Genomic DNA, 71,051 nt, shown 5'->3' with positions numbered 1-71,051 from the left:
CGTCCTCCCGCAAGACCTGCTGGGAAAGCCGCTGCTTGCAGAAGACTTGTGGTGGCCTTTGCCGGGGATTCCATTTTCCTGTAGGGGGCAGGGGGGTGAAAATGAAGATGCTCGAAGCCTGAGAGTGGAAGTCCCGACCCCTTTTAATTTCTCTTTCTCGCTCTTCAGTGGGCCCCTCCTTCGTCAGTGTCTGAGCCAGCCCCATGTGCACCTTCCCCAGCGCGGGCAGCCACCCCCGTGCGCCTCTCTGCCGCCCCAGCCAGCGCCCGCGGGGCCAGCACCACACAGCAGCCATGTCCGGAGGCTCGGGCTGGCAGCCCCGGCAGGCGCGGGGTCTGGGCTCTAGAAGGCTGGGAAGTGGAGGTCCACTTGTGCTCTGGGGATTTCTGTTCCCTTCCTCTCTGAGTGAGGAAAAGTTTTATATAGTTGTAAAGACCGAGAATGGAAAGCATGCTGCAAGGAAAAGATAAAATGACCACCCCAGACTCAAGTGGGGTGACCAGGAGGGCTGTAGTCAGCTGTTCCCATGTACTACACGAGTGAGGAAGGCGCAAGTGTGAGTTCGAGTGGCCAGGCGATCCCACATGGGTGCCGGTTCTAGGACCGGCCGCCCCGGTGCGCATCCATCTACCTGCTGAGCTCAGTGCCTGGTCCGGCCTCCCGTGGGAGACCCGGATGGAGATCCCAGGGCCCTGGCTGTGGCCCCGCTGCGGCCCTGGCTGTGGCCCCAGTGCAGCCCTGCCTGAGCCTGGCGGAGCCCTGGCGGATGCCCGGTGTGGCCCTGCAAGATGCCGGTGGAGCCCTGGTTGAGGCCTGGGTTGGCCCTGGCTGGGGCCTGGGTTCTTGCTGCTCAACTTGTGATTCTTATGTATATTTGCAATGATGTCCAAAGTTAAAATTTGTGTCATAGAGGCGGGTGCCGTGGCTCCCTAGGTTAATCTTCTGCTTGTAGTGCCCACATCCCATGTGGGCACCGGGTTCCAGTCTCGACCCACTCTTCCAGTCCAGGTCTCTGCTGTGGCCCGGGAAGGCAGTGGAGGATGGCCTGAGTGCTTGGGCCCCAGCACCCAAGTGGGAGACCCAGATGAAGCTCCTGGCTCCTGGCTTCAGTTCGGTGCAACTCTGCCCGTTGTGGCCATTTGGGGGGTGAAGCAACACAAGGAAGACCTTTCTCAATCTTTCTCACTGCCTAACTATATTTGTCAAAAAAAAAAAATGGTGTCATAAACAAATACAGTAAAATACAGTTGTCTACTGCTAGCATTTTTTGGGGAGGGGAGACAGGCAGAGTTAGCGAGAGAGACGGAGAGAAAGGTCTTCCTTCCATTGGTTCACAATGCAAATGGCCAGTAGTGCTAGCACGCTGTGCTGATCCAAAGCCAGGAGCCAGGTGCTTCCTCCTGGTCTCTCATGCAAGTGCAGAGCCCAAGCACTTGGGCCATCCTCCACTGCCTCCGGGCCACAGCAGAGAGCTGGACTTGAAGAGGAGCATTCAGGTCAGAACCGGCACCCCAACCGGGAATAGAACCCGGGGTGCCGTCATCTCAGGCAGAGGACTAGCCTAGTGAGCCATGGCGCCAGAGCTAGCTAGCCTTTTTTAGGCATTTTATGCTTTTTAAAGATATATTTATTTTATTTGAACTTCAGAGTTACAGAAAGGCAGAGGCACGGGGGGAGGGTGGGAGAGAGAGAGACAGGGAGAGATCGAGAGAGAGAGAGGGCTTCCATCCGCTGGTTCACTCCCCAGATGGCCCAGATTCTGCAGCTGGGCTGATCCAGAGACAGGCCCTCCTCAGCTGCTTCCCAAGGCCAGGGCAGCGAGCAGGATGGGAAGCAGAGCCCTGGCCTCAGCCCCTGCACCACAACACCCACCCCTGCAGGCATTTTAAATTCATTGCCCTAGGGGATAGCCACACCTAAAAGGGTGTTTCCTGGGCGGGGCTGCCAGGGGTGTATAAATGAAAGGCGCTGGCTGACTGCACATCAGAGTTCTCATCCACTCCCACAGCGAGGACAGCAGCTCTCCATGTCCACACCGTGAGTTTGCTTCGGCCTGTCAGTGGGCTGTTTGGTGTGTGGGGGTGCTTTGAGAAGGTCCCGGGGCGGGAGGCATTGTGGCATCTTTAGCTGGCCTTTGGGATACTGGTGTGCAGATGGAGCCCTGGCTACTCCACTTCCTCTCCTGCCTCCTGATATTGGTTTGGAAAGCAGCAGATGGTGGCCCAAGTATTTGGGTCCCTGTCCCCATGTGGGAGACCTGGCTGGAGTTCCAAGCTCTTCGTTTTGGCCTGGCCCAGCCTTGGCTGTTGTGGCCACTTGAGGAGTGAACGGGAGATGAAAGGTATCTCTTGGGTCTCCCTCTCTGTCATTCTGCCTTTTAAGTATATGGAAATGCATATAATGAAAACATGCATGGATTTTTTAAAAGTTTATACAAAACCTTATCCCTTTTTTTGTTTTCATTTTTGTTTCTTTCTGTTTGTTTTAAAACCTCATCTTTGATGGCTGGCACTGTGGCTCGCTAGGCTAATCCTCTGCCTGCAGCACATGTACCCCCGGTTCTAGTCCCGGTTGGGGTTCTGGATTCTGTCCCGGTTGCCCCTCTTCCAGGCCAGCTCTCTGCTGTGGCCCGGGAAGGCAGTGGAGGATGGCCCAAGTGCTTGGGTCCTGCACCCGCATGGGAGACCAGGTGGAAGCACCCGGCTCCTGGCTTCAGATCGGCACATTGCACTGGCCGTAGCGACCATTTTGGGGGTGAACCAATGGAAGGAAATCCTTTCTCTCTGTCTCTCTCTCTCTCTCACTGTCTAACTCTGCCTGTCAAAAAATAATAAAATTTGTCTTTTCATTCCATTTTCTATGAGCTTTTTGAAGATCACTCATATGCACTCAGAGAATGTGAGACTACATTTATTTCCCTCAAAGGATAATCAGTTATTGTCTGAGGGGGTTTATCTTCCACCATTGATGGGGATGAATTATAAATTAGCAGGTCTTGATTCTGGGTTTTGCTTTTGGAATAGTTTTTAATTTTCTGTGACCTTGGATTCTGGCATCTCCAGAAGGGAACGTGCACTTAAAATGCAAATTATGGGGGGCCAGCCTTGTAGTGCAGGGCAATAAAGCTCTTCCTGTAACACTGGCATCCCATATGGGTGCTGGTTCAAGTCCTGGCCATTCTTAACACCAATCCAACAAGCAAACTGTAAACAACACATGATGAAGGCTACTCATCTTTTGGTATCCTTTCGGGATGCAACTGGAGATCTCTACTCCTTATGATTCCCCCTTCCCTTAAATTAAAGATTCAGTGAGAAGAAACATCCCCTATGAAAAAACAAAGTCATTTCTCACAAGCACAGTGATAGGAGGATGAAATACAGGGCCTCTGGGTTCATACTGTGGTCGCTATGGGTACACAATGCAGGTGTTAGTATCTCTCAGAAAATTGAAGGTGCATTAACTATTTGTTAAAGACTTACTTGTTTTTTATTTATTTTGAAAGAGTTACAGAGAGAGAAGTCTTCCATTAGCTGGTTCACTCCCCAAATGGCTGTGATACCAGGAGGTGAGCTATATTCCTGTGTGAGAGCCATTCTTACCAGGGGAGGGAGAGATGTCTCCTCATTGTGGTTTGATTTGCATTTCCCTGATGGCTAGTGATCCTGAACATTTCTTCATGTGTCTGTTGGCCATTTGGATATCCTCTTGAAAATGTCAGTTTAAGCCCGTGGCCCATCTCTTAACTGGGCTGTGTGTTTTGTTGTGGTGCAGTTTTATGATCACAACAGTGCTGTTGTTGCAATCCCGTTTCACTTATGTGACACTAAGACCCAGGAAGCTTGAGTTTCAAGCTTCATGTTCCAAGAGCAGTAAATAAGAAACCAGTCTCTGACTTCTAGCAGCTGGAATGTATATTGTGTGATCATAGTGTATCCTCCTTGTTGCCTGTTTCTCAACAGAAAAAAAAAAAAAAACAAACAAACATGCTTAAAGTTCTAGGCCTTTCAAATAAACAAATAAATTTTAAAATTCTAATTGTGGCAGAGCTCCAAAAATCTCACCACCAAGACTGTGGCTGTATTAATCCAATCTATGTGATTGGGAAGGGCTGGATTTAGAAAGGTATTTGGAGGTAATCTCATTATCACACTGGATTTCCTGTTTGGTTTAATTAATTTTTAAGACATTTGAGCGCTGGGTGCCTGGGCTCACTAGGCTAATCCTCTCCCTGCAGCGCCAGCACCCTGGGTTCTCGTCCCGGTTGGAGCACCAGATTCTCTCCTGGTTGCTCCTCTTCCAGTCCAGCTCTCTGCTGTGGCGTGGAAGGCCGTGGAGGATGGCACAAGAGCTAGGGCCCTACACCTGCATGAGAGTCCAGGAGGAAGCACCTGGCTGCTGGCTTCGGATCAGCTCAGCGGGCTGGCTGTATTGGCAATTTGGGAGCTGCACCAACGGAAAAGGAAGACCTTTCTCTCTCTCTCTCTCTCTCTCTCTCTCTCTCTCTCTGTCTATATCAGCATGTCAAAAATAAAAAATGAAGAAAAATTAAGAAAAAAAGGAAGTTGTGAAAATTCATCAGGTGTATCTGAAAAAAATGTACAAAAAAAAGTCATTGGAGGGTGTTGCATTGCCATTTGCTTTCTTGTCTTTACAAACTTTTATTTATTTGACAGGCACAGTTACAGAGAGAGGGAGAAACAGAGCTCCTCCATCCACTGGTTCTCTTCCCAGAGGGCCATGGGGGCCAGGGCTGGGGCAGGCTGAAGCCAGGAGCCCAGAGCCTCTTCCAGATCCCACCCGTGGTGTGGGTGCAGGAGCCCAAACACTTGGGCCATCTTTTTCTCCCTTCTCAGGCCCACCAGCAGGGAGCTAGATTGGAAGTGGAGCAGCTGGGTCTCAAAGTGGCACCCATAGAGGATGCTGGTGTTGCATGTGGTGGTTTAACCCACTATGCCAAAACACTAGCCTCTGCATTTGCTTTCTACCAGATAGTGAAATCAAACAACAGAAGATGTGGTTGGGAATCCACTGGTGATGACATAAAACTCACTTTTTGAGATTTCCTATTTTTCTTTCAGCAGCCTTGGCACTCAGGATTCTACTTGCAGTGTGGCCACAGACAACTCTCCAAAGAGTCAATTCCCTTGAATTCTGACTCAAGTGTCTTTGGCCGGAACTGAGAATGGACAACAGGTAATATCTTTTTTTCTGTAGTTTCCTTTGAATTTTTTTTTCATTTGCTTTTTCTGACATCAGAATGTTGGAAAGACACAGACATTCTAGGCTGCTTAGAAAGACATAGGCAAATGGGTGAGGGGAGGGAGAAGAATTAAGAAAGTCATTTTAAATTTTCATTGCATTTGGAAGGCAGAGAGAGAGATCTTCCATCTACTGGTTCAGTCCTCAAATGCCTGCAACCATCAGGGCTGGGCCAGGCTAAAGCCAGGAGCCCAGAACTAGTGCACGTTTCCACACAGGTGGTAGAGTCCCAAATAATTGAACCTCACGTGCTGCCTCGGAGGGTCTGCATTATGCTGTGTCTCTCTCTTCATGTTTCTCTTCGCCTACCCTCCTCAATTTTCATGAAAAGCTCACCATCTTAATTCTGTTTTCATACTCCTTGCATGAAATGGCTGCTTGCATGCTCAGCATTTACTCAAGTCCCCACTGTAGCTACATTTCTATTAAAATGTCCGTGTGTCTTTTTCTTTAGGGTACATGCGTTGTATTTGTAAACAAAGAACATCCCCTCACAAAGTGCATGGTTTTGTGCAGACGTGGAACAAGAGGACTGGACCTAGTACGTTGAAAGAACCCATCACACAAACAGTGGAAAGGGAAAAGGATATTCAACTGATTTTCATGTTTCAAGGTGGAAAACCTATAGATAAGAGGTTTTTCCCTAGACATTAATATTCTAGAATGTTTTAGACATTATGGAGAAAGACAAAATGGCCTGTATCTGACCTTCTGGAAAAAAACCTGTGTCTTGGCAAACTCTCTCGCACACATACTGAATGGTTGCAGATCTTGCTGGACATCATTCGTCAGAACAAACATCAGTGGCCCATTAAATCGGAAAGTTATTGGGGTGTCATGGAGAGCATGAATGGGTACACAGAGCCTGAAAAAACTCCATCTTCCAATGTATGTCGTGTGCCAAGTGCCGAGACCTTTACTACAGAAGAAGGAAGTGGAACAACGTTCCCCCAGCAGTTGCTGGGCAAATCGCCAATGCTTGCCAAACAAGGGTTACCAGAAAAGAAAGATAGGAAGAGAAAAACAACACTGTCGTCCAGTCTAGATACGGATGAAGGCTTCCTGGAAGAAAATGAGAGTGTGCCAAGCAAGAAATTCAAGAAAGATTCCTTGAAAGATCTAGAAAAGGATGGAAGTTCAAAACATGGACCTTCCCTCAGGACCGCCTCTCCTGGAAATTCTCCCCTGGATGAGACTGTTCTTTCTCCTCAGAGTGTGTCTGACAAAAGTCTGCTATTGCCATTGGAACAAGAACGTGCCCAGGACGACCCACAACACGATCAAGACCAATTGTGCCTTGACTCTCACCCAGAGCAACTGCAGCAGGGCTTCCCCAATTTGGGAAACACCTGTTACATGAACTCAATTTTACAGTCACTCTATGCAATTCCATCATTTGCTGATGGCTTACTAGGACAAGGTATTCCATGGGAGAACATTCCTTCTGACGTGCTTATCATGCCTTTAAGTATGTTGCTTGCTTTGAAAGATATTTGTAATCTAGAGACTAGCCAAGACCTACTCAGAGATATTAAAAATGCTATCTCAGCTGTTGCAGAAATATTCTCGGGCAACATGCAGAACGATGCTCATGAATTCTTATGTCAGTGTTTAGACCAGCTGAAAGGCGATTTTGAAAAAGTAAACACCATTTGGAAAACGAGGAGGGAGGCTGGAGATGAAAATTCACCTCCAGAGTTGTTTGCTGGTGATGCTGCCACCAAACTGTTTGTTTGTCCAGTTGCTTCCAATTTTGAATTTGAATTGCAGGACTACGTGATTTGCAAAGCCTGTGGTCAAGTTGTTGTCGTGATAGAGCCTGGTAATTGTATCTCCATCAACCTACACCCAAAACCAAAAGCATCCCCTTTGTCCCTTCAAAATTGTTTTGATCTTTTCTTTACAACAGAAGAATGTGAGCGCCTCTGTGAAATGTGTAACCACAAGAAGGCTGTGGTGATGCATAAATTTGGCAGGCTACCCAGAGTCTTCATTGTTCATCTGAAACGCTACAGTTTGAGTGACACTTACGCGCTAATGAAGGATGACCAACAAGTTCTTATTCCCAAATATTTGAGTTTATCCTCTAATTGCAATGAAGACACCAGACCACCACTTCCCTTGGATAGTAATGCACCTGTGTTGGACCCCGAAGTACTGAACCTCACCCAAGAGGTTAATTCTGAGAGAGTCAGCCCGTGCACATCATCTGTGAAGCTGACCTGGCAATCCAGTGACTCTTCAGTTCTGCATGTTGCACCAGACGAAGATGCTGAACAAAACACACCTCAGAGAATTTGGCAAGCCAGGCCAAAGGAGCAGCAGCAGAGTGACCTAGCAAGTGGCTCAAATCGGGAGTCCAAACTGGGCAACGCAAGAGATAGGGAAGTCAGAGAAATGGAGATGCTGGCAGCTGCCTCAGTGATGGATCAGGGAGACATCTCTCTTCTTATGATCTGTGAAGATGAAAGTAATCCTATAAACAACCCAGACAGAGGACTTGAAGAAGTTTATTGTCAAGAGGAGCCTGAAAATCCAGAACCCAAGGACGATGAGAAAACCAGTACATTGGTAGAGTTAGATTTTGATCATGTTAGTGAGTCTTCAAAAGATCTTTGTGACTACGAAAAACACAAGATTTCAGAAGGATTGAGAGGCGTGGTTGAGCAGCTGCACGAATCTGTTACCAAAAACATCGTGGGCATGGAGAAAACCATAGCTAAAGTGAAGGAACCAAAAGGAAGCATGCAAATGGGAGATGCTCTTCATTCTTACCGACTGATCAGCGTCATTAGCCACATAGGGAACTCCCCGTGTGCAGGCCATTACATCAGCGATGTGTATGACTTTCAGAAGCAGGCCTGGTTCACGTATAGTGATCTGAGGGTGGCAGAAATCCCAGAGGCCATGGTGCAGGAGGCAAGGCTTCACAGTGGGTACATCTTTTTTTACATGCACAATGACATTTTTGAGGCACTTGTGAGCAAGGCAGAGAAGTCCCAGCTAACCAGCTAAGGAAGAGGTGTTCCTTCCAGGAGAATAAGAGGGCTCCTGAAGACACAAGGAGCTCAGGACAAAGATCAGGGGCTGGTCTTGTGGTGCGAATGCCAGGCTGGTGGAGTGGCACAGCTGCTTCAGCCACCCCTTGGGAAGCACGTAGCCTGTCCTGGAGTGCCAGTTTGAGGTCCAATACCTCTGCTTCTGATCCAGCATTCTTACTAATGTGCCCGGGAAAGCAACAGAAGACGGCATGCGTCCTTGAGCCTCTGCCACACATGTGGGAGACCACAGTGGAGTTCCTGGCTCCTGGCTTCAGCATGGCCCAGCCCTGGCTGTTGGGGCCATTTGGGGAGTGAGCCAGTGGATGAAAGATCGCTCTCATTCTCTCTGTTGTGCCTTTTACAGCAATAAATCGTCTTATATAAAATAAGATGGAAGATCCACAAGACTCATACATAACTCAGGCTAGGTTGCATGATTCTCTCCTACAAGATTAAAATGGCACTTGTCATGTTCTAATGCAGTGGTTTTCCAAGTGTTGCTGTGCAATCAATGTCACAGCAGCAAAGAGGATCTGATCAGAAATGACAATTTTGAGACCTCTCCAATCCAACTGACTCAGAAACTGCAAATGCGGACCAGAAATCTGATGGACATTATGATGCCCATGAACTTTTGAGAAGCACAATCATAGTGTTTAGAGTACCTAGGTTTTATTTTGCTGATGCTGCTGCTGGGGTGTGTGTGTGTGTGTCTGTGTTTGTGTGTGTCTGTGTGTGTGTCTGTGTGTGTATTTATTTAAAGGATTTTAATTATAATTTTAAGCTTCTTGAACTCACATATGTCTGTTTTGTAATCTTATTGAAATAAATACCCAAACAATGCAAGTACCATTAACTGGCTTCCACGTGTGTTTGTAACTCCTCACTGGAACAATTTGCTACCTAGCAAGCAACTGTATTTCCATATCCTCCCAGGAGCTGCAAGGTAGAACTTCAGGCTTACATGAGCAATGCAGTTAATGATATGATGAGGACAGGCACTGTGGCTCAGTGGGTTAAGACACTGCTTGGGGTGTTTGCATCCCCTCTTGGAGTTCCCGGGATTGAATGCCACCTCTGCTTCTGAGTCAGCTTCCTGCTAATACACATTCTGGGAGACAGTAGATACTGGCTGCAGGACTTGGGTTCCTGCCACCCACGTAAGAGAACTGGATGGATGTCCTGCCTCCTGGCTTCAGCCTGGCCCAGCCTCAGCAGCAGTAGGCATCTGGGGAGTGAATCAATAGAAAGAGGATCAATCCATCTCTCTCCCTCCTTCCCTCCCTCCTCTCTTCCTTCCTCTAGTCCCTCGCACACATCACTTTACCTTTGGAATAAATAAATTAAAACTGCAAAAGTGGTTTTATAATTAAACACTATGTAAAATGGGGCCGGTGTTGTGGTACAGTAGGTTAAGCCACTGCCTGCAATGCTAGCATCCCATATACCTAGCTAGAGTTCTATCTGCGCCACTCCCAATCCAGCTCCCTGCAGATGTGCCTGGAAAAGCAGAAGATGCCCCAAGTGCTTAGGTCCCTGCTGCACATGTGGGAAACCTGGGTGGAATTCAGGCTCCTGACTTCAGCTCGGCCTAACCCCAACTCTTGTGGCCATTTGGGGAGTGAATCAGCAGAAAGAAGATCTTTCTGTCTTCCTCTGTCTCTCTGCCCCTGCACCCACCTGGAAGACTCAGATGAAGCTCCAGGCTTCAAACTGGCCCAGCTCCAGCCATTGTGGCCATTGGGGAATTAATCAGGAAGTGGAAGACCTCTCTCTGTCTCTTTCTCTCTCTCTCTGGACCCCTGTCTTTCAAATAACCTTTAAAAAAAAAGGAAGGGATGGAGGGAAAGAGGGAGGAAATAGTGATGAGCAATCATTTTCTCTTGGTCACACTTCAGTTGGGTTCTTTGCGAACTCACTCATGTTTGGAACAGTACTTCTCAATGTTGGCATGGTTGATTGGTTAGTTTGTACTTTGGTGTAGTGGGCTGTCCTACTTAGTAAGATTTCTGACCTCAATCCACTAGATATCAGTATAATCTAGTCATGCCATCAAACCCTGTTGAACATCTACCAGGGCTGCAATCACCCTGATTGATGGTTTCTTCCCCCATCACAGTATCCCACATATCATTTGGAGTGATTGAGCAGTACTTTTTACAAGAAGTATTCAAGTCAGTGGGCATGTTTTCAGGATCCACAGCTTTACAAAAGTTTAATCACCTGGAATGAAAGAACCGAGAATGGCCTTGTGAAGACTCAGTGACAAGTACCATTTATGAGGCAGTGCTTGTGGAGGTTTGAACTCTGATGTTCACGAACCTATCTGAAGCGTCATTTCTGCCCTACCCTGGTGTCCCAGAACCAAGGGGTGGAAGCCACTGTGACATGTCCCACTCTGATTCATTGGCAAAAATATTTACCCGCTACTCCTGTGAATGAGGGCTGATTGGTACAAGCACTAATATTCCAGAGACGAAAGCCTACATACACGCATGTAAGTGTTGCATTCTATGGAACAGACTCTGTGTCAGCCAGTCTGCCTTGATTCAGCTTTTCTGTGTTTAAAAAGTAAACAACTCATGTTGGAATCCTAACCTGTCAGTACTTCAGAATGCAACTGTATTTGGTGATAGGATTTTTATAGATATGATTAAATTAAAATGAGTTGGTTGCATTCCTTAATCCTATGTGATGGTATCCTTATAGGAAGAAGACATTTGGACACAGATACTAAAGGAAGATACCTTGAAGATACAGGAAGATGTCGAGACATCTGCCAGCCAGAAAGGCTTAAAACATCCTGCCCTCAGAGGAAACCAACCATGATGACACCTTGATCTTGGACCTCTAGAGTCAAGTGCTGTCAAATTAAATTTCTGTTGTGGCTGGCACTGTGGTATAGCAGGTGGAAGCTGCCTCCTCTGGTGCTGGCATCCCATATGGGCACCGGTTCTGCTCACAAGTGCTCCACTTCTGATCCAGCACTCTGCTATGACCTGGGAAAACAGTGAAGGATGGACCAAGTGCTTTGGCCCCTACCCCCACGTGGGAGACCCAGAGGAGGCTCTTAGCTCCTGCCTTCGGATTGGTGAAACTCCAGCCATTGCGGGCATTTGGGGAGTGAACCAGTGGCTGCAAGAACGAACTCTCTCTCTCTCTCTCTCTCTCTCTCTCTCTCTCTCTCCTTCTCTCTCTGTGTAACTGAACTTTCAAATAGGTAAATGAATTTTTTTTTAAAAAATAGCTAATTTCTAGTGCTTAGGCCAGTCTGTGGCACAGTTGACCCTTGAACCATGAAGGAGTGAGGAATACTGACCCCCTTGCAGGAAAAAGCCTGAGTAAAACTCTCGACTCCCCTTAAAAGCTAACTCCTAAATGCCTACTATTGGCAGGAAGCTTTACCAATAACATAAAGTATCAGCAAACTATGTATGTTATACATATTATATATGGTGAAAAATACGTAAGGATTGAGACATCATTTTTACTTGATGAGTTTATTAGGGAGACTAACTGCTCACATGTGGAAGATTAATGTTACAGGGCATTTGAGGTGGATCCTCACCACACTGGAGCCCACAGTAATAGCAACAAGATGTGGCTAAGAGATTACAGAAGCACCGTATGTGCAAGTTAATTTTATGCAGCTATAATTGAATACTGCACTTTTGTTTGCATTTCTCTTGACTGTGAATGGTGCCATCAACAGTCTGAGTTTTTGTGTGCATGTGTCTTGGCAAAGTTTTACAATAGATTTGGATATTCCATGGTAGTAAAGTACAAAGGAGATGATTATTACCTATACTTCTTGCACTCATGCACATACTTTGTAAAATGTATTTCTAAGTTCTGTGACTCATCTGGGAGCTTTTTCCAATCCCTGTGTAAGAAGAACCACAGAGTTCATACCTGTACTCTCACTACAAGCCTAGAAAACTACCACCACCTCCTTCTGCCAGAGCCAATGCAGGACTAATACACTGCTCGGTCGCTTTGACACGAGCAAGGTTATATGCCTGGTATGGGGGATATTCTGCACAGAGCAGCTCTGGACAGGCACAGCTGTGACAGCACAATGTCTCCAGTAATAAAGATCGGGTCTTTCCTCAAGGTAAACTGCACTTGCCTTCTAGAAACACGGGCACAGGGAAAGGAAGCATGATATGAACAGTTAAAGAAGCCATGGAGACCAACAGTGCTCTCCCACACATGTTCCTATTGACACATGGAGGTCTGGCACATACAAAGGTGTTTAAAAAGTTCACGGAGGGGCCGGCACTGTGCCTAGTGCCGGCGTCGCATGTGGGTGCCAGTTCGAGTCCAGGCTGCTCCTCTTCTGATCCAGCTCTCTGCTATGCACTGGGACAACAGTGGAAGATGGTCCAAGTTCTTGGGTTCCTGTACCTCATGGGAGAGCTGGAAGAAGCTCTAGGCTTCGGGTTGGCACAGCTCTGGCTGTTTTGGCCAATTGGGGAGTGAGCCAGCAGATGGAAGACACCTCTCTCTCTGAATCTCCTTCTCTCTCTGTGCAACTCTGACTTTCAAGTAAATAAATATATCTTTAAAAAAAAAAAAAGCTCAAGCAGGGCCTGGCACTGTGGCAAAATGGGTAAAACCACTGAACCACTGACTGCAGTACTGGTATCCCATATGGGCTCTGGTTTGAGTCCCAGCTGCTTTACTTCCAATCCAGCTCTTTTCTATGGCCTGGGAAAGCAGTGGAACATGGCCCAAATCCTTGGGTCGCTGCACCCACGTGGGAGACCCAGAAGAAGAAGCTCCAGGCTCCGGGCTTCGTTCTTGGGACTGGCCCAGTTCCTGCCATTGCAGCCCTTTGGGGAGTCAAAGATTCATATTTTCTCTCTCTCTCTCGCTTTCTCTCTCTCCCTTTCTCTCTCTCCTTCCTGTAACTGCCTTTCAAATAAGTAAATCTTCTTCTTTTTTAATTTTTATTTTTTGACAGGCAGAGTGGACAGTAAGAGAGAGAGACAGAGAGAAAGGTCTTCCTTTTGACGTTGGTTCACCCTCCAATGGCCGCCACAGCCAGTGCGATGAGACCATTGCATTGTGCTGATCCGAAGCCAGGAGCCAGGTGCCTCTCCTGGTCTCCCATGCAGGTGTAGGGCCCAAGGACCTGAGCCATCCTCCACTGCACTCCCAGGGCACAGCAGAGAGCTGGCCTGGAAGAGGGGCAACTGGGACAGAATCCGGTGCCTCGAACGGGACTAGAACCTGGTGTGCCGGGGCCACAGGCCGAGGATTAGCCTATTGAGCTGTGGCACCGGCCTCAAATAAATAAATCTTTTAAAACAAAAAAAAACACCTAATCATATTGCCTCTATTTTATAGCCCTGGAAACCCAGGTTCCTCCATATGCTTCCTAGCGTCTTTTTGTGCGTGTGTGTGTAAGAGCCACAATCCTGCTTTCTTTAAGTGAGCTGACCCATCAAGAAAAAAGTCTTCAGAACCTTTATGTTTATGTTCAGAGTCTTCTGGAAGAATCTGAAAGCACAGGAGCACCTGTACAGACACTGGAGTCATTGCTCGCTGCTGCCACTAGGTGGTGATAGGAACCAAGGCCGCTCAGGCTTGCACCCTGCCTTCCCCTCCCATTTAGGCCATTCTGAGCTCGCTTTGGAAGCTCCACTGAGGGGAAGGAGCTCTCCAGGAGTAGGTTTGAAGGTGACAGGGTGGCATAACAGGTCACCAGCTGTTTGTGGCAGGTGAGGGAAAAGGGGTGTCCAGATCATATTCTCAGGACTGTGGCTTCACAGCGCATTGAGGACAGCAGGAGGAACTGTTAACTGGAGCAGCTTCTACAGACTGATGAGCTACCCATGAGACTGTTGAAGCTAAAAGACCCTTGAGCATAAGCAGGGTGCTGAGACCAGACAACCAACATTCTCGGGTCTATAGCCACTACTTGAATTACTGAGTTGCAGGATCAATGCTTCTTCAGTCTTTCAAATTGATGTCAAAATGTGGTCCATGGTCATCTGTCAACTTGTAATTCCATCCACAACAAATTTTATGCTTTTGCAACACCGAACTTGTCCCTCAAGGATCGATTTTTATTCAGCTCTTGCCTCTGTACCTGGAACTTCTTTTTCTGTCAATTTCTAAAGCTCATGTTCTATATATAGCTCACCAGTTTGTAAAATTATTTATTTGAAAAGCAGAGTTAGAGAGGGGCAGAGGGGAAAGAGAGAGAGAGGTCTTATATCTGCTGGTTCACTCCCCAAATGGCTACAAAGGCCGGAGCTGGGCCGATCCAAAGCCAAGAGCCAGGAGCTTCTTCCGGGTCTTCCAGGTGGGTGCAGGGCCCCAAGGACTTGGGCCATCCCCTACCACTTTCCCAGGCAATAGCAGAGATGGGTTGGAAATCAGCAGCTGGGACTCCAACCCGTGCCCATATGGGATGCGGCACTGCAGGCAGTGGCTTCACTCGCTACACCACGACAGGTGCCAGCCCCTGTAAACCTCACTTTCACACTTCTTTCTGGCATCAGAAAGGTCTACTAAGTGTTTACATGATTCAGTCATATCTTTCCAATGTCATCTCACATTGTGCCCCTCAGAATGCATTAAGAAGCAGAGTGTGAGGGTGTGACCACAGAAGAACCCTGCTGCACTTAGCTCCAGATCACTTGACTCCTGGGGTATGTGAGGCACAAATCTCAAGCAGCTGAAAGCCAGTATGAGGCCATACAGAGCTACATTTGAGCTGCTGTATACGCAGAACACGGACACTGAGGACGAGAGAAGGCACAGGCCATGGCAAAGCCAGAGCTCCAGGCAAGAGGACGGAAAGTTCCTGGACACAGGCCCAGTTCCATGGCATGCAACAGAGTCTCTGCCGTCCGACAGGGCTCAGAATTAAGACCACCCTGAATGTGGCTTGATTCTCTGCTCTTGCCATCTTGAAATTCTGTCTTGAAGTAAAAATCCTATTCCTTACAGATCCTTGGGGCACCTGGCATTTGGAATTTTTAATGATCTTGTATAAGGGACCAGGCATATTCATTTCTCACAGGACTCCTAAATCAGGTGGCCAGTCCATCTACATAAACAGAGTAAACACAAGGAAACCAGCAGCAAAGACTGAAATAATCAAGAGAGGGCATTGGGCATAGTGGTAAAGATGCCGCTTGAGACACCCACATCCAGGATCGGAGTGCCTGGGGTGGAGTCCTGGCTCCACTAGCAACTCCAGCAGCCTGCAGCCTATTGTGTGCCTGACGAGGCAGTAGATGATGGTCCAGGTACCTGGGCTGCTGCCATCCATGTGGGAGACCAGGTTGGAGTTCCTGGCTTTACCCACTATGCCACAATGCCAGCCCCTACTCCACTTCTGATCTAGCTCCCTGCTGATGTGCACAGGAAAGCAGTAGAAGATGGCTCAACTACTCAGGTCCCTGCCGCCCATGTAGGAACCCTGGATGGAGTCCTAGGTTCCTGACTTTGGCTTGGCTCACCCCTAGCAATTGTGGCCATTTTAGGAGTGAAGCAGCACAAGAAAGATCTCCAGCTCTCTCTATCTGTAACTCTGCCTTTATACTAAAGAGATAAATCTTGGGCCAGCGCCATGGCTCACTTGCTTAATCCCCCACTTGCCTGTCAAAAAATAAACAAAATAAATAAAGCAAGTTGCCCCCCAAAATAAAGATTTATTTTGTTTATTTTTGGGGGGTGGGTGCAACTTGCTTTATTAAACAGAAAACGGAATCTGTGTGGCATGGAAGGTGAGGTCCCTCCCTCCTTCCCTGCCTCCTTCCTTCCTTCCTAGCTTCCCTCCCCGCTTCCCTCTCTCCCTCGCTGTTTTATTTTTTAACTTCAAATTAGTAAACATAAATTTCCAAAGTGCAGTTTATAGATTACAATGGCTTCCCTGCCCCCAATAACTTCCCTCCCACTCGCACCCCTCCCATCTCCTGCTCCCTCTTCCATTCACATCAAGATTCATTTTCAATTATCTTTATAGACACAAGATCGATTTAGTATCTATTAAGTAAAGATTTCATCAGTTTGTACCCACACAGAACATAAAGTGTAAACTACTGGTTCAGTACTAGTCATAGCATTAATTCACATTGGACAACACATTAATGACATAGATCCCACATGGCCTAGCCGTTAGAATTCCTGGTTTTCACCCAGGCGGCCCGGCTTTGACTCCTGGGGTGGGAAGTTGAAAATAAATCTTTAAAAAATAATTTTTCAGAATACCAAAAACAATTCCATGGAGAATGTAATTCAGTTAAACACCTGGACAGAAGAGACACTCCATTCTTTATCTGTGATGTGCATTCAACACACTTGTATCTCAGCTCCCACACCACTTTGTTGTATATACTTGATAGCTAGTTGTTTAAAAATATTATTAGAGAAAAAGATAAGGCAAAGAGGAAAATATTTCATTCATATCTCTCCCATCAGTTATTATAAAACATCCTTAACATGTTAACATCATGACATATACACATCTCAATTTTTTAGAAAACCACATTTATTTGATTAAAAAGTACATGATTCCTATTAATTACATATTTCACCAAAGTGCGTAGACAGAAATAATCATCCTACTTCCCAAGAGTTCCTGTCTGTTAACAGTAAGCCAATGAAATTCCAGGCCTCTACTATTTCGAGTTCATACAAAGCAAGCTGGAGGGATAGATGGATGAGCGCATGTAAATATTTGGAACCAGATGTCTTCTAACTGAATGGGAACTCCATGAGGTCAGGGATTTTCTCTGCTGTGTTCCCTGCTACATCCTCCACCTACTTTTAGCAAGGTCTCTCACCTGGGGCTTTGTTAGTACTGGGGCTGGATAACTCTTCAATGCACAGGGTGGGGATAGCAACAGCATCTTCCTCTGTGTTTTCGATGAAGCAGCATCCCTGGCAAGAACACCCTTTCAGTGTGGCAGCCAAAACCATCTCCACACATTACCAGATGGCCGCTCAAGGGCAACACTGCCACCAGCTCAGAACCACTGACCTAGAAAACATGTGGCACAAAAGAAAGGCTTGCTGAATGGATGAAGTGCTTGGAAAATCATTTAGGAGCAATTTTAAAAGTAAACCAAACCCTGTGGCATAGCACATAAAGTGGCTGCCTGCAGTGCCGGCATCCCATATGGACACCAGTTCAAGTCCTGCCTGTCCACTTCCCATCCAACTCTCTGCTATGGCCTGGGAAGGCAGTGAAAGATGGCCCAAGTCCTTGGGCCCCTGCACCCATGTGGGAGACCCAGAAGAAGCTCCTGGCTTTAGACAAGCTCAATTGTAGCTGATGTGGCCATCTGGGGATTGAACCAGCAGATGGAAGACCGAGCTCTCTCCTCTCCTCCCCTCCCCCTCTTCTTCTGCCTCTCTGTAACTCTGCCTTTCAAATAAAATATAAATCTTAACAAAAAGGGTTGGTGGCCGGTGCTGTAACACAGCAGGTTAAAGCCCTGGCCTGAGGCATTGACATCCCATATGGACGCTGGTTCTAGTCTTGGTTGCTCATCCTCTGATCCAGCTCTCTGCTGTGGCCTTGGAGAGAGAGCAGTAGAAGATGGCCCAAGTCCTTGGGCCCCTGCACCCATGTGGGAGACCTGGAGGAAGCTCCAGGCTCCTGGCTTCAGATCAGCTCAGCTCCAGCCATTGCAGCCCTCTGGCGAGTGAACCAGCGGATGGAAGACCTCTCCTGTCTTTACCTCTCTATAGCTCTGTCTTTCAAATCAATACAATAAATCTTAAAACAAATTGAGCCTGCTGAGAAGTACACAAGGAGAAACACAAAGGAATAGGAGAATCCAGATCTGCTCTGTGCCCTCTACAATAATCCACACCCCGAGTCCAAGCATTTAGCTGACATGGGCCCACACCCGAGTTCAGAAAGGATGGGTGATCATGAGGAGCTGGGGTCGACCTGTCCATAGTAATCGAGTGAATTCCACGAGTTCAGCAGTAGCAAACAGGCAGAACCGTGTGCTGAGATTGCCATGCCAACCTTCAGGCCACATCAACTCCAGGAATAGGTGCTACGGCTGGGCAGAGCGACCCTCTGGCGACACTACCATCGCAGACTACATTTCCCTTAAGGTCCCATGGTGCGTCCTCCCGCAAGACCTGCTGGGAAAGCTGCTGCTTGCAGAAGACTTGTGGTGGCCTTTGCTGGGGATTCCATTTTCCTGTAGGGGGCAGGGGGGTGGAAATGAAGATGCTTGAAGCCTGAGAGTCGAAGTCCCGACCCCTTTTAATTTCTCTTTCTCGCTCTTCAGTGGGCCCCTCCTTTGTCAGTGTCTGATCCAGCCCCCTGTGCACCTTCCCCAGCGCGGACAGCCACCCCCGCGCGCCTCTCTGCCACCCCAGCCAGTGCCCGCGGGGCCAGCACCACACAGCAGCCATGTCCGGAGGCTCGGGCTGGCAGCCCCGGCAGGCGCGGGGTCTGGGCTCTAGAAGGCTTGGAAGCGGAGGTCCGCTTGTGCTCTGAGGATTTCTGTTCCCTTCCTCGCTGAGTGAGGAAAAGTTTTATATAGTTGTAAAGACCGAGAATGGAAAGCACACTGCAAGGAAAAGATAAAATGACCACCCCAGACTCAAGTGGGATGACCACGAGGGCTGTAGTCAGCTGTTCCCATGTACTACACGCTTGAGGAAGGCGCAAGTGGGTGTAGGGGTGGCCAGACCATCCCACATGGGTGCCGGTTCTAGGCCCGGCCGCCCCGCTGCACATCCATCTACCTGCTGAGCTCGGTGCCTGGTCTGACCTCCCGTGGGAGACCCGGATGGAGCCCCAGGGCCCTGGCTGTGGCCCCTCTGCGGCCCTGCCTGAGCCTGGCGGAGCCCTGGCGGATGCCCGGTGTGGCCCTGCAAGATGCCGGTGGAGCCCTGGTTGAGGCCTGGGTTGGCCCTGGCTGGGGCCTGGGTTCTTGCTGCTCAACTTGTGATTCTTATGTATATTTGCAATGATGTCCAAAGTTAAAATTTGTGTCATAGAGGCGGGTGCCGTGGCTCCCTAGGTTAATCTTCTGCTTGCAGCGCCCCCATCCCATGTGGGCACCGGGTTCCAGAATTGGCTGCCACTCTTCCAGTCCAGGTCTCTGCTGTGGCCCGGGAAGGCAGTGGAGGATGGCCTGAGTGCTTGGGCCCCAGCACCCAAGTGGGAGACCCAGATGAAGCTCCTGGCTCCTGGCTTCAGTTCGGTGCAACTCTGGCCGTTGTGGCCCTTTGGGGGGTGAAGCAACACAAGGAAGACCTTTCTCTCTCTTTCTCACTGCCTAACTGTATCTGTCAAATAAAAAAAAATGGTGTCATAAACAAATACAGTAAAATACAGTTGTCTACTGCTAGCATTTTTTTTGTGGGGGGGGAACAGGCAGAGTTAGCGAGAGAGACGGAGAGAAAGGTCTTCCTTCCGTTGGTTCACAATGCAAATGGCCAGTAGGGCTAGCACACTGTGCTGATCCAAAGCCAGGAGCCAGGTGCTTCCTCCTGGTCTCTCATGCAAGTGCAGAGCCCAAGCACTTGGGCCATCCTCCACTGCCTCCGGGCCACAGCAGAGAGCTGGACTTGAAGAGGAGCATTCAGGTCAGAACCGGCACCCCAACCGGGAATAGAACGCGGGGTGCTGTCGTCTCAGGCAGAGGACTAGCCTAGTGAGCCATGGCGCCAGAGCTAGCTAGCCTTTTTTAGGCATTTTATGCTTTTTAAAGATATATTTATTTTATTTGAACTTCAGAGTTACAGAAAGGCAGAGGCACGGGGGGAGGGTGGGAGAGAGAGAGACAGGGAGAGATAGAGAGAGAGAGAGAGAGGGCTTCCATCCGCTGGTTCACTCCCCAGACAGCCCAGATTCGGGAGCTGGGCTGATCCAGAGACAGGCCCTCCTCAGCTGCTTCCCAAGGCCAGGGCAGCGAGCAGGATGGGAAGCAGAGCCCTGGCCTCAGCCCCTGCACCACAACACCCACCCCTGCAGGCATTTTAAATTCATTGCCCTAGGGGATAGCCACACCTAAAAGGGTGTTTCCTGGGCGGGGCTGCCAGGGGTGTATAAATGAAAGGCGCTGGCTGACTGCACATCAGAGTTCTCATCCACTCCCACAGCGAGGACAGCAGCTCTCCATGTCCACACCGTGAGTTTGCTTCGGCCTGTCAGTGGGCTGTTTGGTGTGTGGGGGTGCTTTGAGAAGGTCCCAGGGCGGGAGGCATTGTGGCATCTTTAGCTGGCCTTTGGGATACTGGTGTGCAGATGGAGCCCTGGCTACTCCACTTCCTCTCCTGCCTCCTGATATTGGTTTGGAAAGCAGCAGATGGTGGCCCAAGTATTTGGGTCCCTGTCCCCATGTGGGAGACCTGGCTGGAGTTCCAAGCTCTTCGTTTTGGCCTGGCCCAGCCTTGGCTGTTGTGGCCATTTGAGGAGTGAACGGGAGATGAAAGGTATCTCTTGGGTCTCCCTCTCTGTCATTCTGCCTTTCCAGTGAATTAATAAATCTTTTAAGGACATGGAAATGCATATAATGAAAACATGCATGGATTTTTTAAAAGTTTATACAAAACCTTATCCCTTTTTTTGTTTTCATTTTTGTTTCTTTCTGTTTGTTTTAAAACCTCATCTTCGATGGCTGGCACTGTGGCTCGCTAGGCTAATCCTCTGCCTGCAGCACATGTACCCCTGGTTCTAGTCCCGGTTGGGGTTCTGGATTCTGTCCCGGTTGCCCCTCTTCCAGGCCAGCTCTCTGCTGTGGCCCGGGAAGGCAGTGGAGGATGGCCCAAGTGCTTGGGTCCTGCACCCGCATGGGAGACCAGGTGGAAGCACCTGGCTCCTGGCTTCAGATCGGCGCATTGCACTGGCCGTAGCGACCATTTTGGGGGTGAACCAATGGAAGGAAAACCTTTCTCTCTGTCTCTCTCTCTCTCTCTCACTGTCTAACTCTGCCTGTCAAAAAATAATAAAATTTGTCTTTTCATTCCATTTTCTATGAGCTTTTTGAAGAGCACTCATAGGCACTCAGAGAATGTGAGACTACATTTATTTCCCTCGAAGGATAATCAGTTATTGTCTGAGGGGGTTTATCTTCCACCATTGATGGGGATGAATTATAAATTAGCAGGTCTTGATTCTGGGTTTTGCTTTTGGAATAGTTTTTAATTTTCTGTGACCTTGGATTCTGGCATCTCCAGAAGGGAACGTGCACTTAAAATGCAAATGATGGGGGGCCAGCCTTGTAGTGCAGGGCAATAAAGCTCTTCCTGTAACACTGGCATCCCATATGGGTGCTGGTTCAAGTCCTGGCCATTCTTAACACCAATCCAACAAGCAAACTGTAAACAACACATGATGAAGGCTACTCATCTTTTGGTATCATTTCGGGATGCAACTGGAGATTTCTAATCCTTATGATTCCCCCTTCCCTTAAATTTAAGATTCAGTGAGAAGAAACATCCCCTATGAAAAAACAAAGTCATTTCTCACAAGCACAGTGATAGGAGGATGAAATACAGGGCCTCTGGGTTCACACTGTGGTCGCTATGGGTACACAATGCAGGTGTTAGTATCTCTCAGAAAATTGAAGATGCATTAACTATTTGTTAAAGACTTACTTGTTTTTTATTTATTTTGAAAGAGTTACAGAGAGAGAGAGAGAGAGAGAGAGAGAGGAGGTCTTCCATTAGCTGGTTTACTCCCCAAATGGCTGTGACAGCCGGAGCTGAGCTGTATGGCTGTGTGAGAGCCATTCTTACCAGGGGAGGGAGAGATGTCTCCTCATTGTGGTTTGATTTGCATTTCCCTGATGGCTAGTGATCCTGAACATTTCTTCATGTGTCTGTTGGCCATTTGGATATCCTCTTTTGAAAATGTCAGTTTAAGCCCTTGGCCCACCTCTTAACTGGGTTGTGTGTTTTGTTGTGGTGCAGTTTTATGATCACAACAGTGCTGTTGTTGCAATCCCGTTTCACTTATGTGACACTAAGACCCAGGAAACTTGAGTTTCAAGCTTCCTGTTCCAAGAGCAGTAAATAAGAAACCAGTCTCTGACTTCTAGCAGCTGGAATGTATATTGTGTGATCATAGTGTATCCTCCTTGTTGCCTGTTTCTCAACAGAAAAAAACAACAACAAGAAGCAAACATGCTTAAAGTTCTAGGTCTTTCAAATAAATACATAAATTTTAAAATTCTAATTGTGGCAGAGCTCCAAAAATCTCCTCACCACCAAGACTGTGGCTGTATTAATCCAATCGATGTGATTGGGAAGGGCTGGATTTAGAAAGGTATTTGGAGGTAATCTCATTATCACACTGGATTTCCTCCTTGGTTTAATCAACTTTTAAGACATTTGAGCGCCAGGTGCCTGGGGTCACTAGGCTAATCCTGTCCCTGCAGCACTGGAACCCTGGGTTCTAGTCCCGGTTGGAGCGCCGGATTCTCTCTTGGTTGCTCCTCTTCCAGTCCAGCTCTCTGCTGTGGCGTGGAAGGCCATGGAGGATGGCACAAGAGCTTGGGCCCTACACCTGCATGGGAGACCAGGAGGAAGCACCTGGCTGCTGGCTTCGGATCAGCTCAGTGTGCTGGCTGTATTGGCAATTTGGGGGCTGAACCAACGGAAAAGGAAGACCTTTCTCTCTCTCTCTCTCTCTCTCTCTCTCTCTCTCTCTGTCTATATCAGCATGTCAAAAATAAAAAATGAAGAAAAATTAAGAAAAAAAGGAAGTTGTGAAAATTCATCAGGTGTATCTGAAAAAAATGTACAAAAAAAAGTCATTGGAGGGTGTTGCATTGCCATTTGCTTTCTTGTCTTTACAAACTTTTATTTATTTGACAGGCACAGTTACACAGAGAGGGAGAAACAGAGCTCCTCCATCCACTGGTTCTCTTCCCAGAGGGCCATGGGGGCCAGGGCTGGGGCAGGCTGAAGCCAGGAGCCCAGAGCCTCTTCCAGATCCCACCCGTGGTGTGGGTGCAGGAGCCCAAACACTTGGGCCATCTTTTTCTCCCTTCTCAGGCGCACCAGCAGGGAGCTAGATTGGAAGTGGAGCAGCTGGGTCTCAAAGTGGCACCCATAGAGGATGCTGGTGTTGCATGTGGTGGTTTAACCCACTATGCCAAAACACTAGCCTCTGCATTTGCTTTCTACCAGATAGTGAAATCAAACAACAGAAGATGTGGTTGGGAATCCACTGGTGATGACATAAAACTCACTTTTTGAGATTTCCTATTTTTCTTTCAGCAGCCTTGGCACTCAGGATTCTACTTGCAGTGTGGCCACAGACAACTCTCCAAAGAGTCAATTCCCTTGAATTCTGACTCAAGTGTCTTTAGCCGGAACTGAGAATGGACAACAGGTAATATCTTTTTTTCTGTAGTTTCCTTTGAATTTTTTTTTTCATTTGCTTTTTCTGACATCAGAATGTTGGAAAGACACAGACATTCTAGGCTGCTTAGAAAGACATAGGCAAATGGGTGAGGGGAGGGAGAAGAATTAAGAAAGTCATTTTAAATTTTCATTGCATTTGGAAGGCAGAGAGAGAGATCTTCCATCTACTGGTTCAGTCCTCAAATGCCTGCAACCATCAGGGCTGGGCCAGGCTAAAGCCAGGAGCCCAGAACTAGTGCACGTTTCCACACAGGTGGTAGAGTCCCAAATAATTGAACCTCATGTGCTACCTTGGAGGGTCTGCATTATGCTGTGTCTCTCTCTTCATGTTTCTCTTCGCCTACCCTCCTCAATTTTCATGAAAATCTCACCATCTTAATTCTGTTTTCATACTCCTTGCATGAAATGGCTGCTTGCATGCTCAGCATTTACTCAAGTCCCCACTGTAGCTACATTTCTATTAAAATGTCCGTGTGTCTTTTTCTTTAGGGTACATGCGTTGTATTTGTAAACAAAGAACATCCCCTCACAAAGTGCATGGTTTTGTGCAGACGTGGAACAAGAGGACTGGACCTAGTACGTTGAAAGAACCCATCACACAAACAGTGGAAAGGGAAAAGGATATTCAACTGATTTTCATGTTTCAAGGTGGAAAACCTATAGATAAGAGGATTTTCCCTAGACATTAATATTCTAGAATGTTTTAGACATTATGGAGAAAGACAAAATGGCCTGTATCTGACCTTCTGGAACAAAACCTGTGTCTTGGCAAACTCTCTCGCACACATACTGAACGGTTGCAGATCTTGCTGGACATCATTCGTCAGAACAAACATCAGTGGCCCATTAAATCGGAAAGTTATTGGGGTGTCATGGAGAGCATGAATGGGTACACAGAGCCTGACAAAACTCCATCTTCCAATGTATGTCGTGTGCCAAGTGCCGAGACCTTCACTACAGAAGAAGGAAGTGGAACAACGTTCCCCCAGCAGTTGCTGGGCAAATCGCCAATGCTTGCCAAACAAGGGTTACCAGAAAAGAAAGATAGGAAGAGAAAACCAACACTGTCGTCCAGTCTAGATACGAATGAAGGCTTCCTGGAAGAAAATGAGAGTGTGCCAAGCAAGAAATTCAAGAAAGATTCCTTGAAAGATCTAGCAAAGGATGGAAGTTCGAAACATGGACCTTCCCTCAGGACCACCTCTCCTGGAAATTCTCCCCTGGATGAGACTGTTCTTTCTCCTCAGAGTGTGTCTGACAAAAGTCTGCTATTGCCATCGGTACCAGAACGTGCCCAGGACGACCCACAACACGATCAAGACCAATTGTGCCTTGACTCTCACCCAGAGCAACTGCAGCAGGGCTTCCCCAATTTGGGAAACACCTGTTACATGAACTCAATTTTACAGTCACTCTATGCAATTCCATCATTTGCTGATGGCTTACTAGGACAAGGTATTCCATGGGAGAACATTCCTTCTGACGTGCTTATCATGCCTTTAAGTATGTTGCTTGCTTTGAAAGATATTTGTAATCTAGAGACTAGCCAAGACCTACTCAGAGATATTAAAAATGCTATCTCAGCTGTTGCAGAAATATTCTCGGGCAACATGCAGAACGATGCTCATGAATTCTTATGTCAGTGTTTAGACCAGCTGAAAGGCGATTTTGAAAAAGTAAACACCATTTGGAAAACGAGGAGGGAGGCTGGAGATGAAAATTCACCTCCAGAGTTGTTTGCTGGTGATGCTGCCACCAAAGTGTTTGTTTGTCCAGTTGCTTCCAATTTTGAATTTGAATTGCAGGACTACGTGATTTGCAAAGCCTGTGGTCAAGTTGTTGTCGTGATAGAGCCTGGTAATTGTATCTCCATCAACCTACACCCAAAACCAAAAGCATCTCCTTTGTCCCTTCAAAATTGTTTTGATCTTTTCTTTACAACAGAAGAATGTGAGCGCCTCTGTGAAATGTGTAACCACAAGAAGGCTGTGGTGATGCATAAATTTGGCAGGCTACCCAGAGTCTTCATTGTTCATCTGAAACGCTACAGTTTGAGTGACACTTACGCGCTAATGAAGGATGACCAACAAGTTCTTATTCCCAAATATTTGAGTTTATCCTCTAATTGCAATGAAGACACCAGACCACCACTTCCCTTGGATAGTAATGCACCTGTGTTGGACCCCGAAGTACTGAACCTCACCCAAGAGGTTAATTCTGAGAGAGTCAGCCCATGCACATCATCTGTGAAGCTGACCTGGCAATCCAGTGACTCTTCAGTTCTGCATGTTGCACCAGACGAAGATGCTGAACAAAACACACCTCAGAGAATTTGGCAAGCCAGGCCAAAGGAGCAGCAGCAGAGTGACCTAGCAAGTGGCTCAAATCTGGAGTCCAAACTGGGCAACGCAAGAGATAGGGAAGTCAGAGAAATGGAGATGCTGGCAGCTGCCTCAGTGATGGATCAGGGAGACATCTCTCTTCTTATGATCTGTGAAGATGAAAGTAATCCTATAAACAACCCAGACAGAGGACTTGAAGAAGTTTATTGTCAAGAGGAGCCTGAAAATCCAGAACCCAAGGACGATGAGAAAACCAGTACATTGGTAGAGTTAGATTTTGATCATGTTAGTGAGTCTTCAAAAGATCTTTGTGACTACGAAAAACACAAGATTTCAGAAGGATTGAGAGGCGTGGTTGAGCAGCTGCACGAATCTGTTACCAAAGACATCGTGGGCATGGAGAAAACCATATCTAAAGTCAAGGAACCAAAAGGAAGCATGCAAATGGGAGATGCTCTTCATTCTTACCGACTGATCAGCGTCATCAGCCACATAGGGAACTCCCCGTGTGCAGGCCATTACATCAGCGACGTGTATGACTTTCAGAAGCAGGCCTGGTTCACGTATAGTGATCTGAGGGTGGCAGAAATCCCAGAGGCCATGGTGCAGGAGGCAAGGCTTCACAGTGGGTACATCTTTTTTTACATGCACAATGACATTTTTGAGGCACTTGTGAGCAAGGCAGAGAAGTCCCAGCTAACCAGCCAACAGGAAGAGGTGTTCCTTCCAGGAGAATAAGAGGGCTCCTGAAGACACAAGGAGCTCAGGACAAAGATCAGGGGCTGGTCTTGTGGTGCGAATGCCAGGCTGGTGGAGTGGCACAGCTGCTTCAGCCACCCCTTGGGAAGCATGTAGCCTATCCTGGAGTGCCAGTTTGAGGTCCAATACCTCTGCTTCTGATCCAGCATTCTTACTAATGTGCCCGGGAAAGCAACAGAAGACGGCCTGCGTCCTTGAGCCTCTGCCACACATGTGGGAGACCACAGTGGAGTTCCTGGCTCCTGGCTTCAGCATGGCCCAGCCCTGGCTGTTGGGGCCTTTTGGGGAGTGAGCCAGTGGATGAAAGATCGCTCTCATTCTCTCTGTTGTGCCTTTTACATCAATAAATCGTCTTATATAAAATAAGATGGAAGATCCACAAGACTCATACATAACTCAGGCTAGGTTGCATGATTCTCTCCTACAAGATTAAAATGGCACTTGTCATGTTCTAATGCAGTCGTTTTCCAAGTGTTGCTGTGCAATCAATGTCACAGCAGCAAAGAGGATCTGATCAGAAATGACAATTTTGAGACCTCTCCAATCCAACTGACTCAGAAACTGCAAATGTGGACCAGAAATCTGATGGACATTATGATGCCCATGAACTTTTGAGAAGCACAATCATAGTGTGTAGAGTACCTAGGTTTTATTTTGCTGATGCTGCTGCTGGGGTGTGTGTGTGTGTGTCTGTGTGTGTGTCTGTGTGTGTGTCTGTGTGTGTGTGTGTGTGTGTATTTATTTAAAGGATTTTAATTATAATTTTAAGCTTCTTGAACTCACATATGTCTGTTTTGTAAGCTTATTGAAATAAATACCGAAACAATGCAAGTACCATTAACTGGCTTCCATGTGTGTTTGTAACTCCTCACTGGAACAATTTGCTACCTAGCAAGCAACTGTATTTCCATATCCTCCCAGGAGCTGCAAGGTAGAACTTCAGGCTTACATGAGCAATGCAGTTAATGATATGATGAGGACAGGCACTGTGGCTCAGTGGGTTAAGACACTGCTTGGGGTGTTTGCATCCCCTCTTGGAGTTCCCGGGATTGAATGCCACCTCTGCTTCTGAGTCAGCTTCCTGCTAATACACATTCTGGGAGACAGTAGATACTGGCTGCAGGACTTGGGTTCCTGCCACCCACGTAAGAGAACTGGATGGATGTCCTGCCTCCTGGCTTCAGCCTGGCCCAGCCTCAGCAGCAGTAGGCATCTGGGGAGTGAATCAATAGAAAGAGGATCAATCCATCTCTCTCCCTCCTTCCCTCCCTCCTCTCTTCCTTCCTCTAGTCCCTCGCACACATCACTTTACCTTTGGAATAAATAAATTAAAACTGCAAAAGTGGTTTTATAATTAAACACTATGTAAAATGGGGCCGGTGTTGTGGTACAGTAGGTTAAGCCACTGCCTGCAATGCTAGCATCCCATATACCTAGCTAGAGTTCTATCTGCTCCACTCCCAATCCAGCTCCCTGCAGATGTGCCTGGAAAAGCAGAAGATGCCCCAAGTGCTTAGGTCCCTGCTGCACATTGGGAAACCTGGGTGGAATTCCAGGCTCCTGACTTCAGCTCGGCCTAACCCCAACTCTTGTGGCCATTTGGGGAGTGAATCAGCAGAAAGAAGATCTTTCTGTCTTCCTCTGTCTCTCTGCCCCTGCACCCACCTGGAAGACTCAGATGAAGCTCCAGGCTTCAAACTGGCCCAGCTCCAGCCATTGTGGCCATTGGGGAATTAATCAGGAAGTGGAAGACCTCTCTCTGTCTCTTTCTCTCTCTCTCTGGACCCCTGTCTTTCAAATAACCTTTAAAAAAAAAGGAAGGGATGGAGGGAAAGAGGGAGGAAAGAAGGAGGAAATAGTGATGAGCAATCATTTTCTCTTGGTCACACTTCAGTTGGGTTCTTTGCGAACTCACTCATGTTTGGAACAGTACTTCTCAATGTTGGCATGGTTGATTGGTTAGTTCGTACTTTGGTGTAGTGGGCTGTCCTACTTAGTAAGATTTCTGACCTCAATCCACTAGAGATCAGTACAATCTAGTCATGCCATCAAACCCTGTTGAACATCTACCAGGGCTGCAATCACCCTGATTGATGGTTTCTTCCCCCATCACAGTACCCCACATATCATTGGGAGTGATTGAGCAGTACTTTTTACAAGAAGTATTCAAGTCAGTGGGCATGTTTTCAGGATCCACAGCTTTACAAAAGTTTAATCACCTGGAATGAAAGAACCGAGAATGGCCTTGTGAAGACTCAGTGACAAGTACCATTTATGAGGCAGTGCTTGTGGAGGTTTGAACTCTGATGTTCACGAACCTATCTGAAGCGTCATTTCTGCCCTACCCTGGTGTCCCAGAACCAAGGGGTGGAAGCCACTGTGACATTTCCCACTCTGATTCATTGGCAAAAATATTTACCCGCTACTCCTGTGAATGAGGGCTGATTGGTACAAGCACTAATATTCCAGAGACAAAAGCCTACATACACGCATGTAAGTGTTGCATTCTATGGAACAGACTCTGTGTCAGCCAGTCTGCCTTGATTCAGCTTTTCTGTGTTTAAAAAGTAAACAACTCATGTTGGAATCCTAACCTGTCAGTACTTCAGAATGCAACTGTATTTGGCGATAGGATTTTTATAGATATGATTAAATTAAAATGAGTTGGTTGCATTCCTTAATCCTATGTGATGGTATCCTTATAGGAAGAAGACATTTGGACACAGATACTAAAGGAAGATACCTTGAAGATACAGGAAGATGTCGAGACATCTGCCAGCCAGAAAGGCTTAAAACATCCTGCCCTCAGAGGGAACCAACCATGATGACACCTTGATCTTGGACCTCTAGAGTCAAGTGCTGTCGAATTAAATTTCTGTTGTGGCTGGCACTGTGGTATAGCAGGTGGAAGCTGCCTCCTCTGGTGCTGGCATCCCATATGGGCACCGGTTCTGCTCACAAGTGCTCCACTTCTGATCCAGCACTCTGCTATGACCTGGGAAAACAGTGAAGGATGGACCAAGTGCTTTGGCCCCTACCCCCACATGGGAGACCCAGAGGAGGCTCTTAGCTCCTGCCTTCGGATTGGTGAAACTCCAGCCATTGCGGGCATTTGGGGAGTGAACCAGTGGCTGCAAGAACTCTCTCTCTCTCTCTCTCTCTCTCTCTCTCTCTCTCTCCTTCTCTCTCTGTGTTCCTAAACTTTCAAATAGGTAAATGAATTTTAAAAAAAAAAAAAAGCTAATTTCTAGTGCTTAGGCCAGTCTGTGGCACAGTTGACCCTTGAACCATGAAGGAGTGAGGAATACTGACCCCCTTGTAGGAAAAAAACTGAGTAAAACTCTCGACTCCCCTTAAAAGCTAACTCCTAAATGCCTACTATTGGCAGGAAGCTTTACCAATAACATAAAGTATCAGCAAACTATGTATGTTATACATATTATATATGGTGAAAAATACGTAAGGATTGAGACATCATTTTTACTTGATGAGTTTATTAGGGAGACTAACTGCTCACATGTGGAAGATTAATGTTACAGGGCATTTCAGGTGGATCCTCACCACACTGGAGCCCACAGTAATAGCAACAAGATGTGGCTAAGAGATTACAGAAGCACCGTATGTGCAAGTTAATTTTATGCAGCTATAATTGAATACTGCACTTTTGTTTGCATTTCTCTTGACTGCGAATGGTGCCATCAACAGTCTGAGTTTTTGTGTGCATGTGTCTTGGCAAAGTTTTACAATAGATTTGGATATTCCATGGTAGTAAAGTACAAAGGAGATGATTATTACCTATACTTCTTGCACTCATGCACATACTTTGTAAAATGTATTTCTAAGTTCTGTGACTCATCTGGGAGCTTTTTCCAATCCCTGTGTAAGAAGAACCACAGAGTTCATACCTGTACTCTCACTACAAGCCTAGAAAACTACCACCACCTCCTTCTGCCAGAGCCAATGCAGGACTAATACACTGCTCGGTCGCTTTGACACGAGCAAGGTTATATGCCTGGTATGGGGGATATTCTGCACAGAGCAGCTCTGGACAGGCACAGCTGTGACAGCACAATGTCTCCAGTAATAAAGATCGGGTCTTTCCTCAAGGTAAACTGCACTTGCCTTCTAGAAACATGGGCACAGGGAAAGGAAGCATGATATGAACAGTTAAAGAAGCCATGGAGACCAACAGTGCTCTCCCACACATGTTCCTATTGACACATGGAGGTCTGGCACATACAAAGGTGTTTAAAAAGTTCACGGAGGGGCCGGCACTGTGCCTAGTGCCGGCGTCGCATGTGGGTGCCAGTTCGAGTCCAGGCTGCTCCACTTCTGATCCAGCTCTCTGCTATGCACTGGGACAACTGTGGAAGATGGTCCAAGTTCTTGGGTTCCTGTACCTTGTGGGAGAGCTGGAAGAAGCTCCAGGCTTCGGGTTGGCACAGCTCTGGCTGTTTTGGCCAATTGGGGAGTGAGCCAGCAGATGGAAGACACCTCTCTCTCTGAATCTCCTTCTCTCTCTTTGCAACTCTGACTTTCAAGTAAATAAATATATCTTTAAAAAAAAAAGTTCAAGCAGGACCTGGCACTGTGGCAAAACAGGTAAAACCACTGAACCACTGACTGCAGTACTGGTATCCCATAAGGGCTCTGGTTTGAGTCCCAGCTGCTTTACTTCCAATCCAGCTCTTTTCTATGGCCTGGGAAAGCAGTGGAACATGGCCCAAATCCTTGGGTCGCTGCACCCACGTGGGAGACCCAGAAGAAGAAGCTCCAGGCTCCGGGCTTCGTTCTTGGGACTGGCCCAGTTCCTGCCATTGCAGCCCTTTGGGGAGTCAAAGATTCATATTTTCTCTCTCTCTCTCGCTTTCTCTCTCTCCCTTTCTCTCTCTCCTTCCTGTAACTGCCTTTCAAATAAGTAAATCTTTTTCTTTTTTTATTTTTATTTTTTGACAGGCAGAGTGGACAGTAAGAGAGAGAGACGGAGAGAAAGGTCTTCCTTTTGCCGTTGGTTCACCCTCCAATGGCCGCCACAGCCAGCGCGATGAGACCATTGCATTGTGCTGATCCGAAGCCAGGAGCCAGGTGCCTCTCCTGGTCTCCCATGCAGGTGCAGGGCCCAAGGACCTGAGCCATCCTCCACTGCACTCCCGGGCCACAGCAGAGAGCTGGCCTGGAAGAGGGGCAACTGGGACAGAATCCGGTGCCCCGACCGGGACTAGAACCTGGTGTGCCGGGGCCACAGGCCGAGGATTAGCCTATTGAGCTGTGGCACCGGCCTCAAATAAGTAAATCTTTAAAAACACAAAAACACCTAGTCATATTGCCTCTATTTTATAGCCCTGGAAACCCAGGTTCCTCCATATGCTTCCTAGCGTCTTTTTGTGCGTGTGTGTGTAAGAGCCACAATCCTGCTTTCTTTAAGTGAGCTGACCCATCAAGACAAAAGTCTTCAGAACCTTTATGTTTATGTTCAGAGTCTTCTGGAAGAATCTGAAAGCACAGGAGCACCTGTACAGACACTGGAGTCGTTGCTCGCTGCTGCCACTAGGTGGTGATAGGAACCAAGGCCGCTCAGGCTTGCACCCTGCCTTCCCCTCCCATTTAGGCCATTCTGAGCTCGCTTTGGAAGCTCCACTGAGGGGAAGGAGCTCTCCAGGAGTAGGTTTGAAGGTGACAGGGTGGCATAACAGGTCACCAGGTGTTTGTGGCAGCTGAGGGAAAAGGGGTGTCCAGATCATATTCTCAGGACTGTGGCTTCACAGCGCATTGAGGACAGCAGGAGGAACTGTTAACTGGAGCAGCTTCTACAGACTGATGAGCTACCCATGAGACTGTTGAAGCTAAAAGACCCTTGAGCATAAGCAGGGTGCTGAGACCAGACAACCAACATTCTCGGGTCTATAGCCACTACTTGAATTACTGAGTTGCAGGATCAATGCTTCTTCAGTCTTTCAAATTGATGTCAAAATGTGGTCCATGGTCATCTGTCAACTTGTAATTCCATCCACAACAAATTTTATGCTTTTGCAACACCGAACTTGTCCCTCAAGGATCGATTTTTATTCAGCTCTTGCCTCTGTACCTGGAACTTCTTTTTCTGTCAATCTCTAAAGCTCATGTTCTATATATAGCTCACCATTTTGTAAAATTATTTATTTGAAAAGCAGAGTTAGAGAGGGGCAGAGGGGAAAGAGAGAGAGAGGTCTTATATCTGCTGGTTCACTCCCCAAATGGCTACAAAGGCCGGAGCTGGGCCGATCCAAAGCCAAGAGCCAGGAGCTTCTTCCGGGTCTTCCAGGTGGGTGCAGGGTCCCAAGGACTTGGGCCATCCTCTACCACTTTCCCAGGCAATAGCAGAGATGGGTTGGAAATCAGCAGCTGGGACTCCAACCCGTGCCCATATGGGATGCGGCACTGCAGGCAGTGGCTTCACTCGCTACACCACGACAGGTGCCAGCCCCTGTAAACCTCACTTTCACACTTCTTTCTGGCATCAGAAAGGTCTACTAAGTGTTTACATGATTCAGTCATATCTTTCCAATGTCGTCACACATGGTGCCCCTCAGAACACATAAAGAAGCAGAGTGTGAGTGTGTGACCACAGAAGATCCCTGCTGCACTTAGCTCCAGATCACTTGACTCCTGGGGTATGTGAGGCACAAATCTCAAGCAGCTGAAAGCCAGTATGAGGCCATACAGAGCTACGTTTGAGTTGCTGTATACGCAGGACACGGACACTGAGGACGAGAGAAGGCGCAGGCCATGGCAAAGCCAGAGCTCCAGGCAAGAGGACGGAAAGTTCCTGGACACAGGCCCAGTTCCATGGCATGCAACAGTCTCTGCCGTCCCACAGGGCTCAGAATTAAGACCACCCTGAATGTGGCTTGATTCTCTGCTCTTGCCATCTTGAAATTCTGTCTTGAAGTAAAAATCATATTCCTTCCAGATCCTTGGGGCACCTGGCATTTGGAATTTTTAATGATCTTGTATAAGGGACCAGGCATATTCATTTCTCACAGGACTCCTAAATCAGGTGGCCAGTCTGTCTACATAAACAGAGTAAACACAAGGAAACCAGCAGCAAAGACTGAAATAATCAAGAGAGGGCATTGGGCATAGTGGTAAAGATGCCACTTGAGACACCCACTGTCGCTCCCCCTCTTCATGGAGGAACGACACAAGACCCTGCGCTGTTCTTTCGTCTGCTCGGCCCTCCCCGGGTTTGCTGCTGGTTCTTCCCGGGTTGGCTACTATCCCTTCCACCTCCGTGGAAGGGCAGTTCCCCCTGGCCGCATTCCCCACTTCCGCAGGGGAGCGGCACACCGCCGGCCGGCTTTCTCGGGGGCTGCACGGGTTCCCTTAGATGTTCCCCATAGATGTTCCTGATGCATGCCGTCTCTCTCCTCCTTTATAGTCCTCCTCCGCCAATCCTAACTCGGCTGCCCACACACCGAGTACGCTGCTCTCCTCCAATCAGGAGCAAGTCCTACAGTTTATTAGTTGAACTGGAGGCAGCTGTGCAGAAGCTGTTTACTTCTCTCCCAGCGCAATATTGTGGGAGAGCAGATGCATAGAATAAGTCTTAATTCCAGTAACTCAGTCCAGTCCGAATTGCTCCCCACAACCCACATCCCGGATCAGAGTGCCTGGGGTGGAGTCCTGGCTCCACTAGCAACTCCAGCTGCCTGCAGCATATTGTGTGCCTGATGAGGCAGCAGATGATGGTCCAGGTACCTGGGCTGCTGCCATCCATGTGGGAGACCAGGTTGGAGTTCCTGGCTTTACCCACTATGCCACAACGCCAGCCCCTACTCCACTTCTGATCTAGCTCCCTGCTGATGTGCACAGGAAAGCAGTAGAAGATGGCTCAACTACTCAGGCACCTGCCGCCCATGTAGGAACCCTGGATGGAGTCCTAGGTTCCTGACTTTGGCCTGGCTCACCCCTAGCAATTGTGGCCATTTTAGGAGTGAAGCAGCACAAGAAAGATCTCCAGCTCTCTCTATCTGTAACTCTGCCTTTATACTAAAGAGATAAATCTTGGGCCAGCGCCATGGCTCACTTGCTTAATCCCCCACTTGCCTGTCAAAAAATAAACAAAATAAATAAAGCAAGTTGCCCCACCCAAAATAAAGATTTATTTTGTTTATTTTTTTGGGGGGTGCAACTTGCTTTATTAAACAGAAAACGGAATCTGTGTGGCATGGAAGGTGAGGTCCCTCCCTCCTTCCCTGCCTCCTTCCTTCCTTCCTAGCTTCCCTCCCCGCTTCCCTCTCTCCCTCGCTGTTTTTTTTTTTTAACTTTAAATTAGTAAACATAAATTTCCAAAGTGCAGTTTATAGATTACAATGGCTTCCCTGCCCCCAATAACTTCCCTCCCACTCACACCCCTCCCATCTCCCACTCCCTCTTCCATTCACATCAAGATTCATTTTCAATTATCTTTATAGACACAAGATCGATTTAGTATCTATTAAGTAAAGATTTCATCAGTTTGTACCCACACAGAACATAAAGTGTAAACTACTGGTTCAGTACTAGCTATAGCATTAATTCACATTGGACAACACATTAATGACAGAGATCCCACATGGCCTAGCCGTTAGGATTCCTGGTTTTCACCCAGGCGGCCTGAGTTTGACTCCTGGGGTGGGAAGTTGAAAATAAATCTTTAAAAAATAATTTTTCAGAATACCAAAAACAATTCCATGGAGAATGTAATTCAGTTAAACACCTGGACAGAAGAGACACTCCATTCTTTATCTGTGATGTGCATTCAACACACTTGTATCTCAGCTCCCACACCACTTTGTTGTATATACTTGATAGCTAGTTGTTTAAAAATATTATTAGAGAAAAAGATAAGGCAAAGAGGAAAATATTTCATTCATATCTCTCCCATCAGTTATTATAAAACATCCTTAACATGTTAACATCATGACATATACACATCTCATTTTTTTTAGAAAAACACTTTTATTTGATTAAAAAGTACATGATTCCTATTAATTACATATTTCACCAAAGTGCGTAGACAGAAATAATCATCCTACTTCCCAAGAGTTCCTGTCTGTTAACAGTAAGCCAATGAAATTCCAGGCCTCTACTATTTTGAGTTCATACAAAGCAAGCTGGAGGGATAGATGGATGAGCGCATGTAAATATTTGGAACAAGATGTCATTAACTGAATGGGAACTCCATGAGGTCAGGGATTTTCTCTGCTGTGTTCCCTGCTACATCCTCCACCTACTTTTAGCAAGGTCTCTCACCTGGGGCTTTGTTAGTATTGGGGCTGGATAACTCTTCATTGCACAGGGTGGGGATGGCAACAGCATCTTCCTCTGTGTTTTTGATCAAGCAGCGTCCCTGGCAAGAACACCCTTTCAGTGTGGCAGCCAAAACCATCTCCACACATTACCAGATGGCCGCTCAAGGGCAACACTGCCACCAGCTCAGAACCACTGACCTAGAAAACATGTGGCACAAAAGAAAGGCTTGCTGAATGGATGAAGTGCTTGGAAAATCATTTAGGAGTAATTTTAAAAGTAAAGCAAACCCTGTGGCATAGCACATAAAGTGGCTGCCTGCAGTACCGGCATCCCATATGGACACCAGTTCAAGTCCTGCCTGTCCACTTCCCATCCAACTCTCTGCTATGGCCTGGGAAGGCAGTGAAAGATGGCCCAAGTCCTTGGGCCCCTGCACCCATGTGGGAGACCCAGAAGAAGCTCCTGGCTTTAGACAAGCTCAATTGTAGCTGATGTGGCCATCTGGGGATTGAACCAGCAGATGGAAGACCGAGCTCTCTCCTCTCCTCCCCTCCCCCTCTTCTTCTGCCTCTCTGTAATTCTGCCTTTCAAATAAAATATAAATCTTAACAAAAAGGGTTGGTGGCCGGTGCTGTAACACAGCAGGTTAAAGCCCTGGCCTGAGGCATTGACATCCCATATGGACGCGGGTTCTAGTCCTGGCTGCTCATCTTCTGATCCAGCTCTCTGCTGTGGCCTTGGAGAGAGAGCAGTAGAAGATGGCCCAAGTCCTTGGGCCCCTGCACCCACGTGGGAGACCTGGAGGAAGCTCCAGGCTCCTGGCTTCAGATCGGCTCAGCTCCAGCCATTGCAGCCCTCTGGCGAGTGAACCAGCGGATGGAAGACCTCTCCTGTCTCTACCTCTCTATAGCTCTGTCTTTCAAATCAATACAATAAATCTTAAAACAAATTGAGCCTGCTGAGAAGTACACAAGGAGAAACACAAAGGAATAGGAGAATCCAGATCTGCTCTGTGCCCTCTACAATAATCCACACCCCGAGTCCAAGCATTTAGCTGACATGGGCCCACACCCGAGTTCAGAAAGGGTGGGTGATCATGAGGAGCTGGGGTCGACCTGTCCATAGTAATCGAGTGAATTCCACGAGTTCAGCAGTAGCAAACAGGCAGAACCGTGTGTTGAGATTGCCATGCCAACCTTCAGGCCACATCAACTCCAGGAATTGGTGCTATGCCTGCGCAGAGCGACCCTCCGGTGACACTACCATCGCAGACTACATTTCCCTTAAGGTCCCATGGTGCGTCCTCCCGCAAGACCTGCTGGGAAAGCCGCTGCTTGCAGAAGACTTGTGGTGGCCTTTGCCGGGGATTCCATTTTCCTGTAGGGGGCAGGGGGGTGGAAATGAAGATGCTCGAAGCCTGAGAGTGGAAGTCCCGACCCCTTTTAATTTCTCTTTCTCGCTCTTCAGTGGGCCCCTCCTTCGTCAGTGTCTGAGCCAGCCCCCTGTGCACCTTCCCCAGCGCGGGCAGCCACCCCCGCGCGCCTCTCTGCCGCCCCAGCCAGCGCCCGCGGGGCCAGCACCACACAGCAGCCATGTCCGGAGGAGGCTCGGGCTGGCAGCCCCGGCAGGCGCGGGGTCTGGGCTCTAGAAGGCTGGGAAGCGGAGGTCCGCTTGTGCTCTGGGGATTTCTGTTCCCTTCCTCTCTGAGTGAGGAAAAGTTTTATATAGTTGTAAAGACCGAGAATGGAAAGCACGCTGCAAGGAAAAGATAAAATGACCACCCCAGACTCAAGTGGGGTGACCAGGAGGGCTGTAGTCAGCTGTTCCCATGTACTACACGCTTGAGGAAGGCGCAAGTGGGTGTAGGGGTGGCCAGACCATCCCACATGGGTGCCGGTTCTAGGCCCGGCCACCCCGCTGCGCATCCATCTACCTGCTGAGCTCGGTGCCTGGTCCGGCCTCCCGTGGGAGACCCGGATGGAGCCCCAGGGCCCTGGCTGTGGCCCCGCTGCGGCCCTGCCTGAGCCTGGCGGAGCCCTGGCGGATGCCCGGTGTGGCCCTGCAAGATGCCGGCGGAGCCCTGGTTGAGGCCTGGGTTGGCCCTGGCTGGGGCCTGGGTTCTTGCTGCTCAACTTGTGATTCTTATGTATATTTGCAATGATGTCCAAAGTTAAAATTTGTGTCATAGAGGCGGGTGCCGTGGCTCCCTAGGTTAATCTTCTGCTTGCAGCGCCCCCATCCCATGTGGGCACCGGGTTCCAGAATCGGCTGCCACTCTTCCAGTCCAGGTCTCTGCTGTGGCCCGGGAAGGCAGTGGAGGATGGCCTGAGTGCTTGGGCCCCAGCACCCAAGTGGGAGACCCAGATGAAGCTCCTGGCTCCTGGCTTCAGATCGGTGCAACTCTGGCCGTTGTGGCCATTTGGGGGGTGAAGCAACGCAAGGAAGACCTTTCTCTCTCTTTCTCACTGCCTAACTATATCTGTGAAATAAAAAAAAATGGTGTCATAAACAAATACAGTAAAATACAGTTGTCTACTGCTAGCATTTTTTTTGTGGGGGGGGGACAGGCAGAGTTAGCGAGAGAGACGGAGAGAAAGGTCTTCCTTCCGTTGGTTCACAATGCAAATGGACAGTAGGGCTAGCATGCTGTGCTGATCCAAAGCCAGGAGCCAGGTGCTTCCTCCTGGTCTCTCATGCAAGTGCAGAGCCCAAGCACTTGGGCCATCCTCCACTGCCTCTGGGCCACAGCAGAGAGCTGGACTTGAAGAGGAGCATTCAGGTCAGAACCGGCACCCAAACCGGGAATAGAACCCGGGGTGCTGTCGTCTCAGGCAGAGGACTAGCCTAGTGAGCCATGGCGCCAGAGCTAGCTAGCCTTTTTTAGGCATTTTATGCTTTTTAAAGATATATTTATTTTATTTGAACTTCAGAGTTACAGAAAGGCAGAGGCACGGGGGGAGGGTGGGAGAGAGAGAGACAGGGAGAGATCGAGAGAGAGAGGGCTTCCATCCACTGGTTCACTCCCCAGATGGCCCAGATTCTGCAGCTGGGCTGATCCAGAGACAGGCCCTCCTCAGCTGCTTCCCAAGGCCAGGGCAGTGAGCAGGATGGGAAGCAAAGCCCTGGCCTCAGCCCCTGCACCACAACACCCTCCCCTGCAGGCATTTTAAATTCATTGCCCTAGGGGATAGCCACACCTAAAAGGGTGTTTCCTGGGCGGGGCTGCCAGGGGTGTATAAATGAAAGGAGCTGGCTGACTGCACATCAGAGTTCTCATCCACTCCCACAGCGAGGACAGCAGCTCTCCACGTCCACACCGTGAGTTTGCTTCGGCCTGTCAGTGGGCTGTTTGGTGTGTGGGGGTGCTTTGAGAAGGTCCCGGGGCGGGAGGCATTGTGGCATCTTTAGCTGGCCTTTGGGATACTGGTGTGCAGATGGAGCCCTGGCTACTCCACTTCCTCTCCTGCCTCCTGATATTGGTTTGGAAAGCAGCAGATGGTGGCCCAAGTATTTGGGTCCCTGTCCCCATGTGGGAGACCTGGCTGGAGTTCCAAGCTCTTCGTTTTGGCCTGGCCCAGCCTTGGCTGTTGTGGCCATTTGAGGAGTGAACGGGAGATGAAAGGTATCTCTTGGGTCTCCCTCTCTCTGCCATTCTGCCTTTCCAGTGAATTAATAAATCTTTTAAGTACATGGAAATGCATATAATGAAAACATGCATGGATTTTTTAAAAGTTTATACAAAACCTTATCCCTTTTTTTGTTTTAATTTTTGTTTCTTTCTGTTTGTTTTAAAACCTCATCTTTGATGGCTGGCACTGTGGCTCGCTAGGCTAATCCTCTGCCTGCAGCACATGTACCCCCGGTTCTAGTCCCGGTTGGGGTTCTGGATTCTGTCCCGGTTGCCCCTCTTCCAGGCCAGCTCTCTGCTGTGGCCCGGGAAGGCAGTGGAGGATGGCCCAAGTGCTTGGGTCCTGCACCCGCATGGGAGACCAGGTGGAAGCACCTGGCTCCTGGCTTCAGATCGGCGCATTGCACTAGCCGTAGCGACCATTTTGGGGGTGAACCAATGGAAGGAAAACCTTTCTCTCTGTCTCTCTCTCTCTCTCTCACTGTCTAACTCTGCCTGTCAAAAAATAATAAAATTTGTCTTTTCATTCCATTTTCTATGAGCTTTTTGAAGAGCACTCATAGGCACTCAGAGAATGTGAGACTACATTTATTTCCCTCGAAGGATAATCAGTTATTGTCTGAGGGGGTTTATCTTCCACCATTGACGGGGATGAATTATTAAATTAGCAGGTCTTGATTCTGGGTTTTGCTTTTGGAATAGTTTTTAATTTTCTGTGACCTTAGATTCTGGCATCTCCAGAAGGGAACGTGCACTTAAAATGCAAATGATGGGGGGCCAGCCTTGTAGTGCAGGGCAATAACCCTCTTCCTGTAACACTGGCATCCCATATGGGTGCTGGTTCAAGTCCTGGCCATTCTTAACACCAATCCAACAAGCAAACTGTAAACAATACATGATGAAGGCTACTCATCTTTTGGTATCATTTCGGGATGCAACTGGAGATCTCTAATCCTTATGATTCCCCCTTCCCTTAAATTTAAGATTCAGTGAGAAGAAACATCCCCTATGAAAAAAGAAAGTCATTTCTCACAAGCACAGTGATAGGAGGATGAAATACAGGGCCTCTGGGTTCATACTGTGGTCGCTATGGGTACACAATGCAGGTGTTAGTATCTCTCAGAAAATTGAAGATGCATTAACTATTTGTTAAAGACTTACTTGTTTTTTATTTATTTTGAAAGAGTTACAGAGAGAGAGAGAGAGAGAGAGAGGAGGTCTTCCATTAGCTGGTTTACTCCCCAAATGGCTGTGACAGCCGGAGCTGAGCTGTATGGCTGTGTGAGAGCCATTCTTACCAGGGGAGGGAGAGATGTCTCCTCATTGTGGTTTGATTTGCATTTCCCTGATGGCTAGTGATCCTGAACATTTCTTCATGTGTCTGTTGGCCATTTGGATATCCTCTTTTGAAAATGTCAGTTTAAGCCCTTGGCCCATCTCTTAACTGGATTGTGTGTTTTGTTGTGGTGCAGTTTTATGATCACAACAGTGCTGTTGTTGCAATCCCGTTTCACTTATGTGACACTAAGACCCAGGAAGCTTGAGTTTCAAGCTTCCTGTTCCAAGAGCAGTAAATAAGAAACCAGTCTCTGACTTCTAGCAGCTGGAATGTATATTGTATGATCATAGTGTATCCTCCTTGTTGCCTATTTCTCAACAGAAAAAAACAACAACAAGAAGCAAACATGCTTAAAGTTCTAGGTCTTTCAAATAAATAAATTTTAAAATTCTAATTGTGGCAGAGCTCCAAAAATCTCCTCACCACCAAGACTGTGGCTGTATTAATCCAATCTATGTGATTGGGAAGGGCTGGATTTAGAAAGGTATTTAGAGGTAATCTCATTATCACACTGGATTTCCTCCTTGGTTTAATCAACTTTTAAGACATTTGAGCGCCAGGTGCCTGGGGTCACTAGGCTAATCCTGTCCCTGCAGCACTGGAACCCTGGGTTCTAGTCCCGGTTGGAGCGCCGGATTCTCTCCTGGTTGCTCCTCTTCCAGTCCAGCTCTCTGCTGTGGCGTGGAAGGCTGTGGAGGATGGCACAAGAGCTTGGGCCCTACACCTGCATGAGAGTCCAGGAGGAAGCACCTGGCTGCTGGCTTCGGATCAGCTCAGTGTGCTGGCTGTATTGGCAATTTGGGGGCTGAACCAACGGAAAAGGAAGACCTTTCTCTCTCTCTCTCTCTCTCTCTCTCTCTCTCTCTCTCTCTCTGTCTAACTCGGCATGTCAAAAATAAAAAATGAAGAAAAATTAAGAAAAAAAGGAAGTTGTGAAAATTCATCAGGTGTATCTGAAAAAAATGTACAAAAAAAAGTCATTGGAGGGTGTTGGATTGCCATTTGCTTTCTTGTCTTTACAAACTTTTATTTATTTGACAGGCACAGTTACAGAGAGAGGGAGAAACAGAGATCCTCCATCCACTGGTTCTCTTCCCAGAGGGCCATGGGGGCCAGGGCTGGGGCAGGCTGAAGCCAGGAGCCCAGAGCCTCTTCCAGATCCCACACGTGGTGTGGGTGCAGGAGCCCAAACACTTGGGCCATCTTTCTCTCCCTTCTCAGGCCCACCAGCAGGGAGCTAGATTGGAAGTGGAGCAGCTGGGTCTCAAAGTGGCACCCATAGAGGATGCTGGTGTTGCATGTGGTGGTTTAACCCACTATGCCAAAACACTAGCCTCTGCATTTGCTTTCTACCAGATAGTGAAATCAAACAACAGAAGATGTGGTTGGGAATCCACTGGTGATGACATAAAACTCACTTTTTGAGATTTCCTATTTTTCTTTCAGCAGCCTTGGCACTCAGGATTCTACTTGCAGTGTGGCCACAGACAACTCTCCAAAGAGTCAATTCCCTTGAATTCTGACGCAAGTGTCTTTGGCCGGAACTGAGAATGGACAACAGGTAATATCTTTTTTTCTGTAGTTTCCTTTGAATTTTTTTTTTCATTTGCTTTTTCTGACATCAGAATGTTGGAAAGACACAGACATTCTAGGCTGCTTAGAAAGACATAGGCAAATGGGTGAGGGGAGGGAGAAGAATTAAGAAAGTCATTTTAAATTTTCATTGCATTTGAAAGGCAGAGAGAGAGATCTTCCATCTACTGGTTCAGTCCTCAAATGCCTGCAACCATCAGGGCTGGGCCAGGCTAAAGCCAGGAGCCCAGAACTAGTGCACGTTTCCACACAGGTGGTAGAGTCCCAAATAATTGAACCTCACGTGCTACCTCGGAGGGTCTGCATTATGCTGTGTCTCTCTCTTCATGTTTCTCTTCGCCTACCCTCCTCAATTTTCATGAAAAGCTCACCATCTTAATTCTGTTTTCATACTCCTTGCATGAAATGGCTGCTTGCATGCTCAGCATTTACTCAAGTCCCCACTGTAGCTACATTTCTATTAAAATGTCCGTGTGTCTTTTTCTTTAGGGTACATGCGTTGTATTTGTAAACAAAGAACATCCCCTCACAAAGTGCATGGTTTTGTGCAGACGTGGAACAAGAGGACTGGACCTAGTACGTTGAAAGAACCCATCACACAAACAGTGGAAAGGGAAAAGGATATTCAACTGATTTTCATGTTTCAAGGTGGAAAACCTATAGATAAGAGGTTTTTCCCTAGACATTAATATTCTAGAATGTTTTAGACATTATGGAGAAAGACAAAATGGCCTGTATCTGACCTTCTGGAACAAAACCTGTGTCTTGGCAAACTCTCTCGCACACATACTGAACGGTTGCAGATCTTGCTGGACATCATTCGTCAGAACAAACATCAGTGGCCCATTAAATCAGAAAGTTATTGGGGTGTCATGGAGAGCATGAATGGGTACACAGAGCCTGACAAAACTCCATCTTCCAATGTATGTCGTGTGCCAAGTGCCGAGACCTTTACTACAGAAGAAGGAAGTGGAACAACGTTCCCCCAGCAGTTGCTGGGCAAATCGCCAATGCTTGCCAAACAAGGGTTACCAGAAAAGAAAGATAGGAAGAGAAAAACAACACTGTCGTCCAGTCTAGATACGGATGAAGGCTTCCTGGAAGAAAATGAGAGTGTGCCAAGCAAGAAATTCAAGAAAGATTCCTTGAAAGATCTAGAAAAGGATGGAAGTTCAAAACATGGACCTTCCCTCAGGACCGCCTCTCCTGGAAATTCTCCCCTGGATGAGACTGTTCTTTCTCCTCAGAGTGTGTCTGACAAAAGTCTGCTATTGCCATCGGTACCAGAACGTGCCCAGGACGACCCACAACACGATCAAGACCAATTGTGCCTTGACTCTCACCCAGAGCAACTGCAGCAGGGCTTCCCCAATTTGGGAAACACCTGTTACATGAACTCAATTTTACAGTCACTCTATGCAATTCCATCATTTGCTGATGGCTTACTAGGACAAGGTATTCCATGGGAGAACATTCCTTCTGACGTGCTTATCATGCCTTTAAGTATGTTGCTTGCTTTGAAAGATATTTGTAATCTAGAGACTAGCCAAGACCTACTCAGAGATATTAAAAATGCTATCTCAGCTGTTGCAGAAATATTCTCGGGCAACATGCAGAACGATGCTCATGAATTCTTATGTCAGTGTTTAGACCAGCTGAAAGGCGATTTTGAAAAAGTAAACACCATTTGGAAAACGAGGAGGGAGGCTGGAGATGAAAATTCACCTCCAGAGTTGTTTGCTGGTGATGCTGCCACCAAAGTGTTTGTTTGTCCAGTTGCTTCCAATTTTGAATTTGAATTGCAGGACTACGTGATTTGCAAAGCCTGTGGTCAAGTTGTTGTCGTGATAGAGCCTGGTAATTGTATCTCCATCAACCTACACCCAAAACCAAAAGCATCCCCTTTGTCCCTTCAACATTGTTTTGATCTTTTCTTTACAACAGAAGAATGTGAGCGCCTCTGTGAAATGTGTAACCACAAGAAGGCTGTGGTGATGCATAAATTTGGCAGGCTACCCAGAGTCTTCATTGTTCATCTGAAACGCTACAGTTTGAGTGACACTTACGTGCTAATGAAGGATGACCAACAAGTTCTTATTCCCAAATATTTGAGTTTATCCTCTAATTGCAATGAAGACACCAGACCACCACTTCCCTTGGATAGTAATGCACCTGTGTTGGACCCCGAAGTACTGAACCTCACCCAAGAGGTTAATTCTGAGAGAGTCAGCCCATGCACATCATCTGTGAAGCTGACCTGGCAATCCAGTGACTCTTCAGTTCTGCATGTTGCACCAGACGAAGATGCTGAACAAAACACACCTCAGAGAATTTGGCAAGCCAGGCCAAAGGAGCAGCAGCAGAGTGACCTAGCAAGTGGCTCAAATCTGGAGTCCAAACTGGGCAACGCAAGAGATAGGGAAGTCAGAGAAATGGAGATGCTGGCAGCTGCCTCAGTGATGGATCAGGGAGACATCTCTCTTCTTATGATCTGTGAAGATGAAAGTAATCCTATAAACAACCCAGACAGAGGACTTGAAGAAGTTTGTTGTCAAGAGGAGCCTGAAAATCCAGAACCCAAGGACGATGAGAAAACCAGTACATTGGTAGAGTTAGATTTTGATCATGTTAGTGAGTCTTCAAAAGATCTTTGTGACTACGAAAAACATAAGATTTCAGAAGGATTGAGTGGCATGGTTGAGCAGCTGCACGAATCTGTTACCAAAGACATCGTGGGCACCATAGCTAAGGTCAAGGAACCAAAAGGAAGCATGCAAATGGGAGATGCTCTTCATTCTTACCGACTGATCAGCGTCATCAGCCACATAGGGAACTCCCCGTGTGCAGGCCATTACATCAGCGACGTGTATGACTTTCAGAAGCAGGCCTGGTTCACGTATAGTGATCTGAGGGTGGCAGAAATCCCAGAGGCCATGGTGCAGGAGGCAAGGCTTCACAGTGGGTACATCTTTTTTTACATGCACAATGACATTTTTGAGGCACTTGTGAGCAAGGCAGAGAAGTCCCAGCTAACCAGCCAACAGGAAGAGGTGTTCCTTCCAGGAGAATAAGAGGGCTCCTGAAGACACAAGGAGCTCAGGACAAAGATCAAGGGCTGGTCTTGTGGTGCGAATGCCAGGCTGGTGGAGTGGCATAGCTGCTTCAGCCACCCCTTGGGAAGCACGTAGCCTGTCCTGGAGTGCCAGTTTGAGGTCCAATACCTCTGCTTCTGATCCAGCATTCTTACTAATGTGCGCGGGAAAGCAACAGAAGACGGCCTGCGTCCTTGAGCCTCTGCCACACACGTGGGAGACCACAGTGGAGTTCCTGGCTCCTGGCTTCAGCATGGCCCAGCCCTGGCTGTTGGGGCCATTTGGGGAGTGAGCCAGTGGATGAAAGATCGCTCTCATTCTCTCTGTTGTGCCTTTTACAGCAATAAATCGTCTTATATAAAATAAGATGGAAGATCCACAAGACTCATACATAACTCAGGCTAGGTTGCATGATTCTCTCCTACAAGATTAAAATGGCACTTGTCATGTTCTAATGCAGTCGTTTTCCAAGTGTTGCTGTGCAATCAATGTCACAGCAGCAAAGAGGATCTGATCAGAAATGACAATTTTGAGACCTCTCCAATCCAACTGACTCAGAAACTGCAAATGCGGACCAGAAATCTGATGGACATTATGATGCCCATGAACTTTTGAGAAGCACAATCATAGTGTGTAGAGTACCTAGGTTTTATTTTGCTGAATCTGCTGCTGGGGTGTGTGTGTGTGTGTCTGTGTTTGTGTGTGTCTGTGTGTGTGTATTTATTTAAAGGATTTTAATTATAATTTTAAGCTTCTTGAACTCACGTATGTCTGTTTTGTAAGCTTATTGAAATAAATACCCAAACAATGCAAGTACCATTAACTGGCTTCCACGTGTGTTTGTAACTCCTCACTGGAACAATTTGCTACCTAGCAAGCAACTGTATTTCCATATCCTCCCAGGAGCTGCAAGGTAGAACTTCAGGCTTACATGAGCAATGCAGTTAATGATATGATGAGGACAGGCACTGTGGCTCAGTGGGTTAAGACACTGCTTGGGGTGTTTGCATCCCCTCTTGGAGTTCCCGGGATTGAATGCCACCTCTGCTTCTGAGTCAGCTTCCTGCTAATACACATTCTGGGAGACAGTAGATACTGGCTCCAGGACTTGGGTTCCTGCCACCCACGTAAGAGAACTGGATGGATGTCCTGCCTCCTGGCTTCAGCCTGGCCCAGCCTCAGCAGCAGTAGGCATCTGGGGAGTGAATCAATAGAAAGAGGATCAATCCATCTCTCTCCCTCCTTCCCTCCCTCCTCTCTTCCTTCCTCTAGTCCCTCGCACACATCACTTTACCTTTGGAATAAATAAATTAAAACTGCAAAAGTGGTTTTATAATTAAACACTATGTAAAATGGGGCCGGTGTTGTGGTACAGTAGGTTAAGCCACTGCCTGCAATGCTAGCATCCCATATACCTAGCTAGAGTTCTATCTGCGCCACTCCCAATCCAGCTCCCTGCAGATGTGCCTGGAAAAGCAGAAGATGCCCCAAGTGCTTAGGTCCCTGCTGCACATGTGGGAAACCTGGGTGGAATTCCAGGCTCCTGACTTCAGCTCGGCCTAACCCCAACTCTTGTGGCCATTTGGGGAGTGAATCAGCAGAAAGAAGATCTTTCTGTCTTCCTCTGTCTCTCTGCCCCTGCACCCACCTGGAAGACTCAGATGAAGCTCCAGGCTTCAAACTGGCCCAGCTCCAGCCATTGTGGCCATTGGGGAATTAATCAGGAAGTGGAAAACTTCTCTCTGTCTCTTTCTCTCTCTCTCTGGACCCCTGTCTTTCAAATAACCTTTAAAAAAAAGGAAGGGATGGAGGGAAAGAAGGAGGAAATAGTGATGAGCAATCATTTTCTCTTGGTCACACTTCAGCTGGGTTCTTTGCGAACTCACTCATGTTTGGAACAGTACTTCTCAATGTTGGCATGGTTGATTGGTTAGTTCGTACTTTGGTGTAGTGGGCTGTCCTACTTAGTAAGATTTCTGACCTCAATCCACTAGATATCAGTATAATCTAGTCATGCCATCAAACCCTGTTGAACATCTACCAGGGCTGCAATCACCCTGATTGATGGTTTCTTCCCCCATCACAGTACCCCACATATCATTTGGAGTGATTGAGCAGTACTTTTTACAAGAAGTATTCAAGGTGGGGCGGAGCCAAGATGGCGGAATAGTGAGGGCGCACACCTATTGTCCGGGAAAATTTAGTTTAATAAAAGGGGAGTTATGGTAGCCGCAGAAAAAAGAACTAGGAAAATATTGCAGGGGAAACCCTTCTGGATGGAGTGGCCGTGAATCGGAGGACCTACTGGGAGAACAAGGTCGCCCACTGCGCAGAAGCCAAGTCGCGGGACCCAGCCGCGGAAGCCCCAGGGTCTGCGCGCCAGTGCTCAAAGGGGAGTGCATGCCACACAGACAACAGCGGGGAGACTTGGGATGCTCAGGGCTCCGAGTCCACACATCGGCGCTGGAAGGGGAGGTGAGCTCAATAACCCGAGACATTGGTGGGAAAATGGGGGTCAGAATCTAGAGGGGGGCCGGAAAGTGCAGCAAACTCACTACCAGAAAGAAGGAAAAAAAAAGCTTCGGGGTTTCTCTTCCCCCTAACCTTGCAAAGGTTACAAGGCTGCAAGGCTTGAAGAATTCCCAAGAGACAAAGAGCAGGCCCCCTCTCTGGATTTACATATCAATGGGGGAGAGCTAAGGAACTGAGTCACTACAATTCAGTAGCCTAGGCAACCCAGTGGGAGTCCAGAGGAGCCAAAGACTGTAAGGGAAATACCATCAATTCCGCAGAGCCATGCCATGCGGTGTTACTTACCCCCTGAATAAATAAAATACATAAATAAATAAAAAGAGAGAGATTTACCACGCATAACCTGAGGGTGTCACCTTTGCACACCCTTAACCAGGAAGAACCAGGCAGAGCTCTCAGGCCGCACCCATCTCAAGCCTCCAAGGCTCCTCCAACAGCAGGCAGTCCACTTAACACAGACACAGTAAAAAAAAAAAAATGCACAGTGAAGCAAGAATTAACTATGCCGAGTAACAAACACAGAAATCGAGGGAACAAGATCAATGATGACACTATGATGCCTCCAAATAAGCAAAACACCCCAAGCCAAGAGTATGAAGATGATGAGATAGAAGAAATGCAAGATACGGATTTCAAAAAATTTATGATAAGAACATTTAGAAGTTTTCAAAAGCAAATCCTTGAACTACAGAAATCCTTAATGGACAAGATTGAAAATCTCTCTCGTGAAAATGAAATTTTAAGGAAGAGTCAAAATGAAACTCAGAAACTAGTAGAACAGGAAAGTGTGATAGTGAAGAGAAATCAAAATGAAATGAAGAGCTCAATAGATCAAATGACAAACACATTAGAAAGCCTTAAAAACAGAATGGGTGAAGCAGAAGAGAGAATATCGGACTTAGAAGACAGAGCACAGGAAAGGATAAGGTCAGACCAAAGAAAAGAAGAGGAAATTAGAAATCTAAAAAATATTGTTGGGAATCTACAGGATACTATTAAAAAAACCAACATTCGCGTTCTAGGAGTTCCTGAAGGCATGGAGAGACAGAAAGGATTGGAAGGCCTTTTTAGTGAGATACTAGCAGAGAACTTTCCAGGTTAGGAGAAGGACAGAGATATCCAAGTACAGGAAGCTCATAGAACCCCCAATAAACATGACCAAAAGAGATCCTCACCACGACACGTGGTAATTAAACTTACCACAGTGAAACATAAAGAAAAGATCCTAAAATGTGCAAGAGAGAAACGTCAGATTACTCTCAGAGGATGTCCAATCAGACTCACAGCAGACTTCTCATCAGAAACACTACAGGCTAGGAGGGAATGGAGAGACATAGCACAGGTGCTAAGAGAGAAAAATTGCCAGCCCAGAATATTATATCCTGCCAAGCTCTCATTTGTGAATGAAGGTGAAATAAAGACCTTTCATAGCAAACAGAAATTGAAAGACTTTGTGGCCACTCGTCCGGCCCTGCAAAAGATACTTAAAGATGTGCTACACTCAGAAACACAGAAACACGGCCATCAATATGAAAGAAGGGAAAGGAAGAACACCTACCAGTAAAAGAGCATGGGAAGCTCAAAGCATATACTAGAAAATATTTCCGGGAAAATGGCAGGGCAAAGTCACTAGGTATCAATAGTCACATTGAACATTAATGGTCTGAATTCTTCAGTTAAAAGACACCGTTTGGCTGACTGGCTCAAAGAACACAACCCAACTATTTGTTGCCTACAAGAAACACATCTCTCTAACAAAGAGGCATGCAGACTGAAAGTGAAAGGTTGGAAAAAGATATTCCATGCCAACAGAAACCAAAAAAAAGCAGGTGTAGCCATATTAATATCAGACAAAATAAACTTTAATACAAAATCTGTTAAGAGAGACAACGAGGGACACTATATAATGATTAAGGGTTCAATTCAACAGGAAGATGTAACTATTATAAATGTATATGCACCTAATTACAGGGCACCGGTCTATTTAAAAGATATGTTAAGGGACTTAAAGGGAGATTTAGATTCCAATACAATAGTACTGGGGGACTTCAATACTCCACTCTCAGAAATAGACAGATCATCCGGACAGAAGATCAACAAGGAAACAGCAGATTTAATTGACACTATTGCCCAAATGGATCTAACAGATATCTACAGAACTTTCAACCCTACATCTACAGACTTCACATTCTTCTCAGCAGTGCATGGAACCTTCTTCTCTAGGATTGATCACATACTAGGCCATAAAGCAAGTCTCAGCAAATTTAAAAGAATTAGAATCATACCATGCAGCTTCTCAGACCACAGCGGAATGAAGCTGGAAATTAGCAACTCAGGAAACCCCAGAAAGTATGAAAACACATGGAGACTGAACAACATGCTCCTGAATGAACACTGGGTCATTCAAGAAATCAAAAGAGAAATCAAAAACTTTCTGGAAGTAAATGAAGACAACAACACAACATATCAAAAGTTACGGGATACAACAAAAGCAGTACTGAGAGGCAAATTTATAGGAATAGGTGCCTATATCAAGAAATTGGAAAGGTACCAAATAAATGAGCTTTCAGTGCACCTCAAGGACCTAGAAAAACTGCAGCAAACCAAACCCAAATCTAGTAGGAGAAGAGAAATAATTAAAACCAGAGAAGAAATTAACAGGATTGAATCCAAAAAAACATTACAAAGAATCAGCCAAGCGAGAAGCTGGTTTTTTGAAAAAATAAACAAAATTGACACCCCATTGGCCCAACTAACTAAAAAAAGAAGAGAAAAGACCCAAATCAATAAAATCAGAGATGAAAAAGGAAACGTAACAACAGACACCACAGAAATAAAAAGAATCATCAGAAATTACTACAAGGACCTGTATGCCAGCAAACAGAAAAACCTATCAGAAATGGATAGATTCCTGGACACATGCAATCTACCAAAATTGAACCATGAAGACATAGAAAACCTAAATAGACCCATAACTGAAACAGAAATTGAAACAGTAATAAAGGCCCTCCCAACAAAGGAAAGCCCAGGACCAGATGGATTCACTGCTGAATTCTACCAGACATTTAAAGAAGAACTAATCCCATTTCTTCTCAAACTATTCAGAACAATCGAAAAAGAGGGAATCCTCCCAAATTCTTTCTATGAAGCCAGCATCACCTTAATCCCTAAGCCAGAGAAAGATGCAGCACTGAAAGAAAATTACAGACCAATATCCCTGATGAACATAGACGCAAAAATCCTCAATAAAATTCTGGCCAATAGAGTACAACAACACATCAGGAAAATCATCCACCCAGACCAAGTGGGATTCATCCCTGGTATGCAGGGATGGTTCAACATTCGCAAATCAATCAATGTGATTCACCACATTAACAGACTGCAAAAGAAAAACCATATGATTATCTCAATTGATGCAGAGAAAGCATTTGATAAAATTCAACACCCTTTCATGATGAAAACTCTAAGCAAATTGGGTATAGAAGGAACATTCCTCAATATAATCAAAGCAATTTATAAAAAACCCACAGCCAGCATCCTATTGAATGGGGAAAAGTTGGAAGCATTTCCACTGAAATCTGGCACCAGGCAGGGATGCCCACTCTCACCACTGCTATTTAACATAGTTCTGGAAGTTTTAGCCAGAGCCATCAGACAAGAAAAAGAAATCAAAGGAATACAAATCAAGAAGGAAGAAGTCAAACTATCCCTCTTTGCAGACGATATGATTCTGTACTTAGAGGATCCAAAGAACTCTACTAAGAGACTATTGGAACTCATAGCAGAGTTTCGCAAAGTGGCAGGATATAAAATCAATGCACAAAAATCAACAGCCTTTGTATACACAAGCAATGCCATGACTGAGAAAGAACTGCTAAGATCAATCCCATTCACAATAGCTACAAAAACAATCAAATACCTTGGAATAAACTTAACCAAGGACGTTAAAGATCTCTACGATGAGAATTATAAAACCTTAAAGAAAGAAATAGAAGAGGATACCAAAAAATGGAAACATCTTGCATGCTCATGGATTGGAAGAATCAACATCATCAAAATGTCCATTCTCCCAAAAGCAATTTATAGATTCAATGCAATCCCAATCAAGATACCAAAGACATTCTTCTCAGATCTAGAAAAAATGATGCTGAAATTCATATGGAGGCACAAGAGACCTCGAATAGCTAAAGCAATCTTGTACAACAAAAACAAAGCCGGAGGCATCACAATACCAGACTTCAGGACATACTACAGGGCAGTTGTAATCAAAACAGCATGGTACTGGTACAGAAACAGATGGATAGACCAATGGAACAGAATTGAAACACCAGAAATCAATCCAAACATCTACAGCCAACTTATATTTGATCAAGGATCTAAAACTAATTCCTGGAGCAAGGACAGTCTATTCAATAAATGGTGCTGGGAAAACTGGATTTCCACGTGCAGAAGCATGAAGCAAGACCCCTACCTTACACCTTACACAAAAATCCACTCAACGTGGATTAAAGACCTAAATCTACATCCTGATACCATTAAGTTATTAGAGAACATTGGAGAAACCCTTCAAGATATTGGCACAGGCAAAGAATTTCTGGAAAACACCCGGGAGGCACAGGCAGTCAAAGCCAAAATCAACTATTGGGATTGCATCAAATTGAGAAGTTTCTGTACTGCAAAAGAAACAGTCAGGAGAGTGAAGAGACAACCGACAGAATGGGAAAAAATATTTGCAAACTATGCAACAGATAAAGGGTTCATAACCAGAATCTACAAAGAGATCAAGAAACTCCACAAAAACAAAACCAACAACCACTTAAGAGATGGGCCAAGGACCTTAATAGACATTTTTCAAAAGAGGAAATCCAAATGGCCAAAAGGCACATGAAAAAATGTTCAAGGTCATTAGCAATCAGGGAAATGCAAATCAAAACCACAATGAGGTTTCACCTCACCCCGGTTAGAATGGCTCACATACAGAAATCTACCAACAACAGATGCTGGCGAGGATGTGGGGAAAAAGGGACACTAACCCACTGTGGGTGGGAATGCAAACTGGTCAAGCCACTATGGAAATCAGTCTGGAGATTCCTCAGAAACCTGAATATAACCCTACCGTTCGACCCAGCCATCCCACTCCTTGGAATTTACCCAAAGGAGTTTAAATTGACAAACAAAAAAGCGGTCTGCACCCTAATGTTTATTGCAGCACAATTCACAATAGCCAAGACCTGGAACCAACCTAAATGCCCATCAACGGTAGACTGGATAAAGAAATTATGGGATATGTATTCTTTAGAATACTATACCGCAGTAAGAAACAACGAAATCCAGTCATTTGCAACAAAATGGAGGAATCTGGAACACATCATGCTGAGTGAAGTAAGCCAGTCCCAAAGGGACAAATACCATATGTTCTCCCTGATTGGTGACAACTGACTGAACACCAAAAAGGAAACTTCCTGAAGTGAAATGGACACTATGAGAAATGGTGACTTGATCAGCATAGCCCTGACTGTTAATGGACAACTTAATACATTATCCCTCTTAGTATTTTTTTTGTCTGTTCTACTTAATATGACTGGTTTAATTCTGTAATTATCACACAGTTATTCTTAAGTGTTGAAAATTAACTGAAATGTGATCCCTGTTAAACATAAGAATGGGAATAAGAGAGGGAAGAGATGTATAATTTGGGGCATGCTCGGGCTGACTTGCCCCAATTGGTAGAGTTGGAAACATACCAGGGGATTCCAGTTCAATCCCATCAAGGTGGCATGTGCCAATGCCATCTCACTATTCCATGTGATCAATTTCAGTTCACAATTAATCAGAATGAAAGGACTAAGAGTCAAAGGGAGCACATAAACAAGTCTAGTACCTGCTAACACTAACCAATAGAATAAATAAAGGGGAGAGTGATCCAACATGGGAAGTGAGATACTCAGCAGCTCATAGAATGGCGGATGTCCTAAATAGCACTCTGGCCTCAGAATCAGCCCTCAAGGCACTCGGATCTGGCTGAAAAGCCCACGAGAGTATTTCAGGCATGGAAAGCCAAGACACTCTGGCAAAAAGATCTCTGTGAGTGAGATCCCAGTGGAAAGAACAGGTCTTCAAAGAGGGAGGTGCCTTTCTCTGAAGGGAGGAGAGAACCTCCACTTTGACTATGACCGTGTCTAAACAAGATAAGAGTCGGAGAACTCAAGGGGCTTCCATAGCCTTGGAAACTCATGACTGGTGCATAGGGAGATTACTGATGCCATAAACAGGAGTGTCAATTTGTAAAGTCAACAACAGGAGTCACTGTGCACTTATTCCTCATGTAGGATCTCTGTCTTTAATGTGCTGTACATTGAGGCTTAATGCTATAACGAGTACTCAAACAGTATATTTCACTTTGTGTTTCTATGGGGGTGCAAACGATTGAAATCTTTACTTAATGTACACTAAACTGATCTTCTGTAAAAAAAAAAATTATCAATTCCCAACTTGACCCTCACTGGGATTAAACATGACAATAGGTCTGATCTGATTTCATCATCATTTGAAAAAAATCATCTATTATTTTTCACTTTATGTTTCTGTGTGGGAGCAAACTGTTGAAATCCTTACTTAAGGTATACTAAGCTGATCTTCTGTATATTAAGATAATCGAAAATGAATCTTGATGTGAATGGAAGGTGAGAGGGAGTGGGAAAGGGGAGGGTTGTGGGTGGGAGGGACAGTATGTGGGGGGAAGCCATTGTAATCCATGAGTCATACTTTGGAAATTTATATTCATTAAATAAAAGATAAAAAAAAGAAACTTTACTAAGAATGATAAAAAAATAAATAAATAAAATAAAATAAAAGAAGTATTCAAGTCAGTGGGCATGTTTTCAGGATCCACAGCTTTACAAATGTTTAATCACCTGGAATGAAAGAACCGAGAATGGCCTTGTGAAGACTCAGTGACAAGCACCATTTATGAGGCAGTGCTTGTGGAGGTTTGAACTCTGATGTTCACGAACCTATCTGAAGCGTCATTTCTGCCCTACCCTGGTGTCCCAGAACCAAGGGGTGGAAGCCACTGTGACATTTCCCACTCTGATTCATTGGCAAAAATATTTACCCACTACTCCTGTGAATGAGGGCTGATTGGTACAAGCACTTATATTCCAGAGACGAAAGCCTACATACACGCATGTAAGTGTTGCATTCTATGGAACAGACTCTGTGTCAGCCAGTCTGCCTTGATTCAGCTTTTCTGTGTTTAAAAAGTAAACAACTCATGTTGGAATCCTAACCTGTCAGTACTTCAGAATGCAACTGTATTCGGTGATAGGATTTTTATAGATATGATTAAATTAAAATGAGTTTGTTGCATTCCTTAATCCTATGTGATGGTATCCTTATAGGAAGAAGACATTTGGACACAGATACTAAAGGAAGATACCTTGAAGATACAGGAAGATGTCGAGACATCTGCCAGCCAGAAAGGCTTAAAACATCCTGCCCTCAGAGGGAACCAACCATGATGACACCTTGATCTTGGACCTCTAGAGTCAAGTGCTGTCGAATTAAATTTCTGTTGTGGCTGGCACTGTGGTATAGCAGGTGGAAGCTGCCTCCTCTGGTGCTGGCATCCCATATGGGCACCGGTTCTGCTCACAAGTGCTCCACTTCTGATCCAGCACTCTGCTATGACCTGGGAAAACAGTGAAGGATGAACCAAGTGCTTTGGCCCCTACCTCCACGTGGGAGACCCAGAGGAGACTCTTAGCTCCTGCCTTTGGATTGGTGAAACTCCAGCCATTGCGGGCATTTGGGGAGTGAACCAGTGGCTGCAAGAACTCTCTCTCTTTCACTCTCTCTCTCTCTCTCTCTCTCTCTCTCTCCTTCTCTCTCTGTGTACCTAAACTTTCAAATAGGTAAATGAATTTAAAAAAAAAAAAGAAGCTAATTTCTAGTGCTTAGGCCAGTCTGTGGCACAGTTGACCCTTGAACCATGAAGGAGTGAGGAATACTGACCCCCTTGCAGGAAAAAACCTGAGTAAAACTCTCGACTCCCCTTAAAAGCTAACTCCTAAATGCCTACTATTGGCAGGAAGCTTTACCAATAACATAAAGTATCAGCAAACTATGTATGTTATACATATTATATATGGTGAAAAATACGTAAGGATTGAGACATCATTTTTACTTGATGAGTTTATTAGGGAGACTAACTGCTCACATGTGGAAGATTAATGTTACAGGGCATTTCAGGTGGATCCTCACCACACTGGAGCCCACAGTAATAGCAACAAGATGTGGCTAAGAGATTACAGAAGCACAGTATGTGCAAGTTAATTTTATGCAGCTATAATTGAATACTGCACTTTTGTTTGCATTTCTGTTGACTTCGAATGGTGCCATCAACAGTCTGAGTTTTTGTGTGCATGTGTCTTGGCAAAGTTTTACAATAGATTTGGATATTCCATGGTAGTAAAGTACAAAGGAGATGATTATTACCTATACTTCTTGCACTCATGCACATACTTTGTAAAATGTATTTCTAAGTTCTGTGACTCATCTGGGAGCTTTTTCCAATCCCTGTGTAAGAAGAACCACAGAGTTCATACCTGTACTCTCACTACAAGCCTAGAAAACTACCACCACCTCCTTCTGCCAGAGCCAATGCAGGACTAATACACTGCTCGGTCGCTTTGACACGAGCAAGGTTATATGCCTGGTATGGAGGATATTCTGCACAGAGCAGCTCTGGACAGGCACAGCTGTGACAGCACAATGTCTCCAGTAATAAAGATTGGGTCTTTCCTCAAGGTAAACTGCACTTGCCTTCTAGAAACACGGGCACAGGGAAAGGAAGCATGATATGAACAGTTAAAGAAGCCATGGAGACCAACAGTGCTCTCCCACACATGTTCCTATTGACACATGGAGGTCTGGCACATACAAAGGTGTTTAAAAAGTTCACGGAGGGGCCGGCACTGTGCCTAGTGCCGGCGTCGCATGTGGGTGCCAGTTCGAGTCCAGGCTGCTCCTCTTCTGATCCAGCTCTCTGCTATGCACTGGGACAACAGTGGAAGATGGTCCAAGTTCTTGGGTTCCTGTACCTCGTGGGAGAGCTGGAAGAAGCTCCAGGCTTCGGGTTGGCACAGCTCTGGCTGTTTTGGCCAATTGGGGAGTGAGCCAGCAGATGGAAGACACCTCTCTCTCTGAATCTCCTTCTCTCTCTGTGCAACTCTGACTTTCAAGTAAATAAATATATCTTTAAAAAAAAAGTTCAAGCAGGGCCTGGCACTGTGGCAAAATGGGTAAAACCACTGAACCACTGACTGCAGTACTGGTATCCCATATGGGCTCTGGTTTGAGTCCCAGCTGCTTTACTTCCAATCCAGCTCTTTTCTATGGCCTGGGAAAGCAGTGGAACATGGCCCAAATCCTTGGGTCGCTGCACCCACGTGGGAGACCCAGAAGAAGAAGCTCCAGGCTCCGGGCTTCGTTCTTGGGACTGGCCCAGTTCCTGCCATTGCAGCCCTTTGGGGAGTCAAAGATTCATATTCTCTCTCTCTCTCTCTCTTTCTCTCTCTCCCTTTCTCTCTCTCCTTCCTGTAACTGCCTTTCAAATAAGTAAATCTTTTTCTTTTTTTATTTTTATTTTTTGACAGGCAGAATGGACAGTAAGAGAGAGAGAGACTGAGAGAAAGGTCTTCCTTTTGCCGTTGGTTCACCCTCCAATGGCCGCCACAGCCAGCGCGATGAGACCATTGCATTGTGCTGATCCGAAGCCAGGAGCCAGGTGCCTCTCCTGGTCTCCCATGCAGGTGTAGGGCCCAAGGACCTGAGCCATCCTCCACTGCAATCCCAGGGCACAGCAGAGAGCTGGCCTGGAAGAGGCGCAACTGGGACAGAATCCGGTGCCTCGAACGGGACTAGAACCTGGTGTGCCGGGGCCACAGGCCGAGGATTAGCCTATTGAGCTGTGGCACCGGCCTCAAATAAGTAAATCTTTTAAAACAAAAAAAACACCTAGTCATATTGCCTCTATTTTATAGCCCTGGAAACCCAGGTTCCTCCATATGCTTCCTAGCATCTTTTTTTGCGTGTGTGTGTAAGAGCCACAATCCTGCTTTCTTTAAGTGTGCTGACCCATCAAGACAAAAGTCTTCAGAACCTTTATGTTTATGTTCAGAGTCTTCTGGAAGAATCTGAAAGCACAGGAGCACCTGTACAGACACTGGAGTCGTTGCTCGCTGCTGCCACTAGGTGGTGATAGGAACCAAGGCCGCTCAGGCTTGCACCCTGCCTTCCCCTCCCATTTAGGCCATTCTGAGCTCGCTTTGGAAGCTCCACTGAGGGGAAGGAGCTCTCCAGGAGTAGGTTTGAAGGTGATAGGGTGGCATAACAGGTCACCAGGTGTTTGTGGCAGGTGAGGGAAAAGGGGTGTCCAGATCATATTCTCAGGACTGTGGCTTCACAGCACATTGAGGACAGCAGGAGGAACTGTTAACTGGAGCAGCTTCTACAGACTGATGAGCTACCCATGAGACTGTTGAAGCTAAAAGACCCTTGAGCATAAGCAGGGTGCTGAGACCAGACAACCAACATTCTCGGGTCTATAGCCACTACTTGAATTACTGAGTTGCAGGATCAATGCTTCTTCAGTCTTTCAAATTGATGTCAAAATGTGGTCCATGGTCATCTGTCAACTTGTAATTCCATCCACAACAAATTTTATGCTTTTGCAACACCGAACTTGTCCCTCAAGGATCGATTTTTATTCAGCTCTTGCCTCTGTACCTGGAACTTCTTTTTCTGTCAATTTCTAAAGCTCATGTTCTATATATAGCTCACCATTTTGTAAAATTATTTATTGGAAAAGCAGAGTTAGAGAGGGGCAGAGGGGAAAGAGAGAGAGAGGTCTTATATCTGCTGGTTCACTCCCCAAATGGCTACAAAGGCCGGAGCTGGGCCGATCCAAAGCCAAGAGCCAGGAGCTTCTTCCGGGTCTTCCAGGTGGGTGCAGGGTCCCAAGGACTTGGGCCATCCTCTACCGCTTTCCCAGGCAATAGCAGAGATGGGTTGGAAATCAGCAGCTGGGACTCCAACCCGTGCCCATATGGGATGCGGCACTGCAGGCAGTGGCTTCACTCGCTACACCACGACAGGTGCCAGCCCCTGTAAACCTCACTTTCACACTTCTTTCTGGCATCAGAAAGGTCTACTAAGTGTTTACATGATTCAGTCATATCTTTCCAATGTCATCACACATGGTGCCCCTCAGAATGCATTAAGAAGCAGAGTGTGAGTGTGTGACCACAGAAGATCCCTGCTGCACTTAGCTCCAGATCACTTGACTCCTGGGGTATGTGAGGCACAAATCTCAAGCAGCTGAAAGCCAGTATGAGGCCATACAGAGCTACGTTTGAGCTGCTGTATACGCAGGACACGGACACTGAGGACGAGAGAAGGCACAGGCCATGGCAAAGCCAGAGCTCCAGGCAAGAGGACGGAAAGTTCCTGGACACAGGCCCAGTTCCATGGCATGCAACAGAGTCTCTGCCGTCCCACAGGGCTCAGAATTAAGACCACCCTGAATGTGGCTTGATTCTCTGCTCTTGCCATCTTGAAATTCTGTCTTGAAGTAAAAATCATATTCCTTCCAGATCCTTGGGGCACCTGGCATTTGGAATTTTTAATGATCTTGTAAAAGGGACCAGGCATATTCATTTCTCACAGGACTCCTAAATCAGGTGGCCAGTCCATCTACATAAACAGAGTAAACACAAGGAAACCAGCAGCAAAGACTGAAATAATCAAGAGAGGGCATTGGGCATAGTGGTAAAGATGCCGCTTGAGACACCCACATCCCGGATCGGAGTGCCTGGGGTGGAGTCCTGGCTCCACTAGCAACTCCAGCGGCCTGCAGCCTATTGTGTGCCTGACGAGGCAGCAGATAATGGTCCAGGTACCTGGGCTGCTGCCATCCATGTGGGAGACCAGGTTGGAGTTCCTGGCTTTACCCACTATGCCACAACGCCAGCCCCTACTCCACTTCTGATCAAGCTCCCTGCTGATGTGCACAGGAAAGCAGTAGAAGATGGCTCAACTACTCAGGTCCCTGCCGCCCATGTAGGAACCCTGGATGGAGTCCTAGGTTCCTGACTTTGGCCTGGCTCACCCCTAGCAATTGTGGCCATTTTAGGAGTGAAGCAGCACAAGAAAGATCTCCAGCTCTCTCTATCTGTAACTCTGCCTTTATACTAAAGAGATAAATCTTGGGCCAGCGCCATGGCTCACTTGCTTAATCCCCCGCTTGCCTGTCAAAAAATAAACAAAATAAATAAAGCAAGTTGCCCCCCAAAATAAAGATGTATTTTGTTTATTTTTGGGGGGGTGCAACTTGCTTTATTAAACAGAAAACGGAATCTGTGTGGCATGGAAGGTGAGGTCCCTCCCTCCTTCCCTGCCTCCTTTCTTCCTTCCTAGCTTCCCTGCCCGCTTCCCTCTCTCCCTGGCTGTTTTATTTTTTAACTTCAAATTAGTAAACATAAATTTCCAAAGTGCAGTTTATAGATTACAATGGCTTCCCTGCCCCCAATAACTTCCCTCCCACTCGCACCCCTCCCATCTCCCGCTCCCTCTTCCATTCACATCAAGATTCATTTTCAATTATCTTTATAGACACAAGATCGATTTAGTATCTATTAAGTAAAGATTTCATCAGTTTGTACCCACACAGAACATAAAGTGTAAACTACTGGTTCAGTACTAGTCATAGCATTAATTCACATTGGACAACACATTAATGACAGAGATCCCACATGGCCTAGCCGTTAGGATTCCTGGTTTTCACCCAGGCGGCCTGAGTTTGACTCCTGGGGTGGGAAGTTGAAAATAAATATTTAAAAAATAATTTTTCAGAATAACAAAAACAATTCCATGGAGAATGTAATTTGGTTAAACACCTGGACAGAAGAGACACTCCATTCTTTATCTGTGATGTACATTCAACACACTTGTATCTCAGCTCCCACACCACTTTGTTGTATATACTTGATAGCTAGTTGTTTAAAAATATTATTAGAGAAAAAGATAAGGCAAAGAGGAAAATATTTCATTCATATCTCTCCCATCAGTTATTATAAAACATCCTTAACATGTTAACATCATGACATATACACATCTCATTTTTTTTAGAAAACCACATTTATTTGATTAAAAAGTACATGATTCCTATTAATTACATATTTCACCAAAGTGCGTAGACAGAAATAATCATCCTACTTCCCAAGAGTTCCTGTCTGTTAACAGTAAGCCAATGAAATTCCAGGCCTCTACTATTTCGAGTTCATACAAAGCAAGCTGGAGGGATAGATGGATGAGCGCATGTAAATATTTGGAACCAGATGTCATTAACTGAATGGGAACTCCATGAGGTCAGGGATTTTCTCTGCTGTGTTCCCTGCTACATCCTCCACCTACTTTTAGCAAGGTCTCTCACCTGGGGCTTTGTTAGTACTGGGGCTGGATAACTCTTCATTGCACAGGGTGGGGATAGCAACAGCATCTTCCTCTGTGTTTTCGATGAAGCAGCGTCCCTGGCAAGAACACCCTTTCAGTGTGGCAACGAAAACCATCTCCACACATTACCAGATGGCCGCTCAAGGGCAACACTGCCACCACTGACCTAGAAAACATGTGGCACAAAAGAAAGGCTTGCTGAATGGATGAAGTGCTTGGAAAATCATTTAGGAGTAATTTTAAAAGTAAAGCAAACCCTGTGGCATAGCACATAAAGTGGCTGCCTGCAGTACCGGCATCCCATATGGACACCAGTTCAAGTCCTGCCTGTCCACTTCCCATCCAACTCTCTGCTATGACCTGGGAAGGCAGTGAAAGATGTCCCAAGTCCTTGGGTCCCTGCACCCATGTGGGAGACCCAGAAGAAGCTCCTGGCTTTAGACAAGCTCAATTGTAGCTGATGTGGCCATCTGGGGATTGAACCAGCAGATGGAAGACCGAGCTCTCTCCTCTACTCCCCTCCCCCTCTTCTTCTGCCTCTCTGTAACTCTGTCTTTCAAATAAAATAATAAATCTTAACAAAAAGGGTTGGTGGCCGGTGCTGTAACACAGCAGGTTAAAACCCTGGCCTGAGGCATTGACATCCCATATGGACGCTGGTTCTAGTCCTGGCTGCTCATCTTCTGATCCAGCTCTCTGCTGTGGCCTTGGAGAGAGAGAAGTAGAAGATGGCCCAAGTCCTTGGGCCCCTGCACCCACGTGGGAGACCTGGAGGAAGCTCCAGGCTCCTGGCTTCAGATCGGCTCAGCTCCAGCCATTGCAGCCCTCTGGCGAGTGAACCAGCGGATGGAAGACCTCTCTCTGTCTCTACCTCTCTATAGCTCTGTCTTTCAAATCAATACAATAAATCTTAAAACAAATTGAGCTAGCTGAGAAGTACACAAGGAGAAACACAAAGGAATAGGAGAATCCAGATCTGCTCTGTGCCCTCTACAATAATCCACACCCCGAGTCCAAGCATTTAGCTGACATGGGCCCACACCCGAGTTCAGAAAGGGTGGGTGATCATGAGGAGCTGGGGTCGACCTGTCCATAGTAATCGAGTGAATTCCACGAGTTCAGCAGTAGCAAACAGGCAGAACCGTGTGTTGAGATTGCCATGCCAACCTTCAGGCCACATCAACTCCAGGAATTGGTGCTATGCCTGCGCAGAGCGACCCTCCGGCGACACTACCATCGCAGACTACATTTCCCTTAAGGTCCCATGGTGCGTCCTCCCGCAAGAGCTGCTGGGAAAGCCGCTGCTTGCAGAAGACTTGTGGTGGCCTTTGCCGGGGATTCCATTTTCCTGTAGGGGGCAGGGGGGTGGAAATGAAGATGCTCGAAGCCTGAGAGTCGAAGTCCCGACCCCTTTTAATTTCTCTTTCTCGCTCTTCAGTGGGCCCCTCCTTTGTCAGTGTCTGAGCCAGCCCCCTGTGCACCTTCCCCAGCGCGGGCAGCCACCCCCGCACGCCTCTCTGCCACCCCAGCCAGAGCCCGCGGGGCCAGCACCACACAGCAGCCATGTCCGGAGGCTCAGGCTGGCAGCCCCGGCAGGCGTGGGGTCTGGCTCTAGAAGGCTGGGAAGCGGAGGTCCGCTGGTGCTCTGGGGATTTCTGTTCCCTTCCTCTCTGAGTGAGGAAAAGTTTTATATAGTTGTAAAGACCGAGAATGGAAAGCACGCTGCAAGGAAAAGATAAAATGACCACCCCAGACTCAAGTGGGGTGACCACGAGGGCTGTAGTCAGCTGTTTCCATGTACTACACACATGAGGAAGGTGCAAGTGGGCGTAGGGGTGGCCAGACCATCCCACATGGGTGCCGGTTCTAGGCCCGGCCACCCCGCTGCGCATCCATCTACCTGCTGAGCTCGGTGCCTGGTCCGGCCTCTCGTGGGAGACCCGGATGGAGCCCCAGGGCCCTTGCTGTGGCCCCGCTGCAGCCCTGGCTGTGGCCCCGCTGCGGCCCTGCCTGAGCCTGGCGGAGCCCTGGCGGATGCCTGGTGTGGCCCTGCAAGATGCCGGCGGAGCCCTGGTTGAGGCCTGGGTTGGCCCTGGCTGGGGCCTGGGTTCTTGCTGCTCAACTTGTGATTCTTATGTATATTTGCAATGATGTCCAAAGTTAAAATTTGTGTCATAGAGGCGGGTGCCTTGGCTCCCTAGGTTAATCTTCTGCTTGCAGCGCCCCCATCCCATGTGGGCACCGGGTTCCAGTCTCGGCTGCCACTCTTCCAGTCCAGGTCTCTGCTGTGGCCCGGGAAGGCAGTGGAGGATGGCCTGAGTGCTTGGGCCCCAGCACCCAAGTGGGAGACCCAGATGAAGCTCCTGGCTCCTGGCTTCTGATCGGCGCAACTCTGGCCATTGTGGCCATTTGGGGGGTGAAGCAACGCAAGGAAGACCTTTCTCAATCTTTCTCACTGCCTAACTATATCTGTCAAATAAAAAAAATGGTGTCATAAACAAATACAGTAAAATACAGTTGGCTACTGCTAGCATTTTTTTGCGGGGGGGGACAGGCAGAGTTAGCGAGAGAGACGGAGAGAAAGGTCTTCCTTCCGTTGGTTCACAATGCAAATGGCCAGTAGTGCTAGCACGCTGTGCTGATCCAAAGCCAGGAGCCAGTTGCTTCCTCCTGGTCTCTCATGCAAGTGCAGAGCCCAAGCACTTGGGCCATCCTCCACTGCCTCCGGGCCACAGCAGAGAGCTGGACTTGAAGAGGAGCATTCAGGTCAGAACCGGCACCCCAACCGGGAATAGAACCCGGGGTTCCGTCGTCTCAGGCAGAGGACTAGCCTAGTGAGCCATGGCGCCAGAGCTAGCTAGCCTTTTTTAGGCATTTTATGCTTTTTAAAGATATATTTATTTTATTTGAACTTCAGAGTTACAGAAAGGCAGAGGCACGGGGGAGGGTGGGAGAGAGAGAGACAGGGAGAGATAGAGAGAGAGAGAGAGGGCTTCCATCCGCTGGTTCACTCCCCAGACAGCCCGGATTCTGGAGCTGGGCTGATCCAGAGACAGGCCCTCCTCAGCTGCTTCCCAAGGCCAGGGCAGAGAGCAGGATGGGAAGCAGAGCCCTGGCCTCACCCCCTGCACCACAGCACCCACCCCTGCAGGCATTTTAAATTCATTGCCCTAGGGGATAGCCACACCTAAAAGGGTGTTTCCTGGGCGGGGCTGCCAGGGGTGTATAAATGAAAGGTGCTGGCTGACTGCACATCAGAGTTCTCATCCACTCCCACAGCGAGGACAGCAGCTCTCCACGTCCACACCGTGAGTTTGCTTCGGCCTGTCAGTGGGCTGTTTGGTGTGTGGGGGCGCTTCGAGAAGATCCCGGGGCAGGAGGCATTGTGGCATCTTTAGCTGGCCTTTGGGATACTGGTGTGCAGATGGAGCCCTGGCTACTCCACTTCCTCTCCTGCCTCCTGATATTGGTTTGGAAAGCAGCAGATGGTGGCCCAAGTATTTGGGTCCCTGTCCCCATGTGGGAGACCTGGCTGGAGTTCCAAGCTCTTCGTTTTGGCCTGGCCCAGCCTTGGCTGTTGTGGCCATTTGAGGAGTGAACGGGAGATGAAAGGTATCTCTTGGGTCTCCCTCTCTGTCATTCTGCTTTTCCAGTGAATTAATAAATCTTGTAAGGACATGGAAATGCATATAATGAAAACATGCATGGATTTTTGTAAAAGTTTATACAAAACCTTATCCCTTTCTTTCTTTTCATTTTTGTTTCTTTCTTTTTGTTTTAAAACCTCATCTTTGATGGCTGGCACTGTGGCTCGCTAGGCTAATCCTCTGCCTGCAGCACATGTATCCCCAGTTCTAGTCCCGGTTGGGGTTCTGGATTCTGTCCCGGTTGCCCCTCTTCCAGGCCAGCTCTCTGCTGTGGCCCGGGAAGGCAGTGGAGGATGGCCCAAGTGCTTGGGTCCTGCACCCGCATGGGAGACCAGGTGGAAGCACCCGGCTCCTGGCTTCAGATCGGCGCATTGCACTAGCCGTAGCGACCATTTTGGGGGTGAACCAATGGAAGGAAAACCTTTCTCTCTGTCTCTCTCTCTCTCTCTCACTGTCTAACTCTGCCTGTCAAAAAATAATAAAATTTGTCTTTTCATTCCATTTTCTATGAGCTTTTTGAAGAGCACACATAGGCACTCAGAGAATGTGAGACTACATTTATTTCCCTCGAAGGATAATCAGTTATTGTCTGAGGGGGTTTATCTTCCACCATTGACGGGGATGACTTATAAATTAGCAGGTCTTGATTCTGGGTTTTGCTTTTGGAATAGTTTTTAATTTTCTGTGACCTTGGATTCTGGCATCTGCAGAAGGGAACGTGCACTTAAAATGCAAATGATGAGGGGCCAGCCTTGTAGTGCAGGGCAATAAACCTCTTCCTGTAACACTGGCATCCCATATGGGTGCTGGTTCAAGTTCTGGCCATTCTTAACACCAATCCAACAAGCAAACTGTAAACAACACATGATGAAGGCTACTCATCTTTTGGTATCCTTTCGGGATGCAACTGGAGATCTCTAATCCTTATGATTCCCCCTTCCCTTAAATTTAAGATTCAGTGAGAAGAACCATCCCCTATGAAAAAACAAAGTCATTTCTCACAAGCACAGTGATAGGAGGATGAAATACAGGGCCTCTGGGTTCATACTGTGGTCGCTATGGGTACACAATGCAGGTGTTAGTATCTCTCAGAAAACTGAAGATGCATTAACTATTTGTTAAAGACTTACTTGTTTTTTATTTATTTTGAAAGAGTTACAGAGAGAGAGAGAGAGAGAGAGAGAGAGAGGAGGTCTTCCATCAGCTGGTTTACACCCCAAATGGCTGTGACAGCCGGAGCTGAGCTGTATGGCTGTGTGAGAGCCATTCTTACCAGGGGAGGGAGAGATGTCTCCTCATTGTGGTTTGATTTGCATTTCCCTGATGGCTAGTGATCCTGAACATTTCTTCATGTGTCTGTTGGCCATTTGGATATCCTCTTTTGAAAATGTCAGTTTAAGCCCTTGGCCCACCTCTTAACTCGGTTGTGTGTTTTGTTGTGGTGCAGTTTTATGATCACAACAGTGCTGTTGTTGCAATCCCGTTTCACTTATGTGACACTAAGACCCAGGAAGCTTGAGTTTCAAGCTTCATGTTCCAAGAGCAGTAAATAAGAAACCAGTCTCTGACTTCTAGCAGCTGGAATGTATATTGTGTGATCATAGTGTATCCTCCTTGTTGCCTGTTTCTCAACAGAAAAAAACAACAACAAGAAGCAAACATGCTTAAAGTTCTAGGTCTTTCAAATAAATACATAAATTTTAAAATTCTAATTGTGGCAGAGCTCCAAAAATCTCCTCACCACCAAGATTGTGGCTGTATTAATCCAATCTATGTGACTGGGAAGGGCTGGATTTAGAAAGGTATTTGGAGGTAATCTCATTGTCACACTGGATTTCCTCCTTGGTTTAATTAACTTTTAAGACATTTGAGCGCCAGGTGCCTGGGGTCACTAGGCTAATCCTGTCCCTGCAGCACTGGAACCCTGGGTTCTAGTCCCGGTTGCAGTGCCGGATTCTCTCCTGGTTGCTCCTCTTCCAGTCCAGCTCTCTGCTGTGCCGTGGAAGGCCGTGGAGGATGGCACAAGAGCTTGGGCCCTACACCTGCATGGGAGACCAGGAGGAAGCACCTGGCTGCTGGCTTCGGATCAGCTCAGTGTGCTGGCTGTATTGGCAATTTGGGGGCTGAACCAACGGAAAAGGAAGACCTTTCTCTCTCTCTCTCTCTCTCTCTCTCTCTCTCTGTCTAACTCGGCATGTCAAAAATAAAAAATGTAGAAAAATTAAGAAAAAAAGGAAGTTTTGAAAATTCATCAGGTGTATCTAAAAAAAAGTACAAAAAAAAGTCATTGGAGGGTGTTGGATTGCCATTTGCTTTCTTGTCTTTACAAACTTTTATATATTTGACAGGCACAGTTACAGAGAGAGGGAGAAACAGAGATCCTCCATCCACTGGTTCTCTTCCCAGAGGGCCATGGGGGCCAGGGCTGGGGCAGGCTGAAGCCAGGAGCCCAGAGCCTCTTCCAGATCCCACACGTGGTGTGGGTGCAGGAGCCCAAACACTTGGGCCATCTTTCTCTCCCTTCTCAGGCCCACCAGCAGGGAGCTAGATTGGAAGTGGAGCAGCTGGGTCTCAAAGTGGCACCCATAGAGGATGCTGGTGTTGCATGTGGTGGTTTAACCCACTATGCCAAAACACTAGCCTCTGCATTTGCTTTCTACCAGATAGTGAAATCAAACAACAGAAGATGTGGTTGGGAATCCACCGGTGATTACATAAAACTCACTTTTTGAGATTTCCTATTTTTCTTTCAGCAGCCTTGGCACTCAGGATTCTACTTGCAGTGTGGCCACAGACAACTCTCCAAAGAGTCAATTCCCTTGAATTCTGACTCAAGTGTCTTTGGCCGGAACTGAGAATGGACAACAGGTAATATCTTTTTTTCTGTAGTTTCCTTTGAATTTTTTTTTCGTTTGCTTTTTCTGACATCAGAATGTTGGAAAGACACAGACATTCTAGGCTGCTTAGAAAGACATAGGCAAATGGGTGAGGGGAGGGAGAAGAATTAAGAAAGTCATTTTAAATTTTCATTGCATTTGGAAGGCAGAGAGAGAGATCTTCCATCTACTGGTTCAGTCCTCAAATGCCTGCAACCATCAGGGCTGGGCCAGGCTAAAGCCAGGAGCCCAGAACTAGTGCACGTTTCCACACAGGTGGTAGAGTCCCAAATAATTGAACCTCACGTGCTACCTCGGAGGGTCTGCATTATGCTGTGTCTCTCTCTTCATGTTTCTCTTCGCCTACCCTCCTCAATTTTCATGAAAAGCTCACCATCTTAATTCTGTTTTCATACTCCTTGCATGAAATGGCTGCTTGCATGCTCAGCATTTACTCAAGTCCCCACTGTAGCTACATTTCTATTAAAATGTCCGTGTGTCTTTTTCTTTAGGGTACATGCGTTGTATTTGTAAACAAAGAACATCCCCTCACAAAGTGCATGGTTTTGTGCAGACGTGGAACAAGAGGACTGGACCTAGTACGTTGAAAGAACCCATCACACAAACAGTGGAAAGGGAAAAGGATATTCAACTGATTTTCATGTTTCAAGGTGGAAAACCTATAGATAAGAGGTTTTTCCCTAGACATTAATATTCTAGAATGTTTTAGACATTATGGAGAAAGACAAAATGGCCTGTGTCTGACCTTCTGGAAAAAAACCTGTGTCTTGGCAAACTCTCTCGCACACATACTGAACGGTTGCAGATCTTGCTGGACATCATTCGTCAGAACAAACATCAGTGGCCCATTAAATCGGAAAGTTATTGGGGTGTCATGGAGAGCATGAATGGGTACACAGAGCCTGACAAAACTCCATCTTCCAATGTATGTCGTGTGCCAAGTGCTGAGACCTTTACTACAGAAGAAGGAAGTGGAACAACGTTCCCCCAGCAGTTGCTGGGCAAATCGCCAATGCTTGCTAAACAAGGGTTACCAGAAAAGAAAGATAGGAAGAGAAAAACAACACTGTCGTCCAGTCTAGATACGGATGAAGGCTTCCTGGAAGAAAATGAGAGTGTGCCAAGCAAGAAATTCAAGAAAGATTCCTTGAAAGATCTAGCAAAGGATGGAAGTTCGAAACATGGACCTTCCCTCAGGACCACCTCTCCTGGAAATTCTCCCCTGGATGAGACTGTTCTTTCTCCTCAGAGTGTGTCTGACAAAAGTCTGCTATTGCCATTGGAACCAGAACGTGCCCAGGACGACCCACAACACGATCAAGACCAATTGTGCCTTGACTCTCACCCAGAGCAACTGCAGCAGGGCTTCCCCAATTTGGGAAACACCTGTTACATGAACTCAATTTTACAGTCACTCTATGCAATTCCATCATTTGCTGATGGCTTACTAGGACAAGGTATTCCATGGGAGAACATTCCTTCTGACGTGCTTATCATGCCTTTAAGTATGTTGCTTGCTTTGAAAGATATTTGTAATCTAGAGACTAGCCAAGACCTACTCAGAGATATTAAAAATGCTATCTCAGCTGTTGCAGAAATATTCTCGGGCAACATGCAGAACGATGCTCATGAATTCTTATGTCAGTGTTTAGACCAGCTGAAAGGCGATTTTGAAAAAGTAAACACCATTTGGAAAACGAGGAGGGAGGCTGGAGATGAAAATTCACCTCCAGAGTTGTTTGCTGGTGATGCTGCCACCAAAGTGTTTGTTTGTCCAGTTGCTTCCAATTTTGAATTTGAATTGCAGGACTACGTGATTTGCAAAGCCTGTGGTCAAGTTGTTGTCGTGATAGAGCCTGGTAATTGTATCTCCATCAACCTACACCCAAAACCAAAAGCATCTCCTTTGTCCCTTCAAAATTGTTTTGATCTTTTCTTTACAACAGAAGAATGTGAGCGCCTCTGTGAAATGTGTAACCACAAGAAGGCTGTGGTGATGCATAAATTTGGCAGGCTACCCAGAGTCTTCATTGTTCATCTGAAACGCTACAGTATGAGTGACACTTATGCGCTAATGAAGGATGACCAACAAGTTCTTATTCCCAAATATTTGAGTTTATCCTCTAATTGCAATGAAGACACCAGACCACCACTTCCCTTGGAGAGTAATGCACCTGTGTTGGACCCCGAAGTACTGAACCTCACCCAAGAGGTTATTTCTGAGAGAGTCAGCCCATGCACATCATCTGTGAAGCTGACCTGGCAATCCAGTGACTCTTCAGTTCTGCATGTTGCACCAGACGAAGATGCTGAACAAAACACACCTCAGAGAATTTGGCAAGCCAGGCCAAAGGAGCAGCAGCAGAGTGACCTAGCAAGTGGCTCAAATCTGGAGTCCAAACTGGGCAACGCAAGAGATAGGGAAGTCAGAGAAATGGAGATGCTGGCAGCTGCCTCAGTGATGGATCAGGGAGACATCTCTCTTCTTATGATCTGTGAAGATGAAAGTAATCCTATAAACAACCCAGACAGAGGACTTGAAGAAGTTTATTGTCAAGAGGAGCCTGAAAATCCAGAACCCAAGGACAATGAGAAAACCAGTACATTGGTAGAGTTAGATTTTGATCATGTTAGTGAGTCTTCAAAAGATCTTTGTGACTACGAAAAACACAAGATTTCAGAAGGATTGAGAGGCGTGGTTGAGCAGCTGCACGAATCTGTTACCAAAGACATCGTGGGCATGGAGAAAACCATAGCTAAAGTCAAGG

At 46.7% G+C, this 71,051-nt stretch overlaps 4 protein-coding genes across 4 annotated transcripts in view; all 4 read left to right on the top strand.

Annotated features, from left to right (window-relative positions):
* The first annotated feature begins 5,720 nt into the window (after positions 1–5,720).
* Positions 5,721–8,277, top strand: LOC138846742 (ubiquitin carboxyl-terminal hydrolase 29-like). Its single transcript, XM_070063327.1, has 2 exons — positions 5,721–5,897; positions 6,087–8,277. Exons 1-2 carry the CDS (start codon positions 5,722–5,724, stop codon positions 8,275–8,277), a joined length of 2,367 nt encoding a protein of 788 aa, XP_069919428.1. The 5' UTR covers position 5,721.
* A 16,264-nt stretch (positions 8,278–24,541) lies between these two features.
* On the top strand, positions 24,542–26,749 carry LOC127486157 (ubiquitin carboxyl-terminal hydrolase 29-like). The gene has a single exon (XM_070063326.1). The coding sequence runs from the start codon at positions 24,542–24,544 to the stop codon at positions 26,747–26,749; it is 2,208 nt and encodes a 735-aa protein (XP_069919427.1).
* Positions 26,750–43,475: 16,726 nt separating this feature from the next.
* LOC127486156 (ubiquitin carboxyl-terminal hydrolase 29-like) lies at positions 43,476–45,674 on the top strand. Its single transcript, XM_070063325.1, has one exon. It carries the CDS (start codon positions 43,476–43,478, stop codon positions 45,672–45,674), a length of 2,199 nt encoding a protein of 732 aa, XP_069919426.1.
* Positions 45,675–69,157: 23,483 nt separating this feature from the next.
* The window catches only part of LOC100341826 (ubiquitin carboxyl-terminal hydrolase 29-like), a 2,208-nt gene continuing 314 nt past the window's right edge, over positions 69,158–71,051 (top strand). The window contains exon 1 of the mRNA XM_008249040.3: positions 69,158–71,051. This exon is cut by the window's right edge and continues 314 nt beyond it. Within this exon, the coding sequence (XP_008247262.2) occupies positions 69,158–71,051 (1,894 nt within the window).

This window comes from Oryctolagus cuniculus, chromosome 18 (genome assembly GCF_964237555.1).
Source record: "Oryctolagus cuniculus chromosome 18, mOryCun1.1, whole genome shotgun sequence".
In the NCBI taxonomy this organism is placed as follows: Eukaryota; Metazoa; Chordata; class Mammalia; order Lagomorpha; family Leporidae; genus Oryctolagus; species Oryctolagus cuniculus.
The sequence above is the reverse complement of the archived record's forward strand: the minus strand, read 5'-3'. Positions and strand labels throughout refer to the sequence as shown.

Excerpts from the sequence above, each read along its gene's own strand:
- LOC138846742 (XM_070063327.1), top strand. The coding sequence starts at position 5,722 with ATGCGTTGTATTTGTAAACAAAGAACATCCCCTCACAAAGTGCATGGT. Across the intron at positions 5,898-6,086 it reads GGAAAACCTATAGATAAGAG|TTATTGGGGTGTCATGGAGA; the intron begins GTTTTTCCCTAG and ends TAAATCGGAAAG.
- LOC127486156 (XM_070063325.1), top strand. The coding sequence starts at position 43,476 with ATGGAGAGCATGAATGGGTACACAGAGCCTGACAAAACTCCATCTTCC.
- LOC127486157 (XM_070063326.1), top strand. The coding sequence starts at position 24,542 with ATGGAGAGCATGAATGGGTACACAGAGCCTGACAAAACTCCATCTTCC.